Here is a 70,415-nt window from a genome sequence, read left to right as displayed (position 1 = left end):
TTATTTGGGGCGCATGGGGAGGGGGGGTCCTTTGCGTGTACCAAGGTTAGACACTTTAATCATTACTTGGGAAAGGTTGGTTAATGTGTAAAGCTTTTGCCTTTTAACTTTTCATTATTGAAGTCCTAGAAGAATGTGTCTTTGTGGCTTCCCAATGCATGGGGTTGGGGTCACCTTGAGTGTATCACACTCATCATGAAATGTATAGATCAAGTCTTCCTTTTTCATGCTCATTATGGCGCCTAGGAAGATGGAGAAAAGGTGGCTTCACCTTTTTAATCATGCATTGGGAAGACTTGTGCGCCTAGGGAAGAGGGAAAGTGAGCCTACTTTTATGAAGGAAATCTTGGTTTATGTTCCCTTGATGTGTTACCTTGGGAGATGGAAAGACTTGGTTCTCGTGATGTGTCATGCATAGCTTGAGTGTGTAAAAAGAAAGCTTCCTTTTCCTTGTCATGAGTGCGCCCTCCAAGGTGTGTAAGGAGAAAATGAGAGTTGCTTTTTGGCTAAAGGAGTTCACATGCATTGGTTAGAGTTGGAGTGTGTCTTACTCAAGTTCTTGCATCACCTTTCCTTGTCTTGTGTAGCGCCTAAGGTGGGAAAAGCAATCTCATCCCCTTTTTCTCTTTGCTAGACCGAGGTGGACATGTGAGGAGGGTGAAATCTTCATTCAAATTGTCCAATCATGTGTTGTCACCTCATCTAGGGTTTATTCTTGAATTGGGTTGGGCTTGGTTAGTGTCTTGGCCCATTAAGTTAATAAGTGTTGGACCATTAGTAATTGGGTCAAGGCTAAGTGGTGTGGGCTTGGATCTTTGTTTATATACTAATTGGGTCATTTCTTATAAAATGGGCTTGCATTGCTTTGGGCTTAAATCCTTTAACTTAGTCATATTCTTAAGTAGGTTGGGCCTTAACTTTATTTGGGCTTTCGATCAGTGATAGACTGATTTTATAATACTTTATAATAAAACCTAGATTGTTTGCTGCATTACTCTTAGATCATACTAAGTAGCTCATAAATCATATCTCAGCCGTCACAAAAAAGGGTAGCCAACTAAACATTACAAACGATATGAGCCATATGATATTCTTCAAGTTAAATATAAAAACAAAATAACCATGATCCATCTATTCCAGCAAATATGCACACACAACAAGGGCAACAAAAATGAAGTCAATGACAAGAGGTCTTATTTTTTCTTCTAAAAAAATAGAAAACAAATAAATCATCAATTAAGCTACTATATTTCTTGAAATGAATAAGTTCTGTCAATACACTTACATCAAGTATATTGGAGAAGCAGACATCAACCAACAGTTGTGCAAAGAAACTAACACATTGGTTCACATTTTAAATTTTTGACCTCAGAAAGAGTTTCATAGAAAAGCACGGAGAATCAAGAAGTATAGAATCCGCCTCAATGAAATATTGTACTGAAACATCCACGCACAAAACATTTAGTTATTTATATGATGATAGCACTTACAAGGGCCAGCATTTCCTGAAGGTAGCCCCTGAATGGTGTTTGCATTGCCTGTCAAAAAAAGAGGAAAAAATATCAGAGCTCAAAAATTAACATTTGACAGTCAAAATACTCAAATACATGTACATACCAAACATGACCATTAAATCTTCTTTGACATGTTCTCAGAAACAATATATAACAATCAATTTGAAGTGTACTCACAGACACGACACTGGCCATTTTGCGAAATTTGAAGTGTCCCATCAGGATTTGAAGCGTCATGTTATGCAGTGTGTGCTTCATGCATCATGTACTATAAAGCTCACAAAAGGTTCCAGTGACCATAATTTCTCAAACTATAAATTAAAAGTACTTCTAGCTTCAAAGTAACATTAACTTGAAAGAATGATTCTCTCAATTCTAACACGAAGACCATTCTAAGCAATCGGTTCATACTTATAACTGAACATAAATCAAAACTTAAGACGAAAGATTTTCATCCATCTTGCTTGTAACTGAAACTCAACAACAGCAAACAAAAGAAAGAAAGAAAGAAAAAAAAAAAAAAACCTGAAGATTCTCAGGGAGGTACTCATGCTTCATGGAAAGGTCAATGGCACGCTTAAGACGCGCGTGGCGAGCGTCCACTATCTCCTTTGGAAGCCGATTCAGGGCCTCCTTTATATCCAGATCGTAGTACGGATCGTACAGATCATCGTAGCGTAGCCCTAATTCCCAAAATTTATTAAAATATTCAGAAATCAGTGATTAAAAGATTGAATTAGGGTTTGAGAATTCGTAGAGACAAAAAAACAAAATTTAAAAGGAGAAAATGATTAACCGTATTTGCGAAGGCGTTTGGAAAGGGATTTCATGTGCTGACGAGCGAACCAGTTCTTCTTTGGATCCACCAGTGATTGCAACAACGACGCCATTGCTCTTCTCTCTTCTGTTCTCTCGCTCTTTCGTTAAGAGTTTCTCGAATAATCGCGGAGGAAGAGGAACAAGTGCGTTTTATTTTCACTCACGATTTTCTCAGTCTACGACGATAACTTTTCCTCGTGCTGTCGCCACCTGCAAGCGAGCGACACGTCGTTTCTTTCCTCTACTTTTTCCCCTACTTCCTGAATATTCGCCCGAATTTAAGAAGAAAAAAATTTAAAAGAAAACAAATAAAAGGCTTATTGTTTTGTTACAAGCTATAATGCACGGAAACGGGACACGACACGACACGTCGACACGTTAATTTTAAAAAATGTCATATTTTGACATGTTGGGACATGTTTTCATATTAAATAAAATTTTTAATATATATAATATAATTTATATTTAATACATATAAGAGTTTATAATAAGTCATATAATCAATCAAATATTTAAATTTCATAACATAAATATAAATATAAGTAATTTTTCGTATTTTGTTAATTTTTAATGTCAAATTTCATAGCAAAAAAAAATTAATTTATAAATGATTTCTTTTATATTTAGTTAACAAAATAAAATTAAGATTTAAAAAAAAACGTGTCCGAGCGTGTCCCCAAATGTTGACTGCGTGTCCCTAAATATTAATCGCGTGTCGGATAGTTGATCGCGTGTCGGACGCTTGTCCGAGCGTGTCGGAGCGTGTCTGTGTCGGACACGTGTTCGACACGCAAATTTAAAAAAATTTGCGTGTCCGTGAATATGAGGTTACAAGGATGTCCAAAAGTAGATGATAGTAAATAGCTAACTCCCTTAAATATGTTGCTAGGGTTTGATTTTTGGTTATGCGCATGAAATATATTTTATTGGTAGAGGCAAAATTCATTTTTGTAATATCTATACCTCGAGAGAATTAGTCTTCGGTTTTCGACAGGATATATCCCAAGTTATACTAAAAAAAAATTAATTTAGTGTGTTAGAAATATTAAGAGTCAATTATAATATTAAAAAGATTTTATTATAATATAATATTAAGACTTGATATTATCCATTAAACGTTATATGACCCAATTAATTACTGATAAATTTAATCTCAATCATTAATTTGGTATATGATGGACATACCAGATTATAAATTATGGAATATATATATTAGGGATGGTCCTCTCTCTCCTTCAACCCTAATGTCATTCTCTCCATCAAAATATATATCAAAGTAAAGAAGGCTTAGAGAGAGAAACTACCCCAATACAATTGTTCACAAGATGACGACTGCCGTTAATCCTTCATCATCGATCATTTTCGGGTATGTCTTTATCTCTTATGTGTATGTGAAAATCATGTATTCCCAAGATCCTTTATCATGTTCTTTTTTTTTTGGTATCCTGGTTGGGAGAAAGACCCCAACCAGGCTAAAAACAAGAAATACAACGAGTACTACCAGTACCTCCTAAATCTGCTAAATACAATAAATAAATACCAGGAGGAGGAAACGAAAAAGAACAAAAGTCCTCAAGTGCCGGATTAGCCAAAGGTAAATTTGATAGCCAATCTGCACAACAATTACACTCTCTATACGTATGCTTTATCTTTACTGTCCATTCCTTGCTCATCCAAGCCCATATACGAGACACCAAATGGTACTCACAGGCTGGCTCACCCGATTTAGTGAGCCAAGCGACTGTCGTTGCCGAGTCACTTTCAATAATCACTTTTTTCCAACCTCCTTCCCAAGCTAATTGAATTCCTTTCAAAATACCCCATAATTTCGCTTGGATAGCACTACAATAACCCACTCTATATGAAAACTCATTTAGCCACTTACCTGTACCATCTTTTATCACTCCCCCACAAGCTGCCAATCCGGGATTTCCTTTAGCAGCTCCATCTGTATTAACTTTAATTCAATCTGTTTCCAGAAATTTTCAGGTTACTGCAATTTCCCTCTTTCTTGAGTTATGCAATCCCTGATTCTTCTTATTTGCAACAACCCATAACTCTTTTGCTTGACTTACTGTGAAGTTATGGTTATATGCATATTGAAGATTTTGACGACCATATGACTTGTCATTCCTCCACTTCCAACATAGCCAAGCTATGACAGCAATCATTGTATTCCAAGGCACCTCACAATTATGAACTGTATCTATCTGAAGATTGGATATAATCCAATTGTTACCATCCATGACAAAAAATTCTGGGCAAAAATTTTGAGCTCCTAAATTAGTCCATAGAGTTTGAACTCATAAACAATCACGTAAAGCATGAATCCAGGATTCTTCTGCATTATTGCATAAAGCGCACAGAGAATCCCCCAACTGCATATCAACCATCCTTTTCTTTGTGAGAAGTCTACCATGAGCTACTTTCCACCAAAATAATTGAATCCTATGTGGACCCTTCCAACTCCAAATTAAACTCCAAATATCAGAGCTCATTAAATCCATCTCTGTTTGCTTTGAGATCAACCCATATATACCTTTCACCGTTATGCCATTAACAACTGCAATATTCCATCTTAAATGATCAACACCATCAAGCGAGTGAGGAGGGAGATGACTTCTTATAATTTCAATTTCCTCAACAGGAAGCCACCTAGACAGCCTTTCTTTGTCCCATTCTCCACCCTCAGTGACATGATCAGCAACTATTTTTCCAGCCTCCTCCCACGGAATGGGGTGACTTGTTTTATCAATAAGTCTTTCCTTTCTATTTGGCCATTTTTGGAGCCAAAACTTCACTGATCTTCCATCAGCTATCTCCCAATAAGAGTGGTCATCCATTTTCCTCCAAGCTAAACATGTGGTATCAGAGCAAGGTTTAGGAATTCATGTTTTTCCATGTATGATTATGATTGGATTCTTGATTTTTGAAAAGTTAGGGTTTTTTAAAATCTATGTTTTTCCCTAACGATTTTTTATATGATTCTATGAATTCATGTTTCTGACGTCGATTTTTGCTAATTATCGTTTCTGGATCCAAATCTTGAATTGATTTTGCAATTAACAAAAAGACAAAATTGTGCCTATTACTTTACAATTCACAATTTTATATATTGGATTCAATGGCCACTGTATGTATATTCAAGAAAGCATATTTGAATGATTATAATATATATTATAATAGAACAAATTACATGTATAGAATGGATACATTACTTTTGTGCAAGGCTGACGCATGATCTTTTATATATATGTTTGGATTTTTGCTTTTATATATAAATTGAATATATAAAGCTAATGTTTACAAAGGCAAGACAAATGCTTATGGCTTAATGTTTATATATATTATTATTATTATATATAAGGTACTGATTTTGAAATGTGTTTTTGATTGGATTAAAGTTGAATGTTAAATTTTAATACTATAATTGTTTAATATATATATATATATATATATATATATATATATATATGCATTATTTATATTATGAATAATGCAGTATATATAATGACATGATTTCTGCTGTAATTGAATGAATTTTTATGTAAGAATTAGTATGAAAATTTACATCGTTCATGTTTATAAAAAAATAAAAATAAAATAAAAAATAAAAAATTGCAATATGTATATCTGAAGTATGAATTGTATCGTCTTATATATTCTTATTGTTAATTTTATTGATGCATTATATTGTAATTATGATATGAGATTGATCTGTTAAGTTATTTTCTCACATTATGTCATGGTTTGTTAGTCACCAAAGTGGCCAAACTAAAAATGTGTAGATAACATAAAAGTCATTTATTTGTGTGCGTTTTGGTTATAGTTTGTTAGTCACCAAAGTGGCCAAACTAGAAAGTTATCGCATGCATAAAATTGTCATTTATCCATGTACTTATGAAATACCAATTACTGAAATAAATTGGATAAATTGACATTGCTGATTATTAGAAATGAGGGATTCACCCAAAGGTGAATCATATTCTATAATTAGTGATATTATGTGGCAAATTAGTATTTTGATTAAATATGTTTTAATTATCCAAAGATAATGGATATATTTAATTGAAAAACATTTTTGTCTATTAATGTTTTGGTATTTGCTTATGATGAGTATATTGTAGTATCTACCCAAAGGAGTGCTACTTTGAGCTTGTATGTTTTTATTTGAATCACATTTATGATTATTCATGAGCTTTTGTGTATGTTATTTTAATTGCAGTTTTTTCCATGAATTCACAAGCTTCATCTGTTACTATGTTTGCTGGTGAGAATTTCTCAGAATGGCGTGAACAAGTCAACTTTCACTTAGGTGTTATGGATCTTGACTTGGCACTCCTTGAGAATGAACCCACTGCTATTACTGAAACCAGTAGTGAGGAAGAGAAATCTCACTATAAGGCATGGAATCGAAGTAACAGGTTAAGCCTTATGTTTATTAAGATGACTGTTGCCAACAACATTAAGTCAACCATTCCACAAACAGAAAGTGCAAAAGAATATACGAAGTTTGTGGAAGAACGCTTCTGTTCAGCGGACAAGTCACTTGTTGATACTCTTATGGCACAACTCACGACCATGAAGTTTGATGGGTCGCGAACTATGCAAGAGCATATTATTGAGATGACTCATTTTGCAGCAAAACTTAATACCTTGGGACTTACTGTTGCGGACTCATTCTTGGTTCAATTTATTTTGAACTCGCTGCCTTCTGAATATGGGCCATTTCAAATTAACTATAACACTATTAAGGACAAGTGGAATGTTAATGAATTGGCCAGTATGCTCGTTCAGGAAGAAGGGCGTTTAAAGAACCATGCAAGTCACTTTGTTAATCTCATGGGTCGGAAAGCTGGGAAATGATTGAAAGCAAGATCAAGACACTTTAAGAAAAAGAAAGCATCTGTGCAAGATGGGCAGGAGAAAGAAAAGAAGGGACTAAAGGACATTAGCTGCCACTTCTGTAAGAAGTCTGGGCACTATTAAGTTGAATGTCCCAAACGTATAGCTTGGTTCGAAAAGAAGGGGATTCGTTACGATCCGAACTATAAATCCAAATGAAGATCGTTTTCTTTTTATGGGAAACAGAAAGAAAAAAATTCCTCAAAGAGCATGGCATATGTGCACAGTATACTATGTCAGGCACATCACAACAAAATGGTGTGGCAAAAAGGCGTAACCGGAACTTAATGGATATGGTTAGGAGCATGATGAGTAACTCCTCATTACCTAAAAATTTGTGGCTTTATGCGCTTAAAAGTGCGACCCACTTGCTGAATAGGATTCCTAGTAAGGCAGTTCAAAAGACTCATTTTGAATTGTGGACAGGAAGGAAACCTAGCTTAAGTCACCTGTATATTTGGGGTTGCCCACCAGAAGCAAGGATTTATAATCCACATGAACGAAAGTTAGACTCTCGAACGATTAGTGGATACTTTATTGGTTATCCTGAGAAGTCCAAAGGGTATGTATTTTATTGTCTGAACCATAGTCTGAGAATTATGGAAACTGGTAATGCAAGATTCATTGAGAATGGCGAAGTTAGTGAGAGTTCTAAAAGGGAAATTATGGAAATAAAGGAGAGTGGGGTAAATATTTCATTGTCTATAATTGTTACTCCATCTACTAAATTTCCTAATGTTGTTCTAGTTGTTGTAGAACAAGATGACAACACTGAACAACATTTGAATGAAGAAGTACTCCCATCAGATGCTAACTTGCAGAATGCTAATGTACAAGAACCATATGAGATAGAATTAAGAAAATCCCAAAGGGAACATAGGCCATCTATTTCAAATGATTATGTTGTTTACCTGTATGAGTCAGATTATGACATTAGAATCAATAAAGATCCAGTTTCATTTTCACAAGCCATGGAAAGTATAGAATCCGATAAATGGATTTAAGCTATGAAAGAAGAGCTAAAATCCATGGATCAGAATGATGTTTGGGATCTCGTCGAATTACCTGAAGGTTCCAAAAGAGTTGGTTGTAAGTGGATCTTTAAGACGAAACGTGACTCTAATGGTAATATTGAATTATACAAAGCTAGACTTGTTGCCAAGGGTTATACTCAGAAAGATAGCATTGATTATAAAGAGACATTTTTACCTGTCTTGAAAAAGGATTCATTAAGGATAATTATGGCATTGATGGCTCATTATGATTTAGAGCTACAACAAATGGATGTGAAAACAACTTTTCTTAATGGTGACCTTGAGGAGAAAGTTTATATGGATCAACCTGAAGGTTTTTCCATGGAAAGTGAAAGAAAATTAGTGTGTAAACTCAAGAGGTCAATTTATGGACTTAAGCAAGCATCCCGACAATGGTATATCAAGTTCAATACCATTATTATATCTTTTGGATTTGAGGAAAACACTGTTGATCAGTGTATTTACCAGAAGATCAGTGAGAGTAAGTTTGTTTTCTTAGTTTTTTATGTTGACGACATCTTACTTGTTGCAAATGATTTAAGTATATTGCGTGAGACTAAAGATTTTCTCTCAAATAATTTTGAAATGAAAGATACGGAAAATGTGTCCTATGTGATTGGAATAAAAATATTCCGTGATCGATCACAAGGATTGTTGGGACTATCTTAGAAAGGATATATTGAGAAAATTCGAGAGAGATTTAATATGAGTAAGTGCTCACTTGGAGTTGTTCCTATACAGAAAGGTGATAAATTTAGTCTCATGCAATGTCCAAAGAATGATGTTGAACGGAAATAGATGGAATCAATTCCATATGCCTCTGTTGTGGGCAACTTAATGTATGCTCAAACCTGTACTCAGCCGGATATCAGTTTTGCGGTCAGGATGTTGGGCAGATATCAAAGTAATCCAGGAATGGAACATTGGAAAGCTGCAAAGAAAGTTTTAAGATACCTTCAAGGCACGAAGGATCACATGCTCATGTACAAAAGGTCCAATGAATTAGAAGTAATTGGATATACTGATTCAGATTTTGGTGGATGTCTTGATAGTAGAAAGTCAACCTTTGGCTACTTGTTTATGTTTTCCCAAGGAGCCATATCATGGAAAAGTGCAAAACAGACTATCGTTGCTTCATCCACTATGGAGGCAGAATTTGTGGCATGTTTTGAAGCCACAACTCATGCATTATGGCTGCGGAACTTTATTTCAGAGCTTGCGGTTGTCGACACCATTAGCAGGCCGCTGAAAATTTACTATGATAATTATGCAGCAGTATTCTTCTCTAAGAACGAGAGATACTCTAAAGGTGCCAAACATATAAAGTTAAAGTATTTTAACGTTAAAGAGGAGGTTCAGAAACAAAGAGTGTCAATTATGCACATAAGAACTAAACACATGATGGCAGACCCTTTGACGAAAGGGTTACAACCAAAGCTATTTAAAGAACATGTTTAAAGTATTACCCTTGATTGTATTAAAGATTATTGATGTGTGACACTTTGAGCTCACCTATGTGTTTCTGACATACATTATGTTTCCTTGTTATTTTATGGTTGTATACACGTTATGAATTTTGACAAGGAAGTCTTTATAAGACATTATGTGGACCATTATGTTTTCTATATTATGAATGTTGTATTAGGGGTGTTCGCGGTCTAGATTGGATCGGTTTTAGAAACAAAAATCATCTGATCCAATCCCTTCGGTTGATCATATAATCATCTATTCAGTTTTGATTTTTTTTCAAATCCGATCCGATCCAATCCAATTTTTTTCGGTTTGGATTGGATCGGTTTTCGATTTTTTAAAAATCCTAAAATTTATTTCATGATTATTGTGCAAATAACATCTTTTGTATATATTGGCTTAGTATTTTTTTTTTTGAAATACAAAAGCATTAGTAAACTATAATATAATTTTTTTAATTTTAGCAATGAGATATGAAGCTCTACAAAAATAAAATTTTGTTGATGAGATATGACCAGATTTTTTCTTGGGTTTAGTTGATGGGTTAATGGGTCTTGGGTTTAGAAATTTTTAGGCTATGATTAGGAAAATACATAAGTAGGTAGAGAAAAATTAATATATTGGATCGGTTTGGATTGGATCGGTTTTTATCAATCCATCCAAAAACCGATCCAATCTAATTAAAATTTGCAATTTTTAATCGGTTTTCGGTTATCGATTTTTCGGTTCGGTCACCGTGGTTTGAATCGGTTTGGATTGGTTGATGAACACCCCTATGTTGTATGATGGATTGTTGGTGTTGTAGTATATGGAAGGGAATGTACTGAATTAATAGCACACTACCGCCATAACTCTCACTTGACAATTTATCTTTTATGATGACTAACATTAGAGATGAGCATATGTATATTATGATTAATCGGGCCAAGTGGGAGAATGTTAGAAATATTAAGAGTCAATTATAATATTAAAAATATTTTATTATAATTATAATATTAAGACTCTTGATATTACTCATTAAACGTTATATGACCCAATTAATTACTGATAGAGAGAGAGAGAGAGAGAGAGAGAGAGAGAGAGAGAGAGGGGGGGGGGGGGGGGGGGGGGGGGGGGGGAGAGAGAGAGAGAGAGAGAGAGAGAGAGAGAGAACATTTAATCTCAATCATTGATTTGGTATTTGATGGACATACCAGATTATAAATTATGGAATATATATATTAGGGATGGTCCTCTCTCCCCTTCAACCCTAATGTCATTCTCTCCATCAGAATACATATCAAAGTAAAGAAGGCTTAGAAAGAGAAACTACCCCAATACAATTGCTCACAAGATGATGACTGCTGTTAATCCTTCATCATCGATCGTTTCCGAGTATGTCTTTATATCTTATGTGTATATGAAAATCATGTATTCCCAAGATCCTTTATCATGTTCTTATTTTATGATTTATGAACATGATATATATTATGCAAACTAACAGAGTGTTCCATATACTTGTGCAAAAGCATATGAGATTTTATGTATTAATTTAAAGAAATAAATAATTACCAAGATTTTAAAAATATGAGTCCAAATCCAAATTACTAAAAAATAGAAAAAATAAAATAAGCTCGAGTCTCATAATATTATCATGTCCTTGTTGTAACGCCCCGTTGTACATTAGGAAACGTTAACATCACTTATGATATTAAGTGCAATTATAATCACATTAGTTCAATTAAAACTACGGATAAACTTTTTCTTTTAAACATTGTTCATTTCCTTTTTAAAACAAAAAACCAAAACCGTAATTGTAACATGTAACATTCTTTAAACTGAGACCACTACACTTAACCATTAACTCTAACCTTTTCATTATGATAAACTAGATGTCTAGGGCTTTCCGGCAAGATTTTACAATAACCATTTGCTTAAGTATAGCCAGAGTTATTAAACTCGCAAAGTAGCTGATGAAACTGAACTTTTAGAATTACAACATCAACTTCAATAATAAACTGGTATTGATATACTCATTCAATGGGTCTAGTATTTTACAGGATTATATCTCTATGTGTTAACTTCACATCGATTCAAACCTCACTCAATTTGGAGCTATGTAGCTCGAGTTATGTCAATTTTACTAAACTATATTCATGTTGAAATCGGGTAGCGCACTTTAGCGCATTGAGAACGCTTAAGCACGCTCTTCGAACACATTTTTCTTCCGGTAGCGCGCTTTAGCTCACCCTGGTAGATCCAAATGGCATTTTAAAGCCACTTAGCGCACTTTAACGCCCTCCAACAGATAGAAACAAGTTTAAATGTAACATTACTGAACTAGGGATGTCAAATCCTATTTCTCCAATTTCCTTGATACCTAATAGACTTAAATGGCTACCACATGTCCAACAAACATTATGGCACTCACATCCCACCATATTCATCAATTTATCTCTTACGTAAATCCTTGTACAAGTCTACAATGAGCAATAACATAATTATCAGATTATATCAATTGTCTCCATATCTAAAATATATCAATGCATTCCAAAAGAATTTAGCTACTACACACATTATCAAAGTCATTGGCTATATACAACATGTAACAATTAACATCACAATGATCATGGGCGAAGTCTCAAAATATACATCATATGGCCTCAAAATTTACATATACATATGATGATACTAAATGAGATGCACTCCAAAATGACAACAACAACATCATGCATCAATCTATATCTACTTGTGCTTCCTGCCAATAGAGGCTCCTGCACCATCAGTACCTGAAAGGGGATCCCCACAACATAGGGTGAGATAAATATATCAGTAAATCAGGAGTCCTTGGAGGATCTCTTCACCCCAGATTTCACTTACAGTGTAAAAAGAAATAATCGTAAATAATGCAATATATACATATCTATGCAGTGTGTAAAACATCTCCATAAGACATCTCTCTCGTCGTCCTAAGTATTCTCAGATTCAAATAGTCCTACTAGCCAACTAAACTACAAAGTATGAATTACACATTGTCATGCAACATACAAAACATACGGAAACATCCATACGTACATATATCAATGCATTAAACTACCTTATTGCAATTATATACACAATAATAACCACTACCCCATTAGGACTTGGTGGAACAATAAAGTGATAAATCCTAAGGTCTGAAGGCTGACCTCAAATGCTTCAAATCCAACATTTGTTCACCATCAAATGCAAACAATCAAGCTTTGTTTTGAATCTACAATTTTACCAAGTAAACACCTACACAATGTTCCATACAATCAATCAATACAAGTTGATGAATACCAATATATTCATCACAATACAAATAATTCCACACCACAAATTAAGCATGAACTTATCAACTCAAATGGGTTAATCAAGTTCCATGGCTTCCTCCAATGGTTGATCACTCAATGAAGGTCCACAAGGCTCAATCCTACCAATACAATGGACATGATCAAACCTCCAATCAACCAATGGCTTGGAATGCAAAGAAACTCACAAACAAAGCTTGAATTTTTGAAAATATCATAATATGCCCAAATGACGATATAGACTCATTTCTACTAATTAAATCATCATTTAAACAACTTTTTCAAAGGGCTTAAGCCTTAATCAACCTCTACACTACCCCACCATACATGCACATTCATGAAATGGAACCCTAACATACCCAACATCATAAAACACAAGGAAAGTGAGATTTCTTACCATGGATAGCCTTAGAATCACTTAGGGAGTAAATTTCAAGCTTTAAATCAACCAATGGGTCACTCCAAGTCCACCAATCTCAAGCTAGGGCGCTACTCTCATCTCCCTTTTTCTCTCAATGCAAGACTTTTTGGTAGATTATGGATTAGCGGTTATGTTTGTCTCACAATTCTAAGCAAGATTGGTCCAAGAATCAAGAGATTTGGTTGATAAATGGAAAAATTAGATTTTGGAGTTCAATGGCTATGGTTTCTTCGATTCTCCCTCTGCCAAACGAAAGAGATGACACAAAATTGTGAAGGAAATGCAAAGTTAAAGACTTAACTTTGGTTAGGTAACTTTTCACTGGGTAAAAATTTATTTATATCTTTATCTTCACTATATTTCAAACTTTCCCTATTAATTCAGAATATTTTTTTAACTTTACTTTTTTATTCCGGATAATTTTTGCCTACACATATTTTTATCCCAAAACTCTCACTGTTGCAGTTTTAACCAAAAGTGACTTTAATTCTTTTATTTAACCCCTTTACTTAATTAGACCCAATAATATATAATTAAATATTTAATCATATACAATTTCACAAACACATTGATTAGGGTTATTATACTTGTGGTCCTAGTTGGTTTTTTATTATACCTCGTCTACAAAAATGCAAAATATAAATCATATCCAATAATATGTGACACTTACAAAGTAGTAAGAAATTTTTTAACTTCTTTGTTTTACGTATATAAGATTTGATTGATACACGCCCTCAAAGCATGTTAACATGTTAAATTGACTTAGTTGAGCATAAAAAAAATAAAAAATAAAGCAAGGCCATGCATGAATCCATATTGCAGTTGAAGACTATGCCAAATGGCAAATGGTGCCTAATACCACCACTAATAATAGTATTACAAAGACACAGAAGCAAGTACAGAGAGCCTTTGGATTCCCCAAACACAAGCGTTTTGATTTGAGTTGTGGAAGTGACAGATGGACAATCTATATTCAACAAAACAGACACCTTTTATTCTTGAAATTTGCTGAGGATTCATTGATGCCACAAAATAAAAAATGGCTTCATTATTGCTAACCAAGGCCAACCAACAACACAAACATGAGCAGCAACTGGGGGAGAAGATAACAAAAGGGAAGAGAATAAGAGAAAAGAAATTAACATTTCCTATGTGTAGAGAAGGAGAGACACATGATGCCTCCCCTTCTCTCTAACAAACTGTGACAAAAAAGAAAAGAAAAAAGAAACAAGAAACAAGAAACAAGAAGGAATTAAGATGAAGAAGATGTTTGGAATGTCATGTGGTGGCAATGATGAAGAAGCAGATGAGAAAGAGATTGAAACAAAGGACGATGGCAGCCAATACAGCTTAACAGGCATTCTTCTTCCATCTCTTGGTGCCACCGCCGCACGTGGCAGCCGGAGACCTAAGCTCCGCCGTTTCATTATCTCCCCTAGTAACCATCGTTACAAGTAAGATTGAATGAGGTGACACAAAACACCACTTTTCATTCACTATATGTATGCTTTTATTATGAATTTATATATGAGTTAATGTTGGAAATAAATTATTTTATGGGGGTACGTAGATATGTTACATTGTTATGAATATGAATCATAAACTCATAATGATAGATGATAATTGGTATATTGCAGACTTTGGGAGAGGTTTCTTGTGATATTGGTTTTCTACACAGCATGGGTGTGTCCGTTTGAATTTGGATTCCTACTTGAGAAATCAAAGGGTGCACTACTGATTGTAATGGACAATGTTGTGAATGTGATTTTTGCTATTGACATTGTTCTCACCTTCTTCGTTGCCTACCTGGACAAATCTTCTTATTTGCTCATTGACAACCCTAAGCTCATTGCTTTGAGATATGCTAAGTCATGGTTGATCTTGGATGTTATGTCTACCATTCCTTATGAAGTTGTTTGCATTGTGTTGCCGTCTTATCTTCAAACCTATGGCTACTTCAATATTCTCCGCCTTTGGCGCCTCCGTAGAGTCAGTGCCATGTTTGCAAGGTAATCTCAAAACCTTTCCTTCTTTAATAAACATTGACGAGACTTGGAGCAGCGGTAAGGTTACTCCTTATGACTTGAAGGTCAGGGCTCAAGTCACGGAATCCTCGGCACCCGAGTTTGCATTTTTTTGGTTTAATAAACATTTGTGAGGGCAATTTTGTTTTGATTTTACTTTTTCTCTTACATTCTATCTTTTATATATAGGAACTGAGTAGGATATTCTTTCCCCTATTTCTTTATTGTGTCAGATTAGAAAAGGACAGGAATTATAACTACTTCTGGGTGCGCTGTTCAAAGCTTATGTGTGTGAGTACTTATAACACAGTGAATTTCTTGGTTGATAGCATAAAACAACCTATCTTACAAGTCATTATGCCATGCATTTGTAGGTTACTCTATTCTCAGTGCATGTTGCTGCCTGCTTTTACTATTTCATTGCTGCACGGCGTGAACGAAAATCTACATGGCTTGGACTTGTTTCTGATTCCTATGACGACAGTTTGTGGGGCCGCTATGTGACATCAATATACTGGTCCATTGTGACTCTTTCATCTGTTGGTTATGGTGATCTGCATCCTGTAAATATAACCGAAATGACATTTGACATCTTCTATATGCTCTTTAATCTTGGACTTACCGCGTATCTGATAGGAAACATGACCAATTTGGTTGTCCACCGGACTAATAGAACTAAGAGATATGTAAGTATATTCTGCCTTATCCTTCTGTTTTTCACCATAATTTATTGACAGTTATAGTCTATGGAAAGAAAATTCACACTGCATCAATATCATGGTTCTATAATACTAGATCTGTTCTTTCTTTTACTTTAGTTTTTTCCAAGAGGCTCATTGATTATGGTTTTGAATGTGTTTTTGTGGCATATTAGAGAGACACTGTCCAATCTGCCTCATATTTTGCCCAAAGGAACAAGCTACCTATTCTTTTGCAAGAACAGATATTTGCTCATTTGCTTATGAAGTACAGAACTGATTTAGAAGGACTGCAGCAGCAAGAGATCCTTGATTCCCTTCCAAAAGCCATTCATTCTAGCATCTCAAACTACCTTTTCTATTCACTTGTTGACAAAGTGTACTTGTTTCGTGGAGTGTCAAATGACCTACTTTTTCAACTGGTAATACTTTTGTGTTTGCTATATAACCCCCTTGTGTTATAAAAGAAAACCCTGAAGTTTTGGTTAAACAAAACCTGAAATGATGGAGAAAACTTATTTTGAAGTAAGATCTTTGATCTGTAAACTTGCAATGGTACAATTAAGAAGCCTCTAGAGAGATCAAAAATATTTTTTAAAAAAGAAAGATGTTCTATCTTTACAAGTTTATTAACCAAGAAATCTTACATTCAGCCAGTCCAAAATATATACCTCTAATTAGTCTCAAACTGATATAAGCTCTAAGAACAATTATTTGTATGTTTGCTTCTTGTTATTCTTTGTGTTTTGAATGAACAGATTGTTTGATGTGCCTATGTTCAAAATTTGAAGGTCACGGAGATGAAGGCAGAGTATTTTCCTCCAAAGGAAGACGTGATTTTGCAGAATGAAGCACCAACTGACTTTTATATAATGGTCACTGGAGCTGCTGTAAGATATTGTATTTCTTTTTTATTTTCATTTACCCTGTTATACATAATACATTGTTTGAGATTGGTCCAAATTGCTACATTTTAAAAATAGGAGAGTAAACAACCAAAAAAAACCAAGTAGGGTAACATTATTGCAATTAAAACTAAGGAGATCATGAGTGTAACTGAGACATTTTTATTCTGTAACTGTCCTTTTAATATGAAATAGGTGATTTCTCACAAATCTCCTTTCTCCATGTAGCTGTTTTTATAGAAAACAGGACAAACTTTAACTTTCATTTTCTTGTGACTAACAGGATCTTATCATTAAAAAGAATGGAATAGAACAGGCAAGTTTGTTTACATTAACACTTTGTGAATGATCGCTACTTTCCTTTATGTGATGTCATGGGATTGACTACATGAAAAGACTTGTTTCTATGACTAACAAAACGTGTTGCCTGCAATTATACCAGGTTGTTGGTGAGGCAAAGACAGGAGATGTAGTTGGGGAAACAGGAGTACTATGTTACAGGCCACAGCTGTTTACAGTTCGGACCAAGCGATTGAGCCAGCTTCTGCGTTTGAATCGAACTGCATTTCTAAATCTTGCTCATTCAAATGTTGGAGATGGAACAATAATCATGAATAATTTTCTTCAGGTACATAAAATACTTGAGCTCTTACGTATTTTGTTTTTATCTAGACATGATTAGATATGGTTTAGCTTCTTATGCATATTCATTTACTTAAAGAACAATTTTTTTTTTCTTTCTAGTTTTATACACTTCACATTTTTTTATCACTTTTATTTTCTGGTTCTATAATCTTTTGGTTTTGATTCATTTAATTTTCTGGTCCAATGGCTTAGACTGTAGAACAAAGTTTCTTTGTTTGCACCCCTCCCTGACTTCCCCTATTGAATCCCACTATTGAAAAGGTTTTCTTACTTTTAATGGAGACATAAGCTATTAAATCTCAACTTCATTGCCTAATATTTAACTTCTAAACCATCTTTCATCTGACTTTTCTACATGGTTTCATAAACAATTCCAAGTAGAGGTGTAATTGGCCTTTCAGTTATTTGGTACTTGATATATTTCCTGAAATTTGCAAAGGTGCTGTACATATTGGAAAATAGTCCCACTGAGCTATGGTTGCATGTCCAACTCTGCATCTTAAAAAGATTAGAAGAGAATATAAATTTGAAAAAAGATTCAAGAAAACATTTGTTGATGGTGATGTATATACTACAAAACAAGATGATGATGCAATTTTTTTTACATGAATAGTTTATTTGTTTGAGAATTTTTATTATGTTGTATGGAGCATTGTTCCTGTGTCTGTGGATGTGAAATTGTTTAAATGTCATTAGAATTAGAAATTACCCCAGGACATAAAAAACATGGTTTTAGGACCCAACAAACAGCTTGTTTCCCATGGAGAGGATTGTCTATGACATTGATATGTTTTATACCTTGTTGCAGCATATGCATGAATCAGGGGATCCAGTGAAGCAAGGAATTTTGGCAGAAACAGAGGCAATGCTGGTTCGAGGCAAAATGGATTTGCCTATCAGTTTATTGTTTGCAGCTAACAGAGGTGACGATATATTGCTGCTTAAGTTGCTGAAGAAGGGTTCAGATCCAAATGAAACAGAAAAGAATGGAAAGACAGCACTGGTTAGCAAATGTTAATTGCTCTAGTGCAAACACGTACACATACATGTACATGTACATGCATATGCATAAACACTATACTTAACATTTACAACTCTACTTTCACATGTAACAGCATATTGCAGCTTCTAAAGGCAGTGACCATTGTGTAGCTCTGCTTCTAGAATATGGAACTGATCCCAACATCCAAGGTACACTTAGGGATTTTTGAAAATTTAATTACTTAGATTGATGCTGTTTGTCAATACCTTCTAAAAACAAGTGATGAAAACATTCAGCAAATGATTTGCCTCAACTTTTTTTTATTTACTTAAAATGAGTTATTTTGTCCACACATAATGAATTCATTGCTTCATTAATTATTCATTGTTGGGATGAATTTTCAGTACTAATTATTGTTTTATCAAGCACACGCTGCACACCCTTTGGTGTTATTAGTAATAACAACTTTTTTTTTATCATAAAGGAGTTGTGTTAGTACTGTGTAGTCTCTAATTGCTCTTATTAATACAGATTTAAATGGAAGTGTCCCACTATGGGAAGCAATTATGGGTAGGCATGAATCTGTCATGAAACTTCTAGTAGACAACGGCGCAGACATATCATCTGCTGATGTTGGCCATTTTGCATGCACTGCTGTTGAGCAAAATAACTTAGAATTGCTCGAGTACATTGTTCACTATGGTGGGGACGTGACACGGTCCACAACCAATGGAACCACTGCACTGCATGCAGCAGTTTGTGAAGGGAATGTTGAAATAGTTAAGTTCCTTCTAGACCAAGGAGCAGACATTGATAAGCAAGATGATAATGGCTGGACTCCAAGGGCATTTGCAGATCATCAATGCCATGAAGAAATACAAAATATATTTCAGAAAAGAGGACAGAACAAAACACCTAGTGCTATTCCTCAAGTATCAAAGAATGGAGAGTCCTATGTTTGGAGGTGTCAAAGTGAACCCTTTATGCCTGCCATTCCACAAGGAAGCATTCCACCTAATCAAGAGTCGACATGGTTTGATAATCGTCAGAGAAGAAGGGCCAGCCCTTTACGAAATTCATTTTTTGGAATGATGTCAGCTGCCAAACGTGGTAACTATGCATTTATCTTTCAAATTCGTACAAATTGGTGATTTTTTTTAACTTGTATGCCTTATTTTTCAAATGGCTCAAGGAAAGAAAGCTAACAAAATCTTGGTATTGCATATATTCAAATCCTAGAATGGGTTGAGATAAATACAAGAAAGATAGCGTGTTAGACATTACATACACACACACAGAGAGAGCCATCAAGTGTAAGAATAAGAACTCCTTCACTCATTATTAACCGTTGATTCTACTTGTATAAAATATGTAAATAATCAATTCAACCCAAAAATTTAAGCTGTTGGATGAAGTTACATTAATGATTTTTATATATCTCTAATATGTCCCCTCACAAGAGAGCTCATTGGTAACATGTCCCCTCACAAGAGAGCTTATTGAGTTTGAAAGGCTATGACCTATCTGTGCTAAGAAATTCCATAAAGAAAATAGAAGACAGCGAGAATCGAACCTAGGACACCGAGGCTCTGATACCATATAAAGAACCAATTCAACCCAAAAGCTTAAGCTGTTGAAAGAGACTACATTAATAGTTTTTATATATCTCTAACGTAATCATTCTAATTGACTAATTTATTAGAGATGAGAGAATTCACGTGAACCTGTTAGATACAAGTATAATCAATGATTAATAATGAAAGTAAGAGATATTATTGTTATACTGATATAAATTGATCCTTTCCATATAGATACTAATATGTATATATATAGTCATTTCATTTCATTGTTTGAGTGCCAATGCATTCAATCCAACATTTCATTTCAGAACAGTTAATCAGTTTTACTTTTGTTTTCAGACAAAAGAGATTCCCCAACATCTCAAAGCAGTCACACTACTACTCCAAAGGTGAATGAATTATCAGCCAGAGTAACGCTTAGTTGTCCAGAAAAAGGTGAAAGTGCCAAAAAGCTTGTGTTTCTGCCAAAGTCCATTGAAGAACTGCTACATATTGGTGCCCAAAAGTTTGACTTTTCTCCCACCAGAATTTTGACCAAAGAAGGAGCTGAAGTTGAAGACATAAACGTGATAAGAGACGGTGATCATCTTATTCTTGTACGGGACTGAACACTCAACATAACTTTGCTAAACCCTTCTTTTTCACGGGTATACATTGTGCAGCTGTATACTGCCACTGTGCCTCTTTTTTCTTTGGGCCACATTTTTGCCATATAAAAAAAGAAAAATTATACTCTTATATTGCATAAGATTTATCTCTCATGTTACAATCGTATAAAAAAAGGTGTCTTTTTTTCTTTTTTTAAAATTGGTGGACCCCACTTAATTTATTTCGCAACATAAGATAACTTCTCTCCTATAACATGAGAGAAATAAAGTCCATAAAAAATATATGTGTTTCTGGGCATCTTAGTTGTAAAAAAAGGAGGAATAAAGCAAATATAATAATTGAAAAGTGTTACTGTTACTATATAGTATGAAAGTTTGTGTATATACAAATTTAAGGCTTTAATATTTCTAAAGTGAATGTAGATAAGCTATTTACATTCACTCTCAAAACGATGTCGTTTTGGGTTAAAAAATTATAATAAAAAAGACTGTTATAACCTTGAAATAAATTATAATTATAAAAATACCTTGATTTCCGTCTCAAAACGACGTCGTTTCAGGCTCACTGTAAATAAGTTATCTACATTGACCGTAGAAAAAGCGAACCCCAAATTAAATTTAAAGGGACGAACTTGTATTTCTGTTTATACAAATTTAAAGGGATAAACTTTGACAATTTCAATAAGATAAACTTGTTAACAACTTAAAAATTTTAAGACCGCTTTATATAGATAAATAAAATTTGAATACTAAAACCATGCAAGTAACATTTTTTACGAATTAAATTGCATATTTTCAAGCAGAATAATCAAAATAACTTTAAAATCAGTAATTAATGAGTGTATGGTAAATATGACTATGTTTTGTTCCCTCTTGCTTTTTAAAAAATAAATAAATGAAAACATCACACTGTTGTTGTTTAACCTGTTCATAATTAAATATTCTCATTTTTTTTAAAGAACATGGTGTTAAGAACCTTCTATCCTAAGGTTCTTAACATGGTATCAGAGCCTCGTGTCCCGGGTTCGATTCTCGCCGCCCTCTATTTTTTTTCAAGTGAAATTTCTTTTTCGTACAGGTAGGTGAGCCTGTGCATTGTCCACTCTTCAAGCTCGGTGGGCTCTCGTGTGAGGGGACGTGTTGAGATATATAGTCCTTTGGTTGTATGTGCAACTAATGTGGAGTTTATAAGGTCTTGGGCACTCCCACCCTTTGAGCTAGCTTTTGGAGTGGTGTATCCCAAGGTTCTTTACATGGTATCAGAGCCTCACCGTCCCCCCTTTAAAGTGGAATTAAAAGTAAAAAGCACAAAAAGGTAAACAAAAAATGGGTCTGTGCAATTTCCACGCTTCTAGCCTAAAGGGCTCTTACGTGAGGGGGCGTGTTGAGATATATAGTTCCACATTAATTAGATGGAAAACTAATATGGCCTTTATAAGGCCTTGGACACTCCCACCCCTTGAGCTAGCTTTTGGGGTGTTGTATCCCAAGGTTCCTTACATGGTATCAGAGCCTCACCGTCCCCCACTTTAAAGTGGAATTAAAAGTAAAAAGCACAAAAAGGTAAACAAAAAATGGGCCTGTGCAATTTTCACGCTTCTAGCCTAAAGGGCTCTTGCGTGAGGGGGCGTGTTGAGATATATAGTTCCACATTGATTAGATGGAAAACTAATATGGCCTTTATAAGGCCTTGGACACTCCCACCCCTTGAGCTAGCTTTTGGGATGGTGTATCCCAAGGTTCTTTACACATGACATTGTTACAATATTACAATATTAATTAAATAATAAGCTCGAACAATTAGTGTTTAAGTTGATAACTATGTGGGAAAAGTATTTATCTTTTTAAATGATACAATTTTATGTCATTTTAAGTGAAACAATTATGTTTTAGTGTATATTTCTTGATTATTTACATTTTCTTTCTTTCTCTCTCTTTCTAATTTTGTGAGGGAGAGATAATGTAAAATATCAATAAATATGTACCAAAGCACGATCTTTTTATTTATTTTGTTTAATGAAATAATATATTTTAAAATGACAAACATTTTTTCTCCCTAAATCTTGCATTATATTTCAACTTCACTATTATCAATTTTTATTCAAGCCGAGTTAAAAAGCACCTAAAAAATTAAGATAGAATAAAATAAATTCTAGTTCAATTTTAAATTTTTATTTGCTCTTCCACCATAACACTTGTGTTCAAATGACTTGTAGAGTTGTAGTTAGAATTTTATTGAAGCAAAATGAAGCATTTCATTTCATTTTATTAACCACCTTTGTTACAAGATTGTGCCAGTTTTTATCAAACAAATGAATCAATGTAAAACATTTTTTATTAAGCTAAACTAAATAATTTTTCCTTCTTTATCAAACAAATCCGGAATATCTAATGTTCAGCCTTTTTTGTTTTTAATTGAACTATAGCTCGATTTAAATGTCTACCATGAAATTTCAAGCATCTCAGCAATATTACATTCAATTTAAGAAAATTCAACGTCTTTTGTTTTAATAAATAAGAAAGTTATATTTACAAATTTTTTATTTACAAACTACACTATATACAATATACATGTACCACGGGTAGTATATCTCAACATATAGTGTACAACCCCTAATAAATAATACAATTTGTAAATTTATTTTTTTGTAAATATAACTCTTCCCTTTAATGAATTGATGTATTATTTTCAGATTATTACATAAAAATTTTTGTAAAGAGTTCGACTAGTTATCAAGATTATAATTGTTCAAGCGGGTTGAATAATTTTTGGGTTCATTTTTTCTGCAAGTGACGGCAGAAAACTTATTTGCATTGAGCTCAAAACGACGTTGTTTGGGACAAAAATCAAGGTATTTTGATAATTTTAATTTATTTCAGGGTTATAATAGTCTTTATCATTATAATTTTTTAATTTTTCAACCCTATAGTGAGATCATTTCGAGAGTAAATGCAAATAACTTATCTGCAGTCAATGTAAAAATATTTTTCTGATAATTTTTATGGGAGAAGTGTTTTCTATCTCATGCAATCTCAAAGTAACATCGTTTTAAGATTTATAGAAAAAAATGAGGGTATACATATATATATATATATAGGGCTTAACATTTCTGCAGCAGCCGTAGATAGTGTTATCTACAGCTGACACAGAAAAGTGGGCCCACGACTTTAAAAAAAAAAAAAAAACTCAGAATCCGTTGCCATATCCTAGGATTCGGACGTGTATCCTTGCATGCTGTAGGTACAGCAGCTGCAAAAATCATTTTGCCATATATATATATATATATATATATATATACTGGGTTTGCAAAATATAATTTTATCTCATGTGATATTAAATCCAATTTTTGTATATACACTTTTTTTTATATATATATATATATCTTTCCTCTCTTTTATATATATATATATATATATATATATATATATATATATATATATATATATATATATATATATATATATATCCTCATACAACAAATTTCTTGCAACAATTTTCATTCCTTATAGAATCCGTTAAACTTAGAATCTCCATCTTACACGATGTTTTTAAACAATGTTGAAAACAGTGAGTCCGGCATGCACGAAAACAATGTTTAGAAACACAGTAACGATCTAGGCGTGTTTTTCAAAGTCGAAGCCAGTAACAAATGTAGCATAGAAATGATTAATATATGTTCACAATTTTCGAAAGGTACATATTTGAAGGAATAAATCTTTGGTATTATTGGTGTATCAAAGATTCAATACATCTCACTAATAAAAATATTACATGTTAGTTAATTTTTTTTTTTCTAACAGATTCTTTCTCTCTGATGTGCAATGTTCTTATTGATGAAATACATTAAATCTAAGTACAACAGTAATATCAAAGATTTATTCAGATTAAAGGCGGTGGAATTAGAGAAAAGTTATTCTGGACAAGGTGCATGTGCACCTTTTATAAAAGTAAAAAAAAGTCAGGATATAAAAGGAAATAAGCAAAATGATAAAGATAAAAATGTCATAAAAAAATTTTATTTTAAGAAAAAGGAACATCTAATAACGGTGCACCCGGTACACAATAATTTTTCTAGGAAAAAAGTTATTGTGGACCATGTTTGATACAGTACCATGTTGATTATCACCAACAAAATAATGCTGCGTAGCACTCAGGCTGGTTTGCTACTTGATCTAAATATTGGGTCAATAAATGTTCTTACAAACTGGCTATGGTAACCAAAGAGCAAGTGTTAGAAAGAATAAAAAAATAAAATAAAAATAAATCCAGAGAAGTATGGTATTTTTGGATTTTCTCATTTCCTTGCTCCTCCCCCTTTTCTTTCTCATATCATATCAGTATCTCCTCCACCCTCTTTTTTTGGTTTTTGTTTTTGTTTTTTTTGAACTTAGTATTCAACTAAAGAAGGAAAATGACCCTTGAACTCAACATTCTGGTAATACTGAAGCCTATTTCAAAGTTCAAATGAATAATTCACCAGTGCACTTCTTCTCTTCACCCGATTGAATCCTTAATTTCTTGTTCCGTATATAAGATTGTCTTCAATCTTAATTGACTTTACAAGAATCTAGAGCATTACATTCAATAGGAGATAATACTCATATATCAACCCCATTTGTACATGCTAAAAAAAAGGTCAATGGAGATAGACTTCATCATATCCTCATAGCTTCTTCAGGGTAAACCTGTCCAAGTCCAAGTCCATGCCACTTTTAGCTAACACCCCTCATCATCCAAAGACAAAAATAATATAAATACTATATAGGAAAAAAGAAGTATCTTTTTAAACGACACAAACTTGTGTCCTTTTAGGTGATTTACACAAAGTATGACCGGTCATACTTTGTGTAAATCAAAAGTTATTTTTTTTTCTCTCCTCAGTCACATCACTGACGTGTAAAGTGAAAAAAAAAAATAACTTTTCAGATTGACACAAAATATGATCGATCATACTTTTTGTGTAAGTCACTAAAAAAATAAAGTTGTGTCCCACACAAGTATATATTAATTGAAACCTTTAAATGGTTCTATTAGTCCTTTACCTGAAACTGCCTGTCTTCACTGAAGCTGTAGCTGAAGCTGCGGTTGCTTAAGCTTCTACTATTTTGGCTTACAGTTCTAAGTTTCAATTCTCCCCTGTGGGTTGTCATCTCATCCAATATCTCTGCATCATAATAATCTTCTGATCTGTCATCACTGTCAGTATCATGTGGCTCCTTATCCTGATCAAACATTTTCAACATTACTTAAAACCTTGGATTGTAAAGTATATACAAATATGCACAAAAAATGTATTCATAATAAATCTTACCCTCATATTATGGGTAGCATGTGCATTACCAACAATTTCCTCGTACCCAGCAGCATCTAGTTCCTGAAGATGGTTAGGCTTGAATAGCTTTGGAAGCAAATGTTCTCTTATTGTTATGAGAAGGAAGAAAGGTAGTGGAAACAATATTCCTCCAATAGGTATCCATGTCAATCCGTAACAGATCACAAAATATACAAACTGTATGAGTGTAAATGCAGCTATGGTCTTGAATGGTACTGACTCCACGAATGAGGCATGAGAACCTTCCAAAATTCTGCCCAAACAGACAAGCATTAGTACAATGACAAAACTGAACACGTGATTATGGTTCAAGTACCATGCATGAGCAAGTTGTTGAAATGACAATCATTGCAGCAAGACTTAAAGACATTGGGAATGGATGTGCATGAGAATTTTCTGGTGCATTTCATCCTGAGAGAATGTGAAAGCAATTTCTTTTCTAGAGTACATACACACTCCTTGGGAGAATGTTAATTAAATTTTGTACTCTTGCTAGATTACTAGCTCTCTGCTAATATGGTAAAAGGTATTTCCATCACAATCACAAATAAAAGAGAACTTTGGAAACCATGAAGCAATCTTCAATTTCAAAACCATGTAGTGTTGATTAGAACTCTACTCATAAGAATATACTTACTTGTAGAGCCGGCTTGGGGTGATGAAGAGAAGCGATATCCTTTCCCAAAATTGATTCCCTGGGAGACTATCAATTGCCATGTAAGCAAAATATCCCCATAGAACTGAGGTAGGTATCCTTTTGATGACAGGGACTGCTAAAAGAGATAGACCAACTAGGAGAGATTGCAATAAGTTGCTCATTCTTTGCTCATTAACCCGGACAGGTAGATATGCATCTATGTGTTTATCTGGATCAAAATTTTCCTTTGCACCATCTTTTACATCAGATTTCATTACAGCCTCCTTCAAATTCTCCAACTCTTTATCCTGGACCAAATTTTAAAAAGTTGATTTAGTTAATCTTGGACATGTACCCTTAGAAACAAATATCTATCAAGGCAGCAATACTTACAGTAGGTGCTGTATCCATTTCTATAAACACAGCTTGCATCTTTCCATATAATTCAGAGTTGCTCCCTTGTTGCTTAATGCATTCCTTGGCACTTTTTACCACCTTCTTTCGGATCAACTGCAAATTGATAGATGTTATAGAATCTATTTGAGTTGATATTTTAGACTTAAAAAAGAGTTTTGATGCAAAAGATGGTACTTACCTGCCTCCTGAGAACTGCTAAACTCTTCGTATGCATGGGAGACTGAGGAAGGACTCCATTTGATGGAGGAAGGCCAAGAATACCGCAAATCAGAGTCTAAAGATCAAAAGGATATGTATATATGTCATGCAACTTTATAAATGGAATTAACATAAATGAACAAAACTTTATAGGAAGCAGGGCTTTTAGACAAAATAACATACCATTATTCCAAGCAGGAAAATATCATAGTGGTAGGCAGATGGTTTTTGAAGGTTATATTCCTTCTGTTGAGCCATCTTTGAAGCTACACTGTGATCAAAAAAGTATAAACCTGCTATCATCACAGCTGGAATAAATGCCCCAAAGATATAAACCAAAGGTACCTTCCCCATATCCTGCAGTTTGCATTCAACCATGTTAGATGATTTTTAGGACTTGCATAACATGAAATTAGTCATTGCTCGCGGTTCACATTCACAATGTTGAACGCACGTCTTATATAAGAGCAACGGGAGAGATGAAAATCAACAGAGGTAAGAAAACAATATTTTGTGCTAAGCATCCTGCACCATGGAAGGGACTAATTATGTTTCATAAGAAGATGAAAAAATTATACTACTTGCGTGTGTAACAATACCTTCACTACTGTCCAGTGGTAGAGAGACGCAGGTTCCCAGGGAAGTGGGCAAAGCAGCCTTTTAGGAACACCAGATGGAACTTTGCCTGGTACAGTATAAGATAGTGCAGTCCAAAACACTACCATCATTGGGACCCCATAATCTGCAATGAAACCTCGTAGCCACCCTGCATTGAATGCCAAAATGAAGATTAAAATAATGACAAGAGAAATTGGCACAACAGTTGGTGTTGATGCCATGTGATTTGGAGGTCACAAGTTTCAATTCATGTAATTAGCCTCTTGCAAATATAAGGTAAGATTTTCTACTATACACTCATTCACAATAGATGTAATAACCCTTTATAACACGAGGCCGCATTTTAAGAGAAATTAAGTCTAACATGAAAACATTTTGTGTGTGGTCATATATGGTAGATTGATATTTGGAGATATTTACCTGTTCCATAATGCCATGATCTTGCTCTTCTGCTTTTAATGGCAGTGAAAAGCACCCCAAAAGAGAAAATGATTGCAAGTAATCCATTAGTATACTGCCAATGAAATTGAGATTCCTCTGACAATGGATTTTCAGTCTTGGTTACACCGAACTCGCTTATGAGTCCCTGTGGATACAAACAATTGTCAGGTTAAATCCTACAGTGAAAAACTCACAATCTATTGTGCTAGAAAGAGTTAGCAATAATATAACCTCTATTGCCTGTTGAAAAAAAAGGACAGTGATCAACATGCCAAATAATTCCTCAGCAATTCTTGTGAACCTACTGATAACTGTGCACGCGTTAAAAATTGCAAGTAGTATTAGCAAGAGTGATGTCCAGACACAAACCCTGCAACACAGATTAGCATGTAAGAGTTAAACATATATAAATATACTACAATTCAAGAATTACAAGTGAACAATGAACTAATGGAAAAGCCAAAACATAATTGTAATGTTAACTGCTATACATACCAACCAGCCCAAGGAAGAAAAAGCTTGGCCCCAAGTTCAGGCCTTTTTTTGCAGAAATCGAACAGAATATGGTACATTATGACAGTGGGTTCCGCAACTCCTACAATTAACAAAGGCTGGCCACCAAATATTGAGTGGATAATTCCACAAATAGAAGTAGATGCCAATGTTTCCACTGTGCTCAAGCTTCCACCTGCAAAAACATGATATGAATCGATGCTAGCTTATAGAACAGCAAACGTAATATCCACCAAAACCCTGAAAGTGACTCTATCACTATACTGTTGTCTTCAAAGAGGTAAAGAAACCAATTTCAGCTCAGAAGCTTAGACAATTGAGCGAGGTTATATTAATAATTTTATATTTCTCTAATACATCTCTTCACACAAGAGCACATTAAGTTCGAAGAATGGATGATACATCAAGTTCAGCCTATTTGTACTATAAAATCCCATAATATGTAATTAATTATTTAGAATTGGGATAGAGACTATCGAACACGTGACCACTTAGTCACTAATACTCTGACTTATATTATGAAAAGAATCAATTTCAACCCAAAATATTAAGCTATCAGGTAAGGTTACATTTTGAAACCATTGGAGAAGTTTTACCTGTAACCTCCTTAAGTTGCTCTCCAAAAGCAATGACAGGGAGAGCAGAAGCGAAGAATATGTAGAAAGTTGGAGCCAATATCCTAGCATTAATCAAATAACCATATATCAAAATTGGGCACACACACACACAGAGAGATAGAAAAAAAAAAGGGGGGATGGACAAGAATTACCTAACGCCACAACGGATTGCACTATCCCAATCTTGCTTATAGCATTCAGCTCTTCCTTTGACATCTTGAATTATTCCTTTAAACGGTCCCATAGCTGATGAATTAAAGAGTTTAGACATATATAAAGAGAATTTCAGTTGCTTTTGAGTAAAGTACCAGAAGAAAATATAATACAAACCATATGAAAGTAAAGGAAATTTTGGGAACTCATTTCTCCTTTCTTAAACACTATGAAATTAAATCAAGGATTTCCATAGGTTTGCTAGCAAAACATATGAAACAAACATGATATATATATATATATATATATTGTTCAATACCCTAAGAACCTATGCAGGTCAAACAAGTAGGACTTTGGTGGATAGAAAAAGAACCCGGTCGTAGAATGAAATAATAGAAAATGAGGGTAAATTTCAAAATCCTCATTTTTTACTCTCCCGATTATTATTTTTTTTTTTTTGTTTAATAATTTTGTTTTGCAACTTCTTCTGTGTTAATTGAGGAGAAGTGGGCAAAGGAGAATGAAAAGTTTTAATCCGTCATTTGGAGTAAAGCTTGTCATGAACATCAGAGAAAAAGGACACGTAAAAATGGGTGGTGAAAATGAAGAAACCAATCCTGTTATATATAAGAGAGGAGCATAATGAAGAACCTCTCATATGCTGCATGCATGTGCAATAGCAGCACGTACATAAATTAATAACGCATGCATTCAAAGATGACAAAGTAACGAATAACAAAACAAAACCATGACTTTTTATATAATAAATTAACGATGCACAAAATTTATTTTGCATAAGGAAATGGGAATGTAATAGAAATTGAAATGGTACATGAAGTGCGGGCCCAGATGGACCCTCAGAAGGAAATGGTGCAACGCAGGAGGGTCAGGAGGCTTGAGGTAATAGTGATAAATGTGGAAGAAGAGGGTCGCCGGAGAATCCAGATTACGGAGGGTGTGGCTCTCTCTGGTATGTTTCTCTCTCTCTAACGCGGGGAGGGTAGAGAGAGAGAGAGAGGGAGAGGGAGAGAGGGGGACAGAGAGACAGGGAAGAGAGAAGGGTGACATGTAAAAATTAGAAAGGGTTGAAAAAGCAAATGAGCGAGTTTTGTGGGGTTGTTTGGAGAAGAGATACATCTGTAACATTCTAGGATATCGATCGGATGCCCTCATGATGCGGTCCTCTTAGATTCCATCATTGTTCATGCATTTTTTTTTTTTTCTCCTTCGAACCTTCACAAGCCTCACTTTGATTTTATTTTATTTTATTGATTAATCCGGATTTTAGTCAAGTGATTTATGATTGATTTTTTTTTTTTTATGGGAAAAATATTTTTATTTTTGCATTAGAAAATATTTTTATTTTTATAACCCAATGGGTGCAGCTCAGTTGATAACTTGGCGCTGAGTTAGTGCGGTTGGATATGTGTTCGATTCCCGCTGAATGCATTCTTGAGGAGGTGGTTGAACCTTTAGCCATCACTGTTCCCTCGCACTCCAGATTAGTCTCATAGCCGACTCAAAGAGTCGAAGCTCGTGGGGATACCGGAGGGAGCCAACTCGTCTCAAAGAGATAATTAGGGTTGGGTAACTCCAAAAAAAAAAAATTTATTTTTATATCACACTCACATAAAAAATAGTAGCTCTTATTATGAAAAAAAAAGAGAAAAAAAATTAATAGGATCTGCTCACTTTTACGTGAATGTGGCATAAATATTTCTGCAGCAAAAATAAAAAATATTAAACCCTTTATTTATTTGTTAAATAATATCATATTATTAATTCCAATATATGTATTCTAAATTTTACACAAAAATAGAATGTTTTGGTTTTTATTGTAAAAAAATTTCTTAGCTACACACTCACATAAAAGTAAGTGAGTCCTACTAAGATTTTCTCTCTTTTCTCTTTATAATAAGATTCACTTATTTTTACGTGGGTGTGACAGAAAATTTCAATTTGCAACAAAAACAGAAACATTAAAACCAAATTATATTTACATGCATTAAATATTTTTTAATTTTTAAATTAATTTTTCATCTTATATTATGTTTTTGAATTATTAAATTTACGCGAGGATTTGTTTTAAGATTAATTTCGTCGTGGCACAATTTAGTTCCACTGGTGTCATTATCTTATCAAGATATCGTTGGTGTTAGGTATCAATTGGATAGACTCAATCTTATCTTTAAAGAGAAATAATATTTAAAATTGTATTTTAAGATCATGGGTTAGAACGTGAGTGACACGCGCACAATTTTTTCACCATCTGCTACGGTTTCATTTAGAAACTGATTTCCATGGAAAACCTGAACACTGAACAACAAGAGATATTGTCTGAATTGAGGAAAAGTATCAAACAATCGAAAGATGGAGAGGAATTCGCGAGCAACTCAGCTAATCGAGGAGAAAACCTTGCTTCCTTCATGGATGAACACTCGGAACTGAAGTCCAAGCATGGGCAGAGGCAACCAATAGTGAGAATGGCGTTGCAGGAGATTTTCAAAACTGGGAGCATATCTAGAAACAGAGGTGTTCGAAACCCTGAACCCTATGCTACGTGAGGTCTCGGATTGGGCATTTCAAACCATATTAAAGGAAGATGGGACAATAAACATCAAGTGCTCTCGCGAGGCGAAAATGAGGATAAAAAGCCCTGGCAAAATGCACTCATTGTGAAATTGCTAGGTAGGAAGATTAGGGTTGGTTTCATGAAGAAGAAATTGGAATCCTTCTAGGCCAAATCAGGTTCCATCATTGTGGCTGACTTAGGGAATGAGTTCTGCTCTATCAAGTTTGCTAACCTTGAAGACCTGAACTTTGCGATTACTGGAGGACCCTAGATAATTTTAGGACACTACCTGGCTATTCGCAAATGGGAGCCTTGCTTCGACCTTAAGAAGGCCAACATACACAAAGTAGCAGCTTGGATTTGTCTAACAGGTATTCCTCAGGAATTCTTTGAATTTCCTTTTCTTAACTACCTTGGTAATGAGATTGAGAAAGTTCTAAAAGTTGATAGAACCACTACCAATGGAGATAGGGGAAGATTTGCTAGAGTTTGTGTTGATTTAGACTTGTCCAAGCCTCGAAGAGGTGATATCTTCTGGAAGGATATAAAAGGAAGATAGAATATGAAGGCTTATACCTTATATGCCTTCACTTTGGTTGTTATGGCCGTAATAAGGACTTATGTCCTGACTTGGCCAAGATGCAACCTTTGAAGACTCCTACCGAAGCTGTGGAAGTTCCTATAGTAGTTATGGAGGTCCCTGTTGATCCCCATCTTCTCCCGACTAATCAAAGGGTGGGTCTCTAGATGATTGTCCAGAGAAGGAACAAACCCCAACCTGTTAAACCAAGTAGTGCGCAAGTGGCCAACAAAACCTTTGGTACGAATCTATCTAATGGGAAAGGTCCTAAGTCTCAAAAGTCAACTAAAGGGAAAGACAAAAGTTCTACACAGAACAAGAATCCAAACCAGGCCTCCAACTCTAAGTCTCGAAGCATGTCCTTCTCTGCAGAAGCCTTGATGAAATCGCCTGGAAAAATCCTCTTTTTAAGGCTAAAGCTCCTCAAAGTTTTTTCAATGGGCCTCCTAAGCCTATCTCCATTCACCCCCGTACTATCAACTTGAACGTGAGGGCTGATACTAGATTAAAAATACAGATGGAAATATCTGGAGTACCAAATTTATCTCTATCTCGATTGGTAAAGAAGTGGTGGAGGGAGTATCTAAAATCTCTATTCAAGAAAAATTAGATAATCCTGTTTTTGAAGCAGAAGGGCAAAATATGGAACCCTCAAATCTTTCTCTTATTCAAGAAAATAATATTTCTGGCATTGCGAATACTTTCGAGGATGGTTCCTTACTGGCAGATGCTCCTGATATTATTGTTATCCCTATTAACAAAGGGAGTGATAAGAAGAACGACATGGATTTAGTCATCCTGCACAGTGACCAAATGGAGGTTTCTCGATACACAAGTTTCCAAGTTCTTCCTAATTCTGGAACCCTATGTTGTTTTTAATGAATCGTATTTTCTGCAATTGCAGGGGAGCAGCGAAAAAGCCGTTTAAAATTACGCTGAGAAACTTCTCTAAGAATCGTAAGGTTGGCTTAGCTGCAATCTTGGAACCTAGAATCAGTGGAGATTTGGCCAAAAAAAATTAAATAACTTGGCTTCAAATCTCATATAGTTGAAGATGTTATTGGTTTGAGGGGTGGCATCTGGCTTTTGTAGGAAGAAAAGAGTTTTTCTATTGATCTTATAGAAAAGTCCTCTCAATTTATTCATGTGAAGTGTACTTGTGCTAATGGTATTGTTTTTCTCCTTAGTGTGGTCTATGCCAGCCTTAGAGAAGATGTCAAGAGAAATCTATGGGCTGATCTTAGAAGAATTAGCAATTTAGTGGCTGATCCTTGAGCAGTTACGGGTGATTTTAATGAAATTCTGTTTGCTAAGGAGAAAAAAGGTGGTATTCTGATTAACCTGGCCAGATTCTTAACTTTATGGAAGTTTTGGATGATTGCCACTTTATGGAAGTTGGTTGTTCTGGGTTGAAATTTACTTGGATGGGTGCCAAATGTCTTCATGTTGAGAAAGTTTATAAGTGTCTGGATAAAGTTTGTGCTAATGCTATTTGAAGAACCACTTTTGCTGAGGCTACTGCTAAAACTTTACCCCGACTTAACTTAGATCACAACCCTATTCTATTGTCTCTTTTCCCTAAAGAGCTGTCCTGGAGGGAGAGACCTTTCAGGTTCTTAGTGGCTTGGCGGGACCATAGCAATTTTATTCGGTTCCTCAATCAGGCTTGGAACCTCCACAGTAACCTCAATGATCCCTCTCTAAGCTTGTTAATCCCTTGAAGGCTTGGAACAAATATGTTTTCATGAATATTCAGACTAAGAAATAGCGTCTCATAAAATATTTGCATGATATCCAGATCAATAGGAGAGGTTTGTCTGATTCTTAGCTGTTGTCCTTAGTTCAAGCCCTGCAATTGGAGATTAATAATGTTCTTGAAGAAGAAGAAATTTTATGGTTCCAAAAGGCTAAGTGGATAGCCGACGGTGATAAAAATACTAAGTTCTATAACTACATCACCATTGTTAGAAGAAACATAAATAAGAATTCTGAATTAAAAGATGATGCTGAAAATTTATTTAAACAAGAGCAAAACATCATTAACCTGATCTTGTCCTTCTATGGTAAGCTTTTCCTCGAAGAAAATTTGCCTCATCTTTGGCACACTACCCACACCTCTTGGCCGACCCTTGATATAATACCTCAAACTTAAGTATTTAATTAATTAATTTTAATTAAGTAATTAAACCTGTATTAGTGAGTAAAATTAAGTATAAGACTTAATTAAACGAATTGGAGTCACTTTGGAGGTAAAAAGTGTACTCAGTAAAAGTTAAGAGGTATAAATGAGTACTGGAAAAAGTGTCCAAAATATAAAAATAAAAATATTAATATTCCTAGAATAATATTCCAGACTTTTGGGTAAAATTTGGTAATTAATGGAGCTGAATTGTCTATTAGGAGCTAAGCTGTTAGATTGGGAAACGTTGAGAAAACAAAGGTTATGCTGCCCAATTGCCGTTAAATCAATTTTGGAGAGGAATTTATATGATAGATTTGGACCGTGGTGTATGTATGAAAGTTGTAGATATTTTCTTAGCTTTCCATAGAGACCAATATTGTGTGAATTGGACAAGTACAACTCTAGTTAGAGGTAAAATACTAAGAATTGGTGAAACCTTCAGAGCTTTGGCGCACCGCGCGCCATAATGCTTGGAAGCTTCTGTTTCGTGGTGCAAATCGCGCCGGCGTTGGCGCAAATCGCGTCGGCGTTGGCGCAAATCGCGCCGGTGTTGGCGCAAATCGCGCCGGGATCACCAGCTGGCGCACTTGGCGCCAACCTTGGTGCCTCTAGCGCCATTTCGATCGGGAGCTTCTGTTTCGTTGGCGCCCGCCGTGCCACAGCTGGCGCCGGTCGCGCCGGGATCAGCAGGATTCACGCGCTCGTTTCGTAGAAAACCCATAACTTGGGCTACAGTGCTCCGATTTGAGCGCGGTTTGAACCCACGCGTAGCTAACGAAGAGATCTACAATATAGTAGAAGTTGTGAAATAAATAAGAAGTAAATTAATGGTTTAAAAATGGAATGAGAACATGATGTTAAGCTTGGTTTATCTGATTCCGCAAGGTAATATGGTTATGATCACGCAATTGGATATTTTAAATTCGGCGTCGTTTTAAAAAGAAAAATTCATCCGGATTTTTAATTGAGCCAATGTGATTGTAACTGCGCTTAATATTATAATGCGATGTTAACAAACCGGTTCTAGAACGGGATGTTACACTTGACAAGCATGATTTAGACCTCTTGTCAGCTTCTATATCTCCTAAAGACATTCATGATGCCTTTGTGAAGATGGGTCCTCTTAAAGCCCCTGGCCTAGTGGTTTCCCTACCTTATTTTTCCAAACAAATTGGGATATCATTAGTGCACAGTCCCTGGTTGCTATCTCTCATTTTTGGAATAGTTCGAAAGATATCAAGATGATTAACAAAACCTTATTGGTGTTCATTCCTAAGGTTCTTAAACCTGAGAGAGTTAATCAATTCAGACTTATTGCCCTTTGTTCGATCATTTAGCTAAAGGTGCTCTTTCTGGTTTTGGGGGTATCTCACTGATTTTTGGCCTTAATATTCTATTATCTGAGCTACTACATGCTGACGCGATGGAATTCTTGGGTCATCCTTTGGCTGCTGCACCGGATGATTTTTTGTTTCTGTCTTCTGTCTTGTTCAATTATTTTGCTTTCTAATTTCTGCTTTTTTTCTTATCTTTGTGTTTTGGGGATGCCCCTTATGTGTATCAAAGAAGAAGAAGGGAAAAATAGCATTTAAGGTGTTAGAAGCGAAAAAAAACCAGACAATCCATTAAGGGCTTACGGCCTCACTTATTTAAAGTTTAGTTCCACGTAATCATTTAACAAAAATATTTATAAAAAATTTAATTCATTTATTTGGGAAGTTGGAGAAATGGTAAAAAGATTAGTGAACAATGAATTATTCTCATTCCATACCCTAAATTAGAAGAAAGAGAAAAAAATAATGATGTTGGATGAAATGGAATAAAATTCATTCAATCAATTTTCATTCCATTTTATTACATTACTAGAAATATCCATTTCAACTATGGACATTTTTTACTTAAAATTGAGCACATTTCCATCGAAATCATATTCACTTACGAATTTTGCCACCACGACAAGTCCATCGAAGATTTTGTCATCATAAGTAATAATTCGACGGTCAAAATGTTGCCGTCAAAACCTTTGACAGTTGCAATCCTGATGATAAAGCATAATTCGACGATCAAAATGTTGCCGTCAAAATGATGCAGACTATGTTTGATAACATGTTATATTTTTATTCTGAAAATTATAATTGTGTTTGATAAAGCAACAAATAATATAAATAAAAAATAATTCCTATTAAGCATAATTTTTTTTCGGATCATCACTTTCATTTCCACATGGTTTGGTGGTGGTGGCAACGGCGGCGGTGGCGTGGTGATGTTAGTGGTGGTGGTGGTGATGGTGACAGTAGTGACTGTGACGATGGTGGTGGTGGTTGGTGGCAGTGGTGGTAGTGATGACGTGATAGTGGAAGCAATGGTGGTGGTGGTAGTGGTGGTGATGACAGTGGCTAGTGGATGAGGTGGTAGTGCGGGCGATGGTGGTGGTGGTGATTGGTGACGGTAAAGGTAATGGTGGTAGAGATGAAAGCGATGGGTAGAGGTGGTGGTGATGGTGGTGGTGGTTGTAATGACGGCATTGGTGGTACAATGATGATGACGACGACGACGACGGTAATGGTAGAGAGTGATTAAGACAGACAAGTATTTCTTATTTTGTTCCCGGGAACAAAAAAAATAGAAATTTTTTGATTTTTTTCCCTAACACAAAAATTAAACAAGTTCGTTCCAAAAACAAAAAAAATAAATCGATTTTACCAAACTAGTTTTCTATTCATTTATGTTCCCGGGAACATAAATAAATAAAAAACTAATTTTGAAAAGGTTGTCATACACGCCCTTAATCCCATAACCAACTCAAAAAAATGAAAACCTGGTAGAGCCGACTTATAATTAGGATCAGTATAAAAAAATAATTAAAATAACTAAAGTCAGCCTAGGAGGCATCATCCACGTTCCCCTCCTCTTTTTCTTCCTCCCACCATTGTGCCTCTTCGTCTTTTGTGTTCCCATCGTCTTCGTCTTCATCCAAAGCCATAGTTTCCTCCATTTCATTGTCATTGTCTTGATCTAGCATCTACTCATCATCATCATGATTAGAAGATTCAATGTCCCCATACCACCTTGACTTCATTTTTTGTTCAAATGGCTTCTTCACTTCTAGTGTATTAGGCCTCTTTCTTACTGAACAATGTGGTGGTCCATTTTGTTCTCTTTAAGTGGTCATGATTACTGATTTTTGGGAATAAAGTCCAGGTGAGATGAAAGGTTCAATTGGTTCAGACATGAGTAATTGCACCCAAATACCTTTTCATTAATTAAACTCAATCAGTTTAGTTATTGGACGATCATACATTCAATGCGACATTAAGAGTGACATTTCTCACACAAATCAAATTTAGTCCATATTCTTCGTATAGGGGACACTTGCTTCAATGTCCCATAATTGAGATGTGGAACCCTAAATCCCAATTATTCAATTATCACATATTACATAATACAAGTATAAAACTGAAGAAAACACTACAAAGAAAAATAAATCGGCCAAACAACATGCATTGTTCAATGAAAAAATAACAAATAAATGCAATGATATTTTAATAAAAAAAGTAAAACCTAATTTAATTTTCTCAATCAATATGAAAGGATAATAATTTAACAAGAAAATCCCATATGAATAACTGAAATAATTCAATAAAAATACGACCAATAAATTGTTTAACCAAATTATAACCCAAATACTTCAACCAAATTATAACCCAAATACTTCAACCAAATTACAACCAAAATAGCATAAAAATGTAGTTCTTGTAAGGATAGCATGATCAAAATATTAATCATCATAGCTTGAAATTTACCCAAGAAACGCGCTCTTCTAATGACATGCTTAAGAACAAGTCCTTCTTTCTTTTATTATTAAGCAAATCAATTGCCAAGAACCGAGTTTTATCATCCAAATTTGGAATGTCTTTTATGTCATCCAAAATATTACTTTCTCTTTTCTATATATCTATCTCTTTTCTCCATTCGGTTAGATATTTTTTCAAAATTGCTAACAATAGTCCCAATGCAAATTGAAAGATTTTCTAAAATTTTAGCTTGATTGTTGGTCCCAACTAAAGTAGAATTCCCTTCATATTCGGATTTACTACCTTATTGCGACTCTTCTTTTCAGTGCGGCATTTCAATAAAGAAAAGAACATATATTGGCTTTGAGAAAATGCTAGAGTAGATTGTGAGACACTACGATAGAAAAATCTCAAGAAATATCAAGAATTAGAATGAGATTGTGACAGAGACATGCTATTTATACTTCTCAAAGTATCACAAAATCCATTAAAATTGTCATATTTTTGAATAATACAAGATTGTTTTTTCTTTGTTTAAAATCTAATTGAATATCACCGGATTTGGACGGACTCTAAAATAATATTTTAAAATTCTAATCGAATAGCACGTGACTTTTTTAAAATCTTTTAAAATTTTGATTGAACACAAATATTTTTTTTTGTTCAAAACAATCTATTAAAATTTTTTAAAATCCCAATTCAATACAACCCTTAATTATTATTTTTTTTTGTAAGCAAAACGGGGCTAAAGCCCAAAAGAAACACCTGACGAATTAAGAAACGGGGACAGCAGCCTCAGCTGTCAACAAAAGCCCCAAGGCAAGGGGGGACATGATGAATAACGAGTCCATCATCGATATTACAGGGAAATTTCGCGAACCAGTTAGCAATGCGGTTCTTCTCTCTTCTAGCACGGATGAATTGAATCTCCCTCATAGCAATGACAGAATGGAGACCCACCCCATTTTGACGTAGTTTCCTTGGTCAAGATTCGCCCATGAAGAACCAGCCAGGAAAAATTCCTTAGCCTAAAAGGCCCAGCCCAATGCCACACGGTATCCCAGATCGGGTCTTGGGCCAGCGAATGAAAGCCCATGATGTTATTATAAGCCTTACACTCACTATACTACGTTCAGTATTTAGATTCTTCCAAATAAGCTGATCAGGGCCTCTGTCAAAGGATGGGGGAAGGATTGACGTGATATGATCAATAGCATCATCCTGAATGAAGTTTCTGATCAAAGCCAAGTTCCACTCACCTGACGCTCCGTCCACCACCTCAGCACACTTCCATTGCATCTCCTCCAAATTTAAAGGCCTGCAAGCGAGCTCCAACAGAGGTTTACCCAAGTTTGTCCAGTTATCATGCCAGAAACTAGTGTCTTGACCGTTTCCCAATCCCCACTTTAATAAAGTCTGGCCAGATGGCACAAATACTCTTCCAGAGGTTGGAATCATAGCTAGCATTCTTGATATGCCTTCTCAGATCAGCGTTTCTGCCATACTTACCATATAGAACCTGGACCCATAGGTCATCCTTATTGTTGATCTACTTCCAAGCGACTTTGTGCAGAAAAGCTTTGTTACGGGCCTGCAGGTTGATGATGCCTAATCCCCCATTCTTCCGCGTGGTACACAGGTTTCCCTAAGCAACCAAATGAGGCTTCCTTCTATTAGAAGAATCCCCCCAAATAAATGCCCTTTGGACCTTTTCAATTTCGTTACATATTAAGACCGGCAAGGAGCCATATTGAAAAATGAAGGTGTAATGGAGGGAACTAGACAAACAGCCCAGGCCCAATTCGATGCATATACGGACAGAGTCCAAGTCCAAATACCAAATGGTAGTAAATTAGTAATACATAACATAATAAATATTATAAAAAATATTTGTCCTTTTTTTTTTGGTAAACAAAATATTTGTTTTTTTTAAATGATATAATTTATGTCATTTTATTTCTCACAAAGAGATGGAATCCACATAGATTTTTTTGTCTACTCTCTTTCCTGTGATCTATCTCTTCTTTTCATCTAAAATGACACAACTTTACATCATTTGAAATCGGATAGACTTTTCCCAAATAGTAATTGAAATTTATTTATTGAAAAGAAATAGTAATTGAAACGACAGTGGTATTTCCGGTAATAACAGGAAACGAGGTGAGGGTGGTTTAGGAAATGTAATATTATGTTCCTTCGGAAGCTAAGAAAATAAGAGAAAGAAGCCCAAAGTTCGATCCTTTATCTCTCTCTCTCTCTCACACTGTGTGCGTGCGTGTGAAGGGTAAGGTAGAAGCGTAGTTGAAGTGAGAGATGTCGGGGAAAGGCGCAAAGGGGTTGATAACTGGTAAAACCCCAGCATCCACCAAAGACAAGGATAAGAAGAAACCTACTTCTCGTTCATCCAGAGCTGGTCTTCAGGTTTTTAATTTCATCTTTTTGTCTTTCCTACTTATTCAACGCTCGCAAGTTTTTAACTTTTTCATTCTTTTGTTTCTCTTTTGTTTTCGATCCGCATGTTTACAACATTTAACTTGTCTCACTTTGCCAAAGGATTGAGTTTTTTTTTTTTTCGTTTTTTTTTTTTTTTTTAATTTTGATAGGAAAATATATTTTAGTAGAGGGAAAGGACAACTTGGGTACTTTAGTAGTTCAACTAGTTCCTTCCTGAGGTACATTTTATTTTACAACTTGTCGTATTTTGTTGTACCAAGGAAGTCTATAAAGTTATTTCCTTTCTCAAATTTTCACCGACCCACTTTTGATTTACTTAACCAAGCATACCCTGAATGTGAGAATTAGTTGCTGCTATTCATCTGGTAATTATTGTGTTATATTGATGGTGTATATGGTTTGTTGGAAAGGGATCAATCAGCATCTGTCCCTTTTACTATGTTTTTAGTTCTTTGTTATCTTGTTTTTATGGCAGTTTGCTTCTAAATTGTCAGGTCCATTTAGTTCCATTTCTGTAATTTCCTTGGAGTTTTAATTAATATTAGGCCCTGGATTGAGTTATATTTATCTTACTTCTATTCTCTGGAATGCAAAACCCTTGTGAACGTGGAGGCTAATTGTTTTTCATGCAATGGTCTGAGGGTTTATAAAATAAAGCTGGTACTTGTTCAGCATTGGTCCCTCATCTGTTCTTACATCTTTCTCCTACTGTTTCTTTATGGAATACTTTGTTTGGCCTTTTTGGTTGATGTTTATTGTTCCCTGGTCTTTGAACTGATTTTCGTGTGCTAGCTTTAACGATTTTTGGTAGAGGTAAGGAGGCTAAACTTTCAGTCAATGTGCATTACATACTACTATTTGGTGCATTTGGTTGGGGTGAAGTGTTTGTATTTTTAAGAAGATTTTTTGGACCGTTTTGGTTAATGTTGGGGGTGTACCTTGGACCAGTTTTTGTTGCTGGCTTTAATGATTCTGGTAGAAGTAAGGTGTCTAAATTTTTATGCCAATGACACGCTACTATTTAATGCATTTGGTTGTAGTGTAACACATCTTTTTAAGGTTTGTTTGGCTGAGCAGCTGATTTGAGCTAAAATTAGTTAATTAGCTTCTATTTCGTGTAAAGGTCATGATCATTTTAAGGGTTTCGTTTTTTTTTTTCATTGTGGAGTATCCATATCTTCCAATTTCCTAATTTCTTTCCGTCTTGTTGAATTTCTTCTTTTATTAGATAAAACATAAGGCTGGCAATGTCTATCTTATATAAATGTAATAATTTATATGACTATATATGAAGAATGTAGTCAACTAGACCTAATCGAAGATAGCATGTTTGCTCTGTATTCCCTGTTCTGTGTGGCTGTGCACATGGTGAAGGGGCTGTGAACCAATGTTGCAAGTGAGTTGATTAATGCATTTCTTTTATTCTTGGAATTGTGTAATTATTTTGTTCAGGTTTTGGGCATGCTGAAATTTGTGGAGTATTGGTGCAAATCATGATGAACTTTTTTTTTAATAGTCTCTAGTTTGTTAGTATAATTGCAATTCATTTCATGTCCTCTGGTGTGTCATCATGAATTTCATTTGATACAGTTCCCTGTTGGACGTATTCATCGTCTTCTGAAGTCAAGGGTGACAGCCAATGGAAGAGTTGGGGCAACAGCTGCAGTTTATTCAGCTGCCATCTTGGAGTATTTAACTGCAGAGGTGTTGGAGTTGGCGGGCAATGCAAGCAAGGATCTAAAGGTGAAGCGTATTACCCCAAGACATCTACAGCTTGCTATACGTGGAGATGAAGAACTTGACACCCTCATTAAAGGAACAATAGCTGGTGGTGGTGTTATTCCTCATATCCACAAGTCTCTGATCAACAAGTCTTCAAAGGAATGAGGGGGAAAAAGAAGATGAATATTACTGTAAATTTGATGATATCCTGATTTTTGGATAATTTTCTCCTTGCTTTAGTTTGTTTGAACCATCCTTTTGAAGTAATCTGAAATTTTCTGATTTCCTTATTTGAATAGTATTCACTGTCGTGTTGCCTTCTGTGCTATGGTACTGCATGCTAGATGATACTATCCGTCTAGGGCTCTAGGATTTTATGTTAGAATATGGTTCTCGTCGGTTAAACATTTTGTCTGGGTGTCATGTCTGTATGAATCAAATTATACGGCTAATCTAACTTATTATCTACTCAATATTAGCCTATAATTTTATTTTCGTCTATGGCTAATAATTGGTATTGTTCTTATAGTGGAAGTTGATTTCCCAATACATATGTAGTTTGGCAATATACACTTTGCTGTTACTGTTTTATTTGAGCTCGACGAGAGAGGAATATAAATAGTGACAGCGAGTAAAGCATCCCTGATCCGTATGTCGTGAACTACGGTAAAAATTCTTCTACCAAAACATTCGAAAAGAGTAATGAGAATTAAACATCTCTCTCTCTCTTCCCCCCACACTCAGAAACTTACACTTAGTCATTGAATTTCTTACAGCGTCGTAAAGCACATATTAAGATAAAACTAACTTGATTATTACAGCATTATTCTAGAGAAAATGACAACTCTAAATCTGATATCACACTCCATTCCATTTTAACCAGTTGACTAACAGCTCAAAAATCAAAATCATACAGACTCGTATATCATGAGCATAAAATTTCTAAATGTACAGATTTGACATGAGGATCAATATAATTTTTTTTATTTACAAGGAAATACGTCTCAGCAAAGGCCCACAAGTTACCAAGTAAGACGCTATTAAACATCCTTGCTGATGTCCGTACCATCTTTCAAGAAGGCCAACTCCGAAACCAAGGCAATATGATCACTACCCCATTTCTGTACACAATTAGGGGAAAAAAAAACTTAAAAAGAATCAAAAGTTACACATTTCAAGCAGCAATAGTAAAATCAAGGCAAGTAATCAGGGACATTATATATGAGAGAAGACCATTTCAATTATGAACCCACAACTCGTCATATCATGGAAATGTAGGGTCTATTTGATTGTGTTCTAATTTTTTTTTCCCCTTAAAACTGTTTTTGTAGAATAGTTAATGAAATAGATATTTTCTGTATTTTTTTTTGTTTTGAAAGTTAAAAGTCAAAATACAAAATAAAAACAACTTATACATGTTCTCTAAATCTGATTTTCAAAATTAAAAAACAGCTATAATTTTTAAAACTATTTTTACAAAACAGGCCTTATCAAACGAGTCTTTTTTTTTTCTAAAAATCAAAACACTATTTTTCAAAGTATAATTCAAGCCCATAAATTGTATTGAAACATGGTCTACTCAAGCAGGGGATAAGTGCACACACCCTCCCCATGAGAATGTGGAGGGCAGTGTTCATATTATCGAAAGAATCGGCTTTGAAGTCATAACCTTAAAAGCCTCTTCACCTGAGAATGTGGTTAACATCATCATAATGATAACAAGAGAAGAAAAAATTCCAAGAAAGCCGGCATATAAATCTATCCATCTGCTAACTTTCACCAAAAAACGACAAACTTATTCTTACCTTTGTTGGGAATCCTGGAGTCCATTCCATGGCATGTCTAGGTATTGGAGCAAGAACTCTGGTTGTTTGCAGACCATTAGATCGCCTATGCCACAGATCAAGAGAAAAAGTATATTTCTATCAACTTTTGTTCAGAGCTAAGCACACAATGTAAAATCAACTCTTTTGAATGCTAAATATTACTCAAATATATCTATGCCAATGGAAAAAAATTACACAGCTACAAGAATTTCAGCAATTACACTTTTTGATGGTATACTTATTGTGATTTTACAACTCAAAATAAAATAAGCAGCAAAAGAGATCAAAACAATAGTAGAAAAATCTTAAGAGCTTAGCACCTACCAAATGTAGTCAACAGTGCCAAAAAAGCACCTATTATAGCTGGTCACCAGGGGCTCTCCATAGGGGTCTCTAGTCCCCGAACAATCCTGCACGTATGCAAAGTGCCAAGTACAATAAGATAATAATATGAAAGAGCAGCAAATTAAAAGCAATATTAAAATTACAGTAATATGAGGTGTAAGATGTGTCAGCTTGTCCTATAAAAGAGAAGTTAAAAAAAAAATATGTGCAAGCAATCCTTTTAGATCTACCATAGCTTCAGTGTATGTGCTCCTAAGCAGTAAAGGGTGCTCCAAGAAGGTGCGCTCAGCATTTCCTGTTGCAGTTTCTATCTCCATAGGGGTCCACAATGATGGATTATAAGTAGTTTCCTCTAAATCTACAGATTTGGAAGTTGGACTTGGAGATAAGTCATCCTCCACTTCACTGCTTTCTGCAGGCGGCAACAACTTGTTGGAAGCAAAATTTAATTCCTCAAACTGATATGGCTTTTCATGATCTGATTTCATTGATGGCCCAAGATCAAGAGTGACACCTTCGGCGTTATGTAAGGCAGATATGAAAGAGTTGACATCTTCGCCAATATTTTCACTGCCTATAATGGCTTTATCTGTCTCATCAAGGGATGATTTCTCTAGTTTTTCATCTAGTGGAAAGTCAATGTTGGTGGATTGATGTGATTCGTCAATTACATGTGAGGTTGACGAGGTGTTCATTTGGTCATCAGTACTGACCTCACAAGCTGGGCTTTCTATATACCTAGGATGAGGGAAATCAAAAGCACTGGAAATTGAAGTCTGGTCGGATGGTTTAGTTGAAGAAATTTCTATATTGAGAAGATCTGTTGACTCAAGATCTATCTTCACCCTGGAAGTTTGATCGTCTTCCTGGAGAGAGGTTGGGGAACAGTCAAACTCAATATGTTTATTTCCTTCAGGGACATGTAAGTTGGATTTCTTGCTTAATAATTCTTGATTTGATGTTGAAACAGCATCTGATAGATGTTCTGTGCTGCCCATCCCAGTTGTATCAATGTGAACTGCTTCAAGAGCTGAAGAGGTCATCGGTGTGATGTCATGAACTTCACCATTTATATGATCAGTAGCCTCCCTACCATCACTATAAGAAGGATTTCGTTCTTCTTGTACACAATCAACTTCACCAAAAATCTTGGAATGATCAACAGCAGCAGTTTCCTGAGTGTCTTTTCCTGCATAAGCATCCCTCTCCTTTCCACACTGCACATTTGTTCCAGACTTATCAGAAATATCCAAAACAGCCTGAGTGTATTGATTATCCGAATTGTCACTCTTAGGGTCCGGATTCTGCATGTCCAACAGAGAATTATCTTGTTCAATATTAAATTCCTTGTCACCTTCAGTGAATGCGGCCTGAACAGATCCAGTAGCAGATCTTTCACTGCATTATTTTGAAAGATTTTAGCACATATTTCTTGATAAAGAAAAGAAATTCAACAAATCTCATCACATAAACGTATCAAATGCAAAAGCCTACCTAGAATTACGATCATAGAATCTTGGTGCTCGAATTATAGCAGAAGCTTGTCCTGATACCTTATCCCTATCTATTTCAGACAGATCTAACTGCAATAATATAAAAATATCATTTTTGTGCTTTGTATGTGTCAATCATCAAAGTCAGAGGAAGTAAAGAACTAAAGGGGTATACCTTTTGTTCTGAGATAAAGTTGTACAATGGACTCTGAGACATGATAAAGAATGTTAATGTCATATAGGCTGTGATAACTGATAACATTTTGCAAAATGATAGTGAAAAGGCATAATAGAAAAAATAACCTTAGGGGTACAATTAAAATCCCCACAGATAACAACAGGTGCATTATTCCAGAGTTTAGAAACAGCTTCAGCCTTGTCCAATAGCACTCTGACCTGCTTGAAGTAAATAAAAAGAAGAAAGCAATTACAAGAAGAATTTGAAGTCATATTTTAGACACTGCAGCAGCTGATGGAGCCAGCTGTTAATACATCATATTACCAGTTCAAATACCAAAAGAATCAGGGTCAGATGAGACAGGATATACTGTTCAGTGTTCACAGAAGTACCGAAGAGACAAAAGTTATCCGAATTCATTATTTAGTCAAATGACATACATTTAAGGGTCCTTAGTTCCTGTACTGAATTGGCAATTATTGTGGGACAATTTGATATTTGATGAAGACACATACATCAATAGTTCTAAAATAGTTGTAGGTTGAACACTGATGCCTAAAAATAAGATCATATCAAGCAATCCTCTTACAGTCTCACTGGATTCAATAAACCAGAAACCAATGTTTCAAATATATGACTGGAATATATGATATTATGATGAAAACAGAATATGATTGAAAACACGAATTATATCATATTTCAGAGGCCTTAGTATGTGAACAATTACAAGTCTACTAAGCCTTCTAAATTACGAATAGAAAGCATTATGACCATTTGCATGCAGTCTGCATTGATGGCAACAGAGGAGGAAATGGATTAAAAGAAAATCAAAAAAGGAACAAAAAATTCAGAATAAATTTAGAATGCAGAAAGTAGAATCAATTACATCAAATTGAAGAGCATTTTCATGACATTAGATAGTGATGCATCCAAAACAGAACAGTAACAGATGCACAGAGGGCTTTATCAAAACAGGTAAGTGTTATGTCAAGCAGAAAGTACGTACCTGTCCAAGCTTAATTTCTCCTCTATTAGGATTGTAAAGCACATGAATGTTACAAATCACAACTTTACTAGAACCTGTCAAGCTGCAGAATGTTACATTTATGTTATAACGAGCATATAAAAATAACCTTAATAAAAAATGAATAATAATTAAAAAATGAAAACAAAGCCCATAAGGCTATGATGAAAAGCTGCACACATCGTAATACAATTAAAGCTCATTTCAAATAATCCCATGACCTCATGCACCATTCTAGAGATTTATGTCAACAGCATAAAATACTCTCGTGAACCTATTTCACAACACAATGTCAATATTAGAGAAAGACCTTCCAAACTTTTCAAACAAGATCACAATTATGTTGACCTTAATTGAAACAACATTCCAGTGATTCATTTTGAATTTCAGCCTTTAATCTAAAATAAAATAAAATGACTTTTTGCATGTGTCATTAGGCTCCCTCAATATTTTGCAATGTTGTTTCTCTTTTCTTTTTGTGGGACCGGTGAGGTGCTGGGCAGATCTTTCTTCAAAGGGGTTAAAGTGGAGGTTGAGGTTTTCTTACTGTTGAACAAGCAGGGGGCATTACTTTCAAGATGAATGGGTACTCTAAATGGTTGCCGTACCTCGCTGGTACAGGAACTTATTCGTTATGTACCCAATACTTTTTATTTCCCCTCAAATTTCACTATCAAATTCATTTGAGTACATCTTGTTCAAGCATTGCAACGAGCCAATATCACTCAAGTACAAGCCAATCCATGCAAAACACTAACTATGGTTACCAAGTTGTTTGTTTTGCTTTTAAATGAAACAAACTACTATTTCACCCCTTTGTGTCCTTTCTAGAAATTTTTGCTTACTTGATATACATCATGGAGTTTTGTTGAAAACACGAGTTAGAACATTAATAGAAATTGTATTTATCTTATGATTTAATTACTTAATTGTTTATGTTTTTATTTTTATGCAATACATCCTCCTGCACCCGTACCCTAGTTTTTAGAAATTTTGTTGTATTGTTAACGTATGCAACGTAGTTTATTTTCTTACTATACCATAGTAATGATCAATTAAACTGCATAAATTAGAAATATTTTTTAATCAATGAATGAAATTTTTAGCCCAGCTTACACTCAACTTCAAATCTCCAACATGCAAGTAATTGTGCTTTGCTTCAGACTATCTTAGTTCTTACCTATTAAGGTATATCCAACAATAGCAAGGCTCTTTCAGTAGGAAACATAAGGTATTACATACTACATAGAACTTAAGACTCTTCCACTTTCTCAAAAACAATGAATACATAATAAGAAATATAAAAATCCAACTAGCCAAAAAAGGAGTAATTACCTGGGTGGGACAGATCCATTTTGATTAATGAGCTGTTCAAGGAAGTAAAATATAGGAAAGAAATACAAGGGCATCAATAAAGGGGTGAAAAGTAAGATAACTAAAGATCCTTGGTTTATCTCAACAGAAATTGAATGAGGCAAATGGAAAGAATGAAAGTACGAATGTACCTCTAGTACACATATTTGAGCGACATTATCTCTAAGTCCCAGCTTATTAAACTCAATGCATTCTTCATATAACAAATTGAACCTATGATAAATCAGGATAAATGAGAATAATAATTGTTAAATAAAGAAAACTACAAACAAAATCCTCCCCCCCAATATACATATATACAACATATATATGGGAAAAATAACATAAACAATGCCATACAAGCGCAAAATGAGACAGTGGTATCAAGTATCAACAAGATCACAAGAAAATATATAAAAAAAACCCCACAATTACTCAAGGTGTACCAGAGGAGTACTGGTTTCAATTTGTCAAGAACATGTTACTGAATGAAATAACATCTTTGAGATGACAAGACTAGACATCATATTTCCACACACCATTTCATTGAAGACTAGTGCACTTCAATGGTATCATTCTAAGGTATTAAAATTGTACAGGCCAAATAAGGATCAAAAAGCACACACATAAATAAAATATAACAAAATACACATAATTTTGTGAGGTAAAAAAACAAGCTCAACAAGAATGGTATGCGTGAGAATACAGTGAACATTTAATCACTAGCAATGAGAATATATCCCACTTTAATAAGTAGCAAGAAGATAAGAATTGCCCTAACCCCTACCCTCGCTAATCAAGGTTTAATGAGAAATAGTTTTAATAAGTAGCAAGTAGCACCCAGAGCAGTAGAGAACCTTGATGTTCGCCAAAAGATTGCACAGCCATCAACTGGATTTCCCGTACGCATCTATAAGTAGACTGAAATGCTATTAGACTTCATATTGCAACAGAACTGTTTATTTTTCTTTCAAAAAATAATTCACATAACCAATCAAAATGAGGATAATTATATCAAAAGAAAAATAAAAATACTGCTGAAAAGTGAAGACGCTGAAGATAGGTCACTTCACATGACTAAGTCACAACTTGATGATCATATTGTAGAAGTGAAAATGTAGCCAACCTATCAATCAAATGGTGCAGCACAATTATGAAAATGTGCTCATCAAGTAAAAACATACTTGTCTCTAACTAGCTAATGACAGTATTTCTACTCCAAAAGATAACATAGACCTATAAGGCCAGATGAGAGGGAACTATATATCTTTTGAATTCTTAATGGTAGACAAAATATCATGTAACATCTAACATTCTGATCATAACATACACATAAAAACAATGACATTTTAAAGAACTTCTATATAAATTCATACCAGAAACAAACAGATGCTTATAAGAAATGGCATAAGCAGCATTGAACGGAAAAGTTCAGAATAGGAGTGTTTATGTCATGTAACCTTAAGACAAATAGCACTTCTAACCCACCTTCCAGATGCCGTGGTATCCCTTAAGCTTCAACTCCTCCACTAACTCATGAAATCTATCAACCTCCTGGAAGTGATAATATGAAATCAAAAGGGAATAATCTTTCTAATTCTAGGGTCAATCAGATTTTCCAAATGCAGTACCCAAAACAATAAAGAATTACTGATCATATGATCAATAAAGGCAGCTTGAGAAAAATTTTAAAATTCCAAAGGCATAAATCTAACTTGGAAACAAATCTAATTCTAAAGTATTTTTTGGAAAATGAGGTAGAATAAGTGATGAGAATTAAGCCCTAGTCTGCCATCAACAATTTTAAGTGAAGGATCTCTCATGCAATATATTATTCTCTTAAAATGATATGGCCAAGGACAACATCCGTGGTTCATCTCATGATTATTATACAAACCAAACCAAATTTTACAACAGCATATGATGACAAACATGTTATCTGAGCATAATTTAGCAAGGAGTAAGCATTGTTGTGTAATATGTAACAGATTGATAACCTGTAAACACATGACATCGGCAGACCACAACCCAAGCTCAAAAATTATATTTCTCTTTCTCCACTGCCAGTCCAACATGTAATGAGGTATGTGAAAGTAAAGTTTGTTCCGGTGGTCCAAAGCAAGGTAGTCAGCCAATATATTATACGAAAGAACAATAAACCGTTCTGTTGAGCATAGGGGAAAAAAAAGCTAAATTAGTCTGATGATGTATAATACCAAAGCAATCAATTGTGAGCAACAAAGAGTAGGAGAGGGAATACTGAAAAATAATCAACCTCAAGCCTATCCTCCTCTCACTTGCCAAATCATCAAAGCTTTACAATATTTTCATTTGTGTAATAGATTCAGCTCCTACTTTGGGCACATTTTTAGTAAAAGATGTGTCTAAAAAGTGAAGCAAGAGCCTTTTATCAAACCATGTATCTAAAAGGTTGTTCTCTATTGGCGTTGATTTCTTGAACAAACAAAAATTAACATCAAAAAGCACGTGATTGCTCCACGACAACTTACAGATAACCACTCAACATCACTTTTTCATAATCTGACACATTGAACAATGCAATGTAGCAACAACGGGAATTCAAAGATTCATGTTCAGGCTATGCAAGAAAAACAGTTCTTCATAAACCCTAAGGTTGAAACTGAAGTCACAATCACACCGCATAGCAGTGAAGTTACCGCAATGAGGAGGAGGTGGCGGCGTCGGTGCAAGCTCCCAGTTTCGATAATCCGGAGGCCGCGGGCGAAGATGCTGAGGCGGACGAAATGCTTGTCGGTGAACAGACGGCGGAGAAGGCCGAAACTGTGGCGGAGGGTGACGGAACTGAGGATTCTGATGGTAAAGCGGCGGATGTGGAGGCCTCGGATCATAAGGTGGAGTCTGATGATGCAGCGTTTGGTTCGCGAAGCTTCCTCTCTCCCCACGCCGGAATCCCAAATTGGCGTCACGGACCGACCAGAAGTGCGCGTCGCCGGAAACGAACTGGCCTCTCCCGGCGGAGTATGACCGGCCGGCGAATCCTCTGCCGCGTCCTCTGTGCTGGAATAAAAAAAAAGAGCATTAAACTTTCAGAGCGCACTGATGTTTTCTTACTATGAAGTGCATCGGAGACAGAGACAGAGACAGAGAGAGAGAGAGAGAGAGAGAGAGAGAGTACAGGCGGTCGCGAAGACATTCTGGAGGCTGCGTCGGTGGCGAGCAAATTGATAGCCGGAGGAGCGCGTCGCATTGTAGTAGGAGAAACAGTGAAAGAAGAGCGACAGAGCGTGAGTAATTGAGCTGGCGCGTGTTCCACGCTCATTGAAGTGAGGCGTACCACTAGTACCAAATTTCGTGACACGTGATCATATTGCAGACCAAATTTGTTATCAGTGGTAGCGAATTATGACACGTCAGCTTTTTTACATATCAAAAAATGATTCGTGAACATAATATGCTACACAGGGTAGCAAATTACTACCTGCTTGACACATGTCATTTTTGCTGACTGTGCATTCTGACACTGCATAATTAGCTACACTGTGTAGCGAATTATTTGTAAGCATATTTCGCTGAGAATTATCTCACGTGTTTAACTTGACAATTTAGTAATTTTTTTGTGACAAAATAGTCACTGTTTCGACTTTCTTTCCAAAAGAAACTGCTCCACAAGTCAGGATTGGGCTGAGGCCCAATAAAATAAAAATGCCAAAAACTAGGTACAAGTCCAACAAAGAGTTGCCAAACCAAACCCATCATGCTATTATTATTATTATTATTATTATTTATTTTTAGATATTTTAATCTGTTCGTTCCTCTGTAACTAGTCTAATTCAGGGCGATTTCTGGGAGTAGGGTTTTAAACTTTTTCCAAAAATAGTATTGAAAGATCGAATATATGCTCTCACCTTTCCATTCAGTTCCACCAACTCAACTAATATCATTTGATGGTCGCTGTTGTTATTATTATGGAATATATGCAACACCTTACAGTACAAAATTACAAATCTGTTTCCCCAATTTGGTACCAAAAATATCGTAAGTTTTTAGCCTCTACTATTTCATAAAATAAGGATATTAAAAGAGTCAAGTTTATCATATCACCTTGTGCATATGCATCTATCTGTCTTATGAATCAGACACAAAACATGAAGTTGACAGCTTTTGGAATCTAAAAATCTTAAAGAGAGTAGAGAAAAATGGTTGGAGAAGGAAGAAAACCAAAGGCAGTGATTGTGGGGGGTAACATAGCTGGGATATCAAGTGCACACACTCTCAAATTAGCTGGTTGGGATGTCCTTGTGATTGAGAAAACAACTTCACCTCCAACTACAAGTCCCACTGGTGCAGGTCTTGGACTCGACCCTTTATCTCAACGAATCATTCAATCATGGCTTCCACATCCACAACTCCTTCACAACATCACCATACCACTAACTATAGATCAGGTGCCACCCTTTCTTTGTCTTTGTTCCCAATCACCTTTACTTCTATACCCTTTTCTTTCTTATCTAGCTTTTCTTCATTTCTATTTTTAATTTTATTTATTTTTACCTTATCATGATGTGTTTGGTGCACTGAAATTTGTTTAATTCTGAGTGCCTCTTTTCTATGTATGTATTATATGCAGTATCTATGTAACTGTCTTACAGTGCTAAATATTATGAACTCAACTAGTTTCTTTGAATTCTGATGATGCTTCGTGAACGCACTGAATTGAATATTGCACTGCACATATGACATGTGGCTTATTGATTTTTTTATTTTTTTATTTTTTTGTGTGGTGAGTAGAACGAGGCAACTGATAGTGAGAAGAAGGTGAGTTGGACATTGACAAGAGATGAGAGTTTCAACTTCAGAGCAGCACATTGGACTGATCTTCATGGCCTTCTGTACAATGCACTGCCTCCAAATATAGTTTTATGGGGTCACCTTTTCCTCTCTTTCCATGTTGCTGATGACAAATGCTCTGTCATAATAATGGCTAAGGTTCTTGAAACTGGAAAGGTCATCAAGATAGTAGGGGATTTGCTTGTTGCAGCAGATGGCTCTTTCTCCACCATCCGCCAGAAATATCTTAGTGATTTTAAACTGAGGTTTGTGTCTCACAATGGAGCTGATTTTAACTTCTACTTTCCTTCTAACTGAAGTAGGTCCTCTTAGGCTCTAGTGTCTTTTGCAGATATTCTGGATATTGTTCTTGGAGAGGGGTCCTTGATTTTTCAGAAACTGAGAATTTAGATACCATCATAGGTATAAGAAAGGCATACCCTGATTTAGGAAAATGCTTGTACTCTAACATGGGCTCAGGTACACACAGTGGCTTCTATGAGCTTCTAAACAAAAAGCTCAATTGGATTTGGTATGTGAATCAGCCAGAACCTGAAGTTAAGGTAACTTTGTTCCTCTCATTCTATACTCCTCCTATTATGAGATACCCGGATTGATAATTTCCCTAAGCAATTCCTGAAATGAAATTTTATGTCCTTTTTCAATTCCAAAACATATTCCTACGTGTTCTGTAAATTAAATTTGCTGTCAGGATAATAGGAAATCTTAGGCTGATTGAATACTATTTTTAAAAATAGTTTTTTGGTTTTCAAAATTAAAAAACAAAAAATCCATTATAAGACATGTTTTGTAAAAAAAATTAAAAATTGAAACTATTTTTTGGTTTTTAGAATCAAATTTAGAAAATATGTCTGAATTGTTTTTGTTTTGTGTTTTGACTTTTAACACCTATTTCTATAACTATTCTATAAAACAGTTTTAAAAATTAAAAAACCAGAACATAATCAAACATACCATTAGTCTCCATTTTGACTTCAAATCTACAGTGTATTCATGCTTCCTTTGCCAGATCAGCTAGTGCTGATTGTATATTGAAATTTTGGAGGGAAAACTTTTTAGGGAACCTCAGTGACAATGAAAGTAAGTGGTGACATGATCCAAAAGATGCACCAAGAAGCAGAAAAAGTTTGGATTCCTGAGTTGGTAAAGGTCATGAAAGAAACAAAAGACCCATTCTTAAATTTCATATATGATGGTGATCCCTTGGGAAAGATATTTTGGGACAATGTGGTCTTAGTAGGGGATGCAGCTCACCCCACTACTCCTCACTGCCTTAGAAGCACAAACATGTCAATATTAGATGCTGCAGTATTGGGCAAATGCCTAGAGAAGTTTGGAGCAGAAAAGTTACAATCAGCTTTAGAAGAATATCAGTTCATCAGGGTACCAGTTACTTCCAAGCAAGTTCTGCATGCAAGACATCTTGGACGCATAAAACAAGGTCTGATTCTCCCTGATAGAGAACCTTTTAACCCCAAGTCAGCAAGGCCAGAGGATTGCCAGGAGCTTCTACAGAGGAACACACCTTTTTTCAATGATGTGCCTTTGTCACTTGCTTCAATTCCATCCTCCATTTGATGATTGCCAATGGTGTATAAATTTTTGCACTGCATTGAAAATTGACTTCTTACTATTTTTGTACACTAATAAGGTGGTTCCCATAATTGATGTGCTGCCTTTGGGCTCCAAACTCTACTTTGGTCATTATGAATAATTTTATCACCAAATTCATTTTATTTGGCATGTCATCCCGAATTTCTTTTTTTTTTGGTAAAAATCCCGAATTTCTTTAAGAAGAGCAAAATGCGTTTTTTCAAAATAGGAAAGTGGAAAAATTTACTACTTTTGAGTAAATTACAACTCTTATGTCCTGTATTAACCATTGATTGAATTTATTTACAATTCGAAATACTATTGGATAATAACTTTCCAATCTTTGTTTAATATGGCATCAAAAAATCATGTTAATAGTACTATTCAGACAACCATTCTTATACCAAATATTATTACCGGTGCAGCGGTGCTAATTACAGGGGGTGATCACTGCATGCAACAAGGGGATTGTGTTATTGTGAAAAAACCAATTTTTTGCCGTACAACTGCAAAATATTTTTTATATATATGGGAAAAATCAAATTATGTCATGCAACTCCAAAATTGCATTGGTTTGAGAGTTAACTGGTTAAAATATAAAATATAATTTTTGAAATTTTCAAAATGACGGGATTAATATTATTTAGGGAAATTAATGAAGTATGTTTTCCCTAATCCTCAAAAACTTAGTTTTAGGGTTGCAGTTATATCATGTAACATAGGAAACGATAAACCTATATATATATATATAGAGAGAGACAGAGGGGTAGGATCTTTTGATATTAGTGTCAAGTTTGAAATTTGACACTACATCTAAGAATCGTTAGATCAAAAAAGATCAACGACTCTGATTTGTAAGCATGTGACATCATTGATATTTTTTGATCTAATAACTATCAGATGAGGTGTCAAATTTCAAATTTGACACTATTGTCAAATGATCCTACCTCATATATATATATATATATATATATATATATATATATATATATATATATATATATAAAAAATGATTTTTGCTCTAAAACGACATCTTTTCGTTGAACATTAGACAAATTTATATAAAGTAACTTAAAAAAAACAAAATCATAACCGTTGATTTCCGTCAAATCAACGGTTATCATTTATTGGGAATCAAACTTATTAATTAACTATTAATTCCCAATAAATGATAATCGTTGATTGGAGGAAATCAACGATTAAGATTTGATGTCAAATTTTAAAGTTTGACACCAGTATCAAACAATTATATATATATATATACACACACACATCTAATACCAAATATTAACCGTTGGTTTCCGTATATCTAACACTTTTAATTTATTTGGTCACACTCATTAAGTAATTATTAATTTCTAATAAATTATAATCTATGCACAAAAGTTGATGTAAAACTTATTATTTTTAGACCGATATAGATATAAGTTGATCCTATTTCTACGTATATATTATTTTTACGCCAATTACTCAATTATTTCCATTCGAACTCAACATGTCTGTAAGAGCTGCCTCTCCCTGCCAAATTATTAATACAGTTACATACCCAAAATTGAAACTCAAGATCATCGATCGATTAAGTTGGAATAACTACGTGTTGGTGAAAAACAATTTTTTAAATTGTATTGTAGTCAAATTTTTCATTGGATTTGGACTGGACATTTAGCAGTGTGTAGCTGGGCTCTGTAAGATTCGACCCAATGAGATCCTTAGAAGAAACGTGCTTATGATTTTTTTTTTGTTCGTGTGGGGAGATGTATGGACCATGTGTCCATATGATATGACTGATAATTTGGTGCTTCAAGAGAAAGTAGAAAAAAATGGTTGGGGAAGGAGAAAAGCCAAAGGCAGTGATTGTGGGGGGTAGCATAGCTGGAATATCATGTGCACACTCTCTAACGTTAGCTGGTTGGGATGTGCTTGTGATTGAGAAAACAACTTCACCTCCAACAGGAAGTCCCACTGGTGCAGGTCTTGGACTAGACCCTTTGTCTCAACGAATCATTGAGTCATGGCTTTCACAGCCACAACTCCTACATAACACAACTTTACCACTAACTATTGATCAGGTGCCACCCTTTTTGCTTTCAGGTTCCCTATTACTTGTCAATCTCTTCAATTTCTTTATTCTTCAGTTTTTCTTAGTTTCTGTTCTTTTTAACTTTTAATCCTAGCAAGCTGTCTCTAGTGAAGGTAGATTCTCTTATTCATTACTTATTCCAGAGTATCACTTGATTTGGTGTTCCTAAGATTGTGTTTTAATCATGAGTGATAGGCTGCAGTTTCTTCAGTATATGTAATATCTTCGTAACTTCTGTCTTTCATTGCCAAATGTTATCAACTGAACTAGTTTATCCGAATTCTGAAGATGATTTTTGGATTCACTGAACTGAATACTGCACTATACATATGACTTGTAAGAGACAAAGGGACAAGAGATTGATCATAAATTAACTTCTATTATTTGTTTCTCTGAAAGAATGCTAGTTGTAGTTAAGACTTTGTTATGGAATATTCCATGGATAAACCAATAAAAGGAACCCTTTTGATGTTGATGTACAGTTGAAGTATGAATCCTTTGAGAAACTGTAGTCCTTCTCAGAAAAAATAAAAATAAAAATAAAAATCTTATAATCATTATTTTTTCATGAGCAGAACCAGGTAACTTATAGTGAGAAGAAGGTTAGTTCAACATTGACAAGAGATGAGAGTTTCAACTTCAGAGCAGCACATTGGGCTGATCTTCATGGTCTTCTGTATAATGCACTGCCACCAAATGTAATTTTATGGGGTCACCATTTTCTCTCTTTCCATAGTGTAGATGACAAGGGTTCTGTCATAATAAAGGCTAGAGTTCTCAAAACTGGTGAGGTCATTGAGATAGTTGGGGATTTGCTTGTTGCAGCAGATGGTTGTCTCTCCTCCATCCGCCAGAAATATCTCCCTGATTTTAAACTGAGGTTTGTATCTCAAAATGGAGCCAAAGTTAACTTCCTCTTTCCTTCTATCTGAAGAAGGCCCTCTAAGGTTTTAGTATCATTTGCAGATATTCAGGCTATTGTGCTTGGAGAGGTGTTCTTGATTTCTCAGAAAATGAGAATTCAGAAACCATCATCGGTATCAAAAAGGCATACCCTGATATAGGAAAATGCTTGTACTTTGACTTGGGCTCAGGTACACACAGTGTGTTCTATGAGCTTCTAAACAAAAAGCTCAATTGGATTTGGTATGTGAATCAGCCAGAGCCTGAAGTTAAGGTAACTTTGCTCCTCTCATAGTACACTTCTATTATGAGGTATCCTAAGTGATAATAATCCACAGGTCTAAAAATTAAATTCCCTGTCAGGATAGTGGGAAAGTTTTCTATCTTAGTCTCCATTTTGATCTCATATCTACATTATTCATGCTTCTTCCTTCTGTTGTCAGATCAGCTATTGCTGACTGTATCTTGATATTTGGGGGGGGAACTTTTCAGGGAACCTCAGTGACAATGAAAGTAAGTAGTGACATGATCCAGAAGATGCACCAAGAAGCAGAAAAAGTTTGGATTCCTGAGTTGGTAAAGGTCATAAAAGAAACAAAGGAACCTTTCTTAAATTTCATATATGATAGTGATCCCTTGGGGAAGATATTTTGGGACAATGTGGTATTAGTAGGGGATGCAGCTCACCCTACTACTCCTCACTGCATTAGAAGCACAAACATGTCAATATTAGATGCAGCAATATTGGGCAAATGCCTAGAGAAGTTTGGAGCAGAAAAGCTAGAATCTGCTTTAGAAGAATATGAGTTCATAAGGGTACCAGTCACTTCCAAGCAAGTTCTGCATGCAAGGCATCTTGGTCGTTTAAAACAAGGTCTGGTGGTTCTCCCTGATAGAGAACCTTTTAACCCCAAGTCAGCAAGGCCAGAGGACTGCCAGGAGCTGCTGCTGAGGAACACACCTTTTTTCAATGATTTGCCTTTGCCACTTGCTTCATTTTCATCCTCCATTTGATTGCCTATAGTAGTAAATTTTATTGCTGCATTGAAGATGGATTTGTTACTCGCCAATCAATACAACTATTTGTACACTAATAAGGTGATTCCTATAACTGATGTGATGCCTTTGGGCTTCAAACTTTATTTTGGCTATCAAAAATGATTTTATCACCAAATTCATTTTATTTGGTATCTCATCCCAAAATTTATTTTAGAAGAATAAAATACATCTTAAATCTCAAAATTAAAGTGGAAAAATGGGTACTTTTACATAGAATGAATTTCAAACTACACATGCAATAATAATAATATTATTATTTTAAAAAAATGATTACCAATTTCATTCAAACAAAAGTCTTTCGCACAAAATTACATTAAGTAAACATTCTCGTATGTAATTTATGGGAAAAGTGTTTGTCCTTTTAAATCACACAGCTTATATCCTTTCACTCTCATAAAGAGGTGAGATTTATATCTTTATATTTTTTTGTTCACTCTCTCTCTCTTCCTTTATTTATCTCTTTCTCTCACTTAAAATGACAAACTTTACATCCTTTAAAATGATACACATTTTTCCAATAAGTTATTTTCTTTAATAGCGGTTCTATCAAATTTAATTCAACAAGGGTAAAAACTAAATGCATACTTGGATGCAGGGTACAGTCTTCCCTAACATACCATTGAGAATATTTATTAATGGATATCAACATTAAAAACTTGTTTATTTACAATCCAAATGCTATTGGAGAATAACTTTTCTATCTTTGTTTAATAAATTAAAAAGTATATAATATCATATAAATTCAAATTAAGAAAAAAAACCAAATAGCTTTATAACCAATTTTTGGGTATTGAGTGTTGGTTCTTATGTGTTTCTATCTTGGACAAAAGAGAAATAAATAATTAAGAAGAATCAAGAAACAGTCAAGACTAGAAAGAAAAAGAAATTGAATTGACATCTTTTTATTTTGAATTTGGTTCGGAATTGGGATTTTGAAAAATCCCTAATCTCCCGTTAAACAATTTTCCAGATTCTTCATAATTTGAAATCTCACTTCGTGGTCATTCAATCAGATTGAATTTTGAATCACAAATCCTGATACAATTCGCAATACTGAATGGAATTATGTGATTCCGCATCTCAAAGAGTGATTCAAGGTTATGTGATTCCGCTCCTCACAGAGCGATACATGGTACGCATCCGCAATACTAATTACCATGGTCTTAATCACTATCTTTTTAAAACTAATTCTTTCACTTAAACTACCAAAACAAATGACATATAATCTCATACTCATCCGTCAATGTTATTAAAATTGGCTCGGTTATTGACTCAGTCAAGATACTAGATCACTGATTTAATCGTATGACCCGATAATTATATACAATTCTATAATTTATATTATAAAATTATAGACATACTCAAATATCTAAAAAAATAATAAAAAATCCAAATATTTTAATATAAAAATTAATAAATCACACTTTATTATCCAATAAAGAATCAAATAAAAATATAATAATCGTAATGCGGGACTTCAGGTTCAATAAACGATATCTCTAATTATAAATCAAATCAAAATTTTCTGTATAATGCATAATTAAAATAATATTAGTGTTGTAAGTACATAACTTATGTAGGTCAATAAATAAAAAATACTCAATTATGTTTATTATAAAAAAAAATTGAATTTTTTTTTTGGAAAGGTCACCGGTTTTCATGAAAACCGGCCGGGTCATACCAATTCTGATGCATGATCAATCCGATACTTCATCTGAACTGGTTATATGACCGATTTTCGCGTCGGGTCGGCCCTGCCAGTTTTATTATCATCCCTGTATCAAAAATGCATTTGAGTATCAAATATGAACATTAATCTTGAACTTCTTACTCAGGAAGAAATGAACTTCACTAGCACAACTCTGAACCCAAATAAAGAAACATGAATTCAAAAATCTGCTTGTTGACTTTATTCACAAGCCCAAATAAATTAACATTTTTATTGATAAATGAACAAACACCGAAGATTTAGTCCTCCAAAAAAATATTTAAATTCAACAGACTAATATTTCTGATGATACGCAATACATTCTAACTCATTGGTAAATCATACAGCCTAAAGATGTAATGGAGGCAAGCTATTACGCTGGATTTTACATTCCTACCAACAGGGAAAACAGAGAAGACTTTAATCGCAGGCAGTACAGACAACATACTGGGCTCTATATTAACTGCATTCAAACACTCTGATATAAGGCAAACTAAACTTTTGAGGGCCACGTTGCTTGAGCTGACATAATAATTCCAACAATAACTCCAAATAACCCAAGTGCGCTACCAAAGATCTCGATCACAAGAATTTTCACAAAGAGAGAGGAGTTCTGAGCATCAGACAATGCACAGCTGCTTCCAATTATTCCTACACACAATCTGCCAGAAAACAAAAATTGAATATGTAACAGCACGATGGAAAAGGTCTCCCTGCATTCAACAGGGGAATTTCCTGCATAGATATAATAAGGTGTAGGTAAAAAAGAAAACACACCCACAAACAAGATTCGCAAAGCCCACGATAATTCCTGAAGCAAAGATTGCATATCCAGCTCTAAGAGACTCCGGTGCATAGATATTTGATGGTGGAACGCTCTCTAATTTTGTTTGTAGAATAATTGCCACAATAACACCATATATAGCAACAGCTTCACAGAAGATTACACTGAAATACCATAAACATCAAGAACAATATTGTCAAGTCACACAATTGTTTATATTTGGAAGTTGGAAGTTGGAACTATATCAGCTGCGCCAAGATACTTTATGTAGATAATTCATAATACATGTAAACGAAACATTAACATTCAAATAGAAAAATCTTAAGTTCAGACTTTCAGAATGACAATTCTGAAATTCACATCAAATACAGGGTTTAATAACCTTAATTTACCATATAACTTCAATGATTTAAGTGAATGAGCCATCATTATATGATCAATCGATCATTATATTCAGTGTGCGTTTGGATTAACTTATTCTGAGCTCAAAATCTTATTGATAGAGCTTTAAAAAAAGTGATTTTTCCCTTAAAATTAACCAAAACAATGCACTAAAAGCCAAAAGAAAACATAGAGCTTTACCATAGATGCACTCCGGTACTTTGAATACAAGGCAACTAAATTTTTAAGGGCCATATTCCAACAATAACTCCAAATAGCCCAAGTGCACACCGAAGATTTTAATCACAAGAATCTTCACAATACTCAAATAGAACCGTCTTAATTTCAGACATTCAAAATAGAAATTCTGAAATTTACATTAAATACAGAATTTAACAACCTTAATTTACCATTTAACTTTAGTTACTTGAGTAAATGAACATTCATTGTATGATCAATTGATCATTATATTAAAAGCCAAATGAAAGGGGAAAACCCACACTATTAGGACCGACCATAATTACTCCACATTAGGGGTGACCAGGTTACAATTACATCGAGAGTTTATGAGAAGAGGAAAAATAGGACGAATCTGACTCGGGAATCAGCGCCAACTAATATGAATTAAAGCAGAAGCTAATGGCAGCGAATGTCACGGGAATGTCATGGCGCAATCCCTGGAATATTGCCTGGAAATTCAAGTATAAAAAGGAAGGTGAGAACGTGAGAAAGGGGAGATAGTTTTCTGAGGCTAGGGAGGAGCTTGGCTCTGAGACAAGAGATAAATATCTCTCTGGGTGTTTTACGTTTCTTTCCCTTTGAGTGTGTTGTCTTGTTTTCTCCATTTGGTTACTTGTAATAATAAGATATCGTTGTCTTCCATTTGGAGGGTATCGTACTTGATAAACAAAACAGTGTTATTTAGTGTGAAGCTCTTGAATCCAATCCTCCTATGATATCACAGACACTCACTATCCTTCTACCCCTCACAGGCAAAGGAGTCAATGAAATTTTAGGGTCACATGCCATAAATATCATTCAGCTTCAACTTGTTTCAACATACTGCTAAAGCTATTTCCTCTCCACAAAACTATCACACAGACTTTATGCTTGTTTTACAGAAAAATCGTTCTCTATTTTTTGGTGTTTGGTGTGGAAACTGTTTTCCAGAAAACATTTTTTGTTTGGTGCAGAAAAGCATTTTTTTTAGAAATCATTTTCATAAGTTTGGTGCAACAGTCAGAGGAGAATATGCTCCTAGTTGATTGCTACAATTTACAAGAAATCTCCTTTGGACAAAGCAACAAAAGTAACAACTACAACCAAACCTTATATGATTAACCATTAGGTAGGGTAAGCTAATGGATCAAATGACACTGTTGAGCTTTATCAAAAACCTTTTAGACAAATCAAACAACAAAAGAAAATTTCGGTAAAATGCATTATTTACTGTAAAAATGTTACAAATGAAAATATTCTCTAGGAAAATATCTTACCCGAAAATGATTTTTAGGAAGCCATTTCCTACATAATTCTTTTTGTAATATTATTTTCCTCAAAAACAAATTGAAGCCTATAACAAACTTAGGGCTTGTTTGAAATCAGTTTTCAAAAACAGCTTTTTGATTTTCAGAACAAAAAAACCCATTTGGTAAGGCCTGTTTTGTAAAAAAAATTTAAAAAACTATAATTATTTTTTTGTTTTTAGAATCAAATTTAGAGAATATGTCTGGGTTATTTTTGATTTTTGTTTTGGTTTTTAACTTTCAAAACAAAAAAGCATAGAAAATAATTTTTTTTATAACTATTATACAAAATAGTTTTAAGAACAAAAAAACCAGAACACAATCAAATAGGCCCTTAGTTAGCCCGCCGTCAATTACTTTGGTCCATTTGTTTTTAAGGGAAAAAAAACAACTCCCCATGAAACCCCACAACTTGCGAGAGTAGGGGTGAGGGCAAACTAAAGTCAAGTAAACCTTCTCAAGTATATTTTCAATGATATCGATGGCCTCAATAGACACCACAGCAGTAGCCTGGGTCTTTCATAGGAAGTGGCCAATTGATGCCACTGGTACACCCACATGGGGGTTGAACCACAGTAAACCCAGGAGCCAGTGGGACAGTGTGAACTACAATTCCAACTACTATGCCACTCAGTGACAAGTATTTTCATGCTCGATCAACAAGAAGAATACTGAAGCTTGCACAAATGTGCTAGACTTCATTACTCATTGACTTCAAAAACGATACAATCTCTATCCCAAATAACCACCCAGCATAATGTGCATATGTCCATTCCAAAATAAGAAGAAAAAATATTAATAAACTTCAAATAACTTTACTTACTTTGACTGTAAATCATCAATATTAATCCTTCAGCTTTTATATCTGGCACCAAAAGGAGGAGGGGGAGGGGGTTTCAAACGGAGAATGAAAATTGGAGAAAGAAACTTTCTATCTTCTTTCCGTACTTTCCCATTTTTATATTTTAAAATACTACATACATATGCAATTACCAAGCAAGCTTCATGCCTAAAAGTAGACAATCACACCCTTGAAACCATATGATCCTTTATTGACATTGATCATTGGCAAGAAACTAACTCCCAATACATAGTAAAATCGCTTCACACTCAAAGCTAAAATAATAGTTGTCATAATTTTTCTATTAATAAAACCTTCTGAACTGTCATATAATATTTAAAAAAAAAATCAAACAAAAAGAGTGAAAATTGAGTTGCGATGAGGTTAATTAGCGATTTCACCTAATGAGATTCTTGGAAGTGATTCGGGGAGCCTTGATTGCAGCACCGATCAAGCTACTACCGGTTATGTAAATCCCCCTTCATGTGTCATTGAAACGAATTTGAATGTGAGAAGAACGGAAACGGAAAAGGAAACTGCAATGGAAATTAGAAACGGGAATAAAAGGCGTACCAGGCAGCGCCGAGGACGGAGACGCCGATTGCGACGGCGATGCCGATGGCGGAGAAGGTGTAAGGGGAGATCATGACGAGTGCCGTAGCCCAAGAGCTCGAATGCCCAGCAATGGTCGTAGAGATCGACATTGTGATTGTGTTGCGAACGAAACGATTGAGATCCGGTGTTGTTCTGTTAACCACAGAAAGAACAGAACGCCGTATCGCTTTTATGTACATTCAAAACGGCGGGTCGTTTAGTTAGAGACGAGTGGTGATATCTAATTAGACCCCGTTTGACATACGCAAGTAGGTTGGTATAGAGGTCAGGTCAATACTCAATAAACCGCAAGACAAATCACTACCAACAGAGATGAAATTGAGTTGGGCTCGGTTGACCCGAACTTTGTCTTAAAATTTTTTAATTTTATATCAAAAAAATTTAATTTAGCCTAACCTGAGTCTAGTATGAGTTTAATTGTAAACCTGACTTGATCCGTTTATAAAAAAAATGGTCTGGTTCAGCCCGTTAACCTGTTAATTTTTAACTTATAAGCAAAACCATAAATTAACTCCACAAAATACGCAAATTCTGTTGCTAAAACAAAAATCATAATTTCATATCCAAACAGAACCATGAATCACAATAAAACTCATCACAATCTATATTTAAGTCACTTTCAAAAACAAAATGCTCAAACTAAATAACATATATTTCATCATATCCAATTAACAAATCTATAGTATGTAAATTAAAATAGCTACATAATTCAATAAACACATCATGATGCTTGTAGTAGCCAAAAATTTCTCTTCATCTTCTCTCTCTTACAAATACAATTCCAAGATTACATAAGTTGGTAAACAATTTGTAAATGTAAAAACAAAAAACAAGAATAAAGAATAGAAACAAAAAAATAAGATTAAGAAAAAAAATCTTTTAATAGATTCATATAAACAATCTCACATGCTGAGATGTTGGTTCCTCTTACGTAAAAAATAAAATCAAATTTCTATTACAATTTAATCGAATATAATTAAATTATAAAATAATTTCAATTGATTAAATTTATACTTTTTGTTTTTTCTTCAAGTCATACCTATTACGTAGCCAATCTCCGCCGTATACTAAAGCTTGGATGATATCTTTAGCTAAGCTAGAACGATAGACATCAATAACTCTTCCTCCAGCACTAAATATTGATTCTGATGGTATTATAGATATTGGTATAGATCTTATGTCACTCTCAAAGATAGTATTGGTGGGGGAACAAACCTAGGTCTTTTTATCACCTATTTAACTCACATGTACCAACTGAACTATCATCATTTGATAATACTATGAATAATATTATTTTATTTTATTTAAAATAAATAATATGATATAGACCTCTGTAGGCTTATAGGTCTGACATATAAAAAAAAGCTATCATCTATTTTTTAATTAGGCTTTTTTAAAAACTCGGGCATGTTTATTTGACTATATGCAATAGGTCAAGCCCGACCTGATATAAGTTAAGCCGTAAGCTCTTATAGGCCGACCCCGCCCACTTTCACCCCTATCTGCCAATGAAGTGTGCAATGTTCGAAATTAGAACCCCTTATTTGGGGAGAGTTTTAATGACTGCTGGCCTTGGAGTGATTGTAAATTTTGTCACCATTTTTTTCTTAAAAAAAAAAACCCCTGTTTGATAAATTTTTTTAAGCTAATTTTTTTTCTTTTTGGTAATAAGGTAAAATTAATTTTAAGTTAAATTAATAAAAAAAAGAGTTTAAAAATAAAACTAAAATTTGATAATTATATAAAAAGGATTTTAAAAGGAGGGAGAAGAAATAATTTATTATTAGGATAAGTGATAAAATTTATAATTAAAAGTTTAAAATAAGAATATAATTGAAAAACGGATATAAGATTCTAAAAGGCTGATATACACTTAAAAGAAAACTTCTCCTAGCTTTTAGGTTATAACTTTTTTTCTTTATTATAATTTTTTTTTCCTTTTTATGATTAGAACTTTTATAAAATTATATTTAGCTGCTAAACTTCATTATAAGAATAATACAATATATATATATAAGGTCATGATCATTTTACACAAGTATAAGTTACACTCTCAATCTTGTCCATTGATTTCACTTATATCTAAGGGCTCTAATTTTTTAGTAATATGAGCAATTGGATATAAGTGGATAAATGGTCAAGATTGAGTGTAAGACCTCTAATTCTTACACCAGTGTAAGAATATCATGTCTTATATATATATATATATATATATATATAGGGCATGTTATATTAACAAACTTTTTTGTTTACAAACTACATTATCTTCTCCCGGGAGAACACTAGGTTTCACTATGTTCTCCCGGGAGAATAGAGTGTAATTTGTAAAAATTTGTCAAAAAAGTTTGTAAACGGATCCTTCCCATATATATATATATATAGGCATGATCATCTTACACCGGTGTAAGAATAATAAGTCTTACACCAAATCTCAACCATTGATTTTTTGCATCTAACGGTTAAAATTTATTAGGTCTCACTCATTAATTAATTTTTAATTTCTAATAAATCTCAACCGTTAGATACACGGAAATCAAAGGTTAAGATTTGGTGTAAGATTTATTATTCTTACACTGGTGTAAGTTGATCATATCTCATATATATATATATATATATATATATATATATATATTTTAGGCTTTAATGTTTTTAAAGTGAATGTAGATAAGTTATCTACATTCGCACCCAAAACGACGTCGTTTTGGGTTGAAAAATTAAAAAATTATAATGAAAAATTTTATTACAACCATGAAATAAATTTTAATTACAAAAATACCTTGATTTCTGCCTCAAAACGACGTCATTTTGGGCTCATTGTAGATAAGTTATCTACATTGACGGTAGAAAAAGCGAACTTATATATATATATATATATATATATATATATATATAGGGTTTTATAATTCTCAAGTTACATGAGAATTACAATATCATGTTGTAGAGACAAAAAACATGTGGAACCAATATGTTAGAAAAAACTATGTATAAGACCCACATCAACATGAAAATCGGAGGGTGTGTAGGAAGATTTCAATTCTCATGTTGAATAAGAATTATAAAACCCATATATATATGGGGGAATGTTATACTTACAACCTATTTTCGTTTACAACCATATCTCAACCGTTGATTTCTGTCAATCAACGGTTAAGATTCTCGCAAATCAAATTTATTAGTTAATTACTAATTCACAATAAATGACAACCGTTGATTGTCGAAAATCAACGGTTGAGATATGGTTGTAAGAATTTGTAAACTATTTAGGTTATAAATATAACTCCTCCCATATATATATATATATATATATATATATATATATATATATATATATATATATAAAACTACCAAGAAGCACTTATTCACACCAAAGGCCCAAACCGAAACATTGCTTAGAGTTACGTAAAATTATAATATTTTTAATCCTATCATTACAAACATTTATTTATTTACGTAGTATATCCCAATATTTGGATGGTAAACGTAGCAATAAAGGGAGGGAGTGGATCTTCTCGTGTGAAAATATGGTCATATTATTTGATTATTATCACTTATTTAAAAATTATATACTTTTTTATCTCTTATTCCATCATCAATGAATAATTATGATCAAACAACGTAACTAGAAGATTTAATGTTACAACATCTTCATAGTTAATAATGGTCATTCATGCTATTGCTGGTTTAGTTCCTCCTTCTGACTTGGCTGGTTGATAATAAGGTGATTTGGTGTCACTCTTCATTGGGAACCTTCACGGTGAAATGAGCTTATTCTCTTCTAAAAATAATAGTCTACGTACGTGGAAGTAGTTCTAAGTCTAACATACGAAGCAATCGTATTATAGATTTTTGATTGAACCCTTGGTTTTTCAAAGAGTATGATGTCACTACATTAACGTTCTTAATTTTTATTTTATTTTTTATCAATAAATCAGTTTACAAGAAATATTATTTTTAGTGACAAATATATAGTGACGAATATAAAATTTGTCACTAATTATATATTATTTGTGACAAAAAAATTATTTTATCACTAATATTATGTTTAATTATGACAAAATGATAAAATGTCACTATAACTTAATTAATAGTGACCAAAATATTTATGTCTCAAATATAATTTGTCACTAATATAAATTATTTGTAAAAAATTTGAAATTCTTACAACAAAATCGTCAATAATGTAGAATTTTAAAGATGTAAAAAGGTATTAGTGATAATGCTCGAGTTTTAAGAATGAAATTATTTTTCAAAAATTGAAAATATGGATTAATTTAAAACATGTATTTAAATTACGTATTCCACGAGAAGTCATCATTAAAAACTTCGATTGAAGATTTAAAAACCAAATTACTTAATTGTGATTTAATAAAAAAAAGTTTAGTTGACTTAGAAATTGAATTACAAAAAAAAGAATGTAACAAAAAAGTGCAGAATAAGGGTGTGTTTGAATGTGTTTTTGTTTTTTTGTTTTTAAAACCTGTTTTGAGAATGAAATTTGAAAACTGATTTTGAGAGTAAAAAAATAATAAAACTTGTTTGAATATGGTTAGTTTTGAAGTTATAAGGAAGATGTAGTTATTTACAAAAATGCCATTAAAGAATCCTCGTATTTACAAAATTGCCATTACAAGATAATGTAAAATAAAATAAAAATCGATCTAATTACAAAAATGCCATTAATGAATCTCCTTATTTACGAAAATGCCACCACACTTTACAAAAAACCAGA

The 70,415-nt window shown here is 34.3% G+C and overlaps 10 protein-coding genes across 12 annotated transcripts in view; 6 read left to right on the top strand and 4 right to left on the bottom strand.

The window, feature by feature from the left end:
• LOC133300710 (cytochrome b-c1 complex subunit 7-2, mitochondrial-like) overlaps positions 1-2,493 on the bottom strand; it is an 8,204-nt gene extending 5,711 nt beyond the window's left edge. Inside the window, exons 1-3 of one of the 2 annotated variants that reach the window (XM_061500286.1) lie at positions 2,311-2,477; positions 2,040-2,197; positions 1,491-1,538 (exon numbers count right to left, since the gene is read on the bottom strand). In XM_061500286.1, coding sequence (XP_061356270.1) covers positions 1,491-1,538; positions 2,040-2,197; positions 2,311-2,404 — 300 coding nt within the window. In that variant the 5' untranslated portion in view covers positions 2,405-2,477. Of the gene's footprint in view, positions 1-1,490; positions 1,539-2,039; positions 2,198-2,310 lie in introns of both variants that reach the window. The other variant, XM_061500287.1, reaches the window with a different exon arrangement.
• Positions 2,494-6,289: 3,796 nt separating this feature from the next.
• LOC133300703 (uncharacterized) lies at positions 6,290-7,199 on the top strand. Its single transcript, XM_061500276.1, has 2 exons — positions 6,290-6,308; positions 6,559-7,199. Exons 1-2 carry the CDS (start codon positions 6,290-6,292, stop codon positions 7,197-7,199), a joined length of 660 nt encoding a protein of 219 aa, XP_061356260.1.
• A 1,988-nt stretch (positions 7,200-9,187) lies between these two features.
• On the top strand, positions 9,188-9,730 carry LOC133300702 (secreted RxLR effector protein 161-like). Its single transcript, XM_061500275.1, has one exon. The coding sequence runs from the start codon at positions 9,188-9,190 to the stop codon at positions 9,728-9,730; it is 543 nt and encodes a 180-aa protein (XP_061356259.1).
• Positions 9,731-14,731: 5,001 nt separating this feature from the next.
• On the top strand, positions 14,732-20,938 carry LOC133300701 (potassium channel AKT1-like). Its single transcript, XM_061500274.1, has 12 exons — positions 14,732-14,928; positions 15,112-15,483; positions 15,732-15,789; positions 15,873-16,184; positions 16,373-16,618; positions 16,988-17,086; positions 17,385-17,417; positions 17,544-17,729; positions 18,555-18,749; positions 18,862-18,937; positions 19,260-19,838; positions 20,648-20,938. Exons 1-12 carry the CDS (start codon positions 14,732-14,734, stop codon positions 20,914-20,916), a joined length of 2,622 nt encoding a protein of 873 aa, XP_061356258.1. The 3' UTR covers positions 20,917-20,938.
• Positions 20,939-25,027: 4,089 nt separating this feature from the next.
• LOC133300705 (probable boron transporter 6) lies at positions 25,028-30,089 on the bottom strand. Its single transcript, XM_061500278.1, has 13 exons — positions 29,843-30,089; positions 29,670-29,752; positions 29,056-29,248; positions 28,792-28,930; positions 28,540-28,705; positions 28,101-28,267; positions 27,685-27,858; positions 27,482-27,577; positions 27,280-27,396; positions 26,887-27,194; positions 26,229-26,502; positions 25,960-26,139; positions 25,028-25,602 (listed from the first exon to the last, which is right to left on the bottom strand). The coding sequence occupies exons 1-13, from the start codon at positions 29,959-29,961 to the stop codon at positions 25,573-25,575; spliced, it is 2,046 nt and encodes a 681-aa protein (XP_061356262.1). The 5' UTR covers positions 29,962-30,089; the 3' UTR covers positions 25,028-25,572.
• Positions 30,090-41,203: 11,114 nt separating this feature from the next.
• Positions 41,204-43,617, top strand: LOC133300714 (probable histone H2A variant 3). The gene is made up of 2 exons (XM_061500290.1): positions 41,204-41,392; positions 43,016-43,617. Exons 1-2 carry the CDS (start codon positions 41,285-41,287, stop codon positions 43,310-43,312), a joined length of 405 nt encoding a protein of 134 aa, XP_061356274.1. The 5' UTR covers positions 41,204-41,284; the 3' UTR covers positions 43,313-43,617.
• Positions 43,618-43,880: 263 nt separating this feature from the next.
• Positions 43,881-52,591, bottom strand: LOC133300706 (carbon catabolite repressor protein 4 homolog 6-like). Its single transcript, XM_061500279.1, has 15 exons — positions 52,524-52,591; positions 52,045-52,405; positions 51,364-51,530; positions 50,855-50,920; positions 50,224-50,276; positions 49,519-49,600; positions 49,349-49,380; positions 47,996-48,077; positions 47,115-47,207; positions 46,987-47,019; positions 46,813-46,901; positions 45,549-46,716; positions 45,298-45,383; positions 44,953-45,037; positions 43,881-44,268 (listed from the first exon to the last, which is right to left on the bottom strand). Exons 1-15 carry the CDS (start codon positions 52,539-52,541, stop codon positions 44,188-44,190), a joined length of 2,496 nt encoding a protein of 831 aa, XP_061356263.1. The 5' UTR covers positions 52,542-52,591; the 3' UTR covers positions 43,881-44,187.
• An 880-nt stretch (positions 52,592-53,471) lies between these two features.
• On the top strand, positions 53,472-55,880 carry LOC133300715 (uncharacterized). Its single transcript, XM_061500291.1, has 4 exons — positions 53,472-53,793; positions 54,137-54,441; positions 54,528-54,738; positions 55,256-55,880. The coding sequence occupies exons 1-4, from the start codon at positions 53,545-53,547 to the stop codon at positions 55,772-55,774; spliced, it is 1,284 nt and encodes a 427-aa protein (XP_061356275.1). The 5' UTR covers positions 53,472-53,544; the 3' UTR covers positions 55,775-55,880.
• Positions 55,881-57,544: 1,664 nt separating this feature from the next.
• Positions 57,545-59,937, top strand: LOC133300708 (uncharacterized). Its single transcript, XM_061500282.1, has 4 exons — positions 57,545-57,858; positions 58,445-58,749; positions 58,836-59,046; positions 59,265-59,937. The coding sequence occupies exons 1-4, from the start codon at positions 57,610-57,612 to the stop codon at positions 59,784-59,786; spliced, it is 1,287 nt and encodes a 428-aa protein (XP_061356266.1). The 5' UTR covers positions 57,545-57,609; the 3' UTR covers positions 59,787-59,937.
• Positions 59,938-61,732: 1,795 nt separating this feature from the next.
• LOC133300707 (V-type proton ATPase subunit c''2-like) lies at positions 61,733-65,848 on the bottom strand. Of its 2 annotated transcripts, none has more exons than XM_061500280.1 (4): positions 65,645-65,848; positions 65,473-65,550; positions 62,263-62,487; positions 61,733-62,213 (listed from the first exon to the last, which is right to left on the bottom strand). In XM_061500280.1, exons 1-4 carry the CDS (start codon positions 65,773-65,775, stop codon positions 62,033-62,035), a joined length of 615 nt encoding a protein of 204 aa, XP_061356264.1. In that variant the 5' UTR covers positions 65,776-65,848; the 3' UTR covers positions 61,733-62,032. The 2 variants fall into 2 exon arrangements, with proteins under 2 accessions (XP_061356264.1, XP_061356265.1); XM_061500281.1 differs by having other exon boundaries at positions 61,735-62,201; positions 62,317-62,487; positions 65,645-65,844.
• Positions 65,849-70,415: the final 4,567 nt, after the last annotated feature.

The sequence above is a fragment of the Gastrolobium bilobum genome, unplaced genomic scaffold (genome assembly GCF_033153095.1).
Source record: "Gastrolobium bilobum isolate Gb01-03AN ecotype WA unplaced genomic scaffold, APGP_CSIRO_Gbil_v1 utg7932, whole genome shotgun sequence".
NCBI classification, from domain to species: domain Eukaryota; kingdom Viridiplantae; phylum Streptophyta; class Magnoliopsida; order Fabales; family Fabaceae; genus Gastrolobium; species Gastrolobium bilobum.
This window is presented reverse-complemented; position numbering and strand designations above follow the sequence as displayed.

Coding starts and splice junctions, on each gene's coding strand:
- LOC133300702 (XM_061500275.1), top strand. CDS start 9,188: ATGGAACATTGGAAAGCTGCAAAGAAAGTTTTAAGATACCTTCAAGGC.
- LOC133300701 (XM_061500274.1), top strand. CDS start 14,732: ATGAAGAAGATGTTTGGAATGTCATGTGGTGGCAATGATGAAGAAGCA. Junction 16,619..16,987: donor ATGACCTACTTTTTCAACTG/GTAATACTTTTG, acceptor CAAAATTTGAAG/GTCACGGAGATGAAGGCAGA. Junction 17,730..18,554: donor TCATGAATAATTTTCTTCAG/GTACATAAAATA, acceptor ACCTTGTTGCAG/CATATGCATGAATCAGGGGA.
- LOC133300705 (XM_061500278.1), bottom strand. CDS start 29,961: ATGTCTAAACTCTTTAATTCATCAGCTATGGGACCGTTTAAAGGAATA. Junction 28,268..28,539: donor ATCATGGCATTATGGAACAG/GTAAATATCTCC, acceptor CATTCAATGCAG/GGTGGCTACGAGGTTTCATT. Junction 25,603..25,959: donor GTGAAGACAGGCAGTTTCAG/GTAAAGGACTAA, acceptor GGACTTGGACAG/GTTTACCCTGAAGAAGCTAT.
- LOC133300714 (XM_061500290.1), top strand. CDS start 41,285: ATGTCGGGGAAAGGCGCAAAGGGGTTGATAACTGGTAAAACCCCAGCA. Junction 41,393..43,015: donor CATCCAGAGCTGGTCTTCAG/GTTTTTAATTTC, acceptor CATTTGATACAG/TTCCCTGTTGGACGTATTCA.
- LOC133300706 (XM_061500279.1), bottom strand. Junction 47,208..47,995: donor GAGAAATTAAGCTTGGACAG/GTACGTACTTTC, acceptor TACTTCAAGCAG/GTCAGAGTGCTATTGGACAA. Junction 46,902..46,986: donor ACTTTATCTCAGAACAAAAG/GTATACCCCTTT, acceptor ATATTATTGCAG/TTAGATCTGTCTGAAATAGA.
- LOC133300715 (XM_061500291.1), top strand. CDS start 53,545: ATGGTTGGAGAAGGAAGAAAACCAAAGGCAGTGATTGTGGGGGGTAAC. Junction 53,794..54,136: donor TACCACTAACTATAGATCAG/GTGCCACCCTTT, acceptor TGTGGTGAGTAG/AACGAGGCAACTGATAGTGA. Junction 54,739..55,255: donor AGCCAGAACCTGAAGTTAAG/GTAACTTTGTTC, acceptor AAAACTTTTTAG/GGAACCTCAGTGACAATGAA.
- LOC133300708 (XM_061500282.1), top strand. CDS start 57,610: ATGGTTGGGGAAGGAGAAAAGCCAAAGGCAGTGATTGTGGGGGGTAGC. Junction 57,859..58,444: donor TACCACTAACTATTGATCAG/GTGCCACCCTTT, acceptor TTTCATGAGCAG/AACCAGGTAACTTATAGTGA. Junction 59,047..59,264: donor AGCCAGAGCCTGAAGTTAAG/GTAACTTTGCTC, acceptor GGAACTTTTCAG/GGAACCTCAGTGACAATGAA.
- LOC133300707 (XM_061500280.1), bottom strand. CDS start 65,775: ATGTCGATCTCTACGACCATTGCTGGGCATTCGAGCTCTTGGGCTACG. Junction 65,551..65,644: donor TCCGTCCTCGGCGCTGCCTG/GTACGCCTTTTA, acceptor TGACACATGAAG/GGGGATTTACATAACCGGTA. Junction 62,214..62,262: donor CTATGCAGGAAATTCCCCTG/TTGAATGCAGGG, acceptor TATTCAATTTTT/GTTTTCTGGCAGATTGTGTG.